This window comes from Arvicanthis niloticus, chromosome 11, assembly GCF_011762505.2.
Source record: "Arvicanthis niloticus isolate mArvNil1 chromosome 11, mArvNil1.pat.X, whole genome shotgun sequence".
In the NCBI taxonomy this organism is placed as follows: Eukaryota; Metazoa; Chordata; class Mammalia; order Rodentia; family Muridae; genus Arvicanthis; species Arvicanthis niloticus.
The window spans coordinates 30778273-30850361 of NC_047668.1; the positions used below are offsets into that span (position 1 = coordinate 30778273).

The 72089-nt window shown below is 39.2% G+C and overlaps 1 pseudogene; it reads left to right on the forward strand.

Annotated features, from left to right (window-relative positions):
- The first annotated feature begins 37689 nt into the window (after positions 1-37689).
- On the forward strand, positions 37690-38812 carry LOC117717255 (small ribosomal subunit protein uS8 pseudogene; annotated as a pseudogene).
- The last annotated feature ends 33277 nt before the right edge of the window (positions 38813-72089 follow it).

Here is a 72089-nt window from a genome sequence, read left to right on the forward strand (position 1 = left end):
GAATCTTAGCATGGTGCTTATGCCATGTTTCAGAGGGAGCCCTTGATGTCCACTAGAGTGAGAGACTCATGGCCTCAGGGTTTTTTGGCTACTCTGGGATGAGATAGTTGAGTTGTTTCTCTTTGAACACGATAAAACATTAAATGCTATATAACAATTTTAGAACATATTGAATAGCAATATAGTTAGTTTTTGATATTTCAAACCTAATTTATTTTACAGTGAAAACAATCTCCGTTTACTAAAAATCACTTCAGTTCTAATATGTGACAAAGCCAGTGGTTGCAGATGTGTCCAGATTCGCTTATTAACTGTCACTTTTACCTTCATTTTCTTTCCTTGGCCCTCCCCTTATCCTCTCTCCCTTTCCAGCTTGCCTTCTTTTCCAGGTCGTTTTCTTGTAATGCAGTGTTTCAAAGTGACCAGAAGAGGGCACTGTGCTGCAGCAAGTCTGAACATCAAGTACCTGAGGATACAAAGTGGTGTTTTGAATGCAAAAAGAAAATGAGCTCATAAATGTTGTTACATACACGAGTGCTTATTGGAATTTAATTACAGCGATTTACATGGATCTGACATGATCGTATGGCTCATAAAACAAATCACTTTAACAGTGTGGTCAGTGAGGTACACTTCCTCTATGAAAAGCAATTATTTTTCAGCTCTTTAGTCCTGAATAGGATACTTTATTAAAAGAAGAAGAGTTGTACTAACTCGTGTGACTTTCCAGCACGTGCCTGCTTCACTGGTTGGCTCTGCTGTACAATTCCTAATTTTTAACTTAGTAAGCATATATCAGCTTTCCCAAGATAATTAGGTGAATAAACAAAATGTCCAAAGAGCAATAGAGCCAGTTTAGACCTTTTTCCTTTTTTTTTTTTTTTTTTTTATCAGAGATGTATGCACAGCATAGCTTTTATAAGTACATAGACTTTTCCTTAGAGACTTGGTCCCAAATTGGAGTTCCTGGAATTTACGAGGGACAAAGCAGGCTACTTTCCTAAACAGAGCCAAATTCCATTTACTTGTTAAGAATAAAGAAGAGAGAGGAACCCTCACACCCTCTAGAATCACACTGGAGTTAAGAATTTAACAGCTCAAATGCTCGCTGGAATACTTAACCACTTTAAAACAAATTGAACATTGTTCCAGAATATTCCTATCAGCACATAATTTTCTTATACACTGATATCAAACTTTTCTTTTTAAAGAAATCAAAATATTATCCCATGCATATGTGAACAGTCACACCTCTAACAGGTCAACAATTCGGCAGCTGTTTGTTTTGAAATGAACAGTCTACTAATATTCATTGAGTATTCTTTTATAGCACTTAAAGAGATGTTTAGGGAATCAATTATTATTATATTTTCCAATTTAGATCTTTAGAAATCAGACAAATATGAGAGAGAGAGAGAGAGAGAGAGAGAGAGAGAGAGAGAGAGAGAGAGAGAGAATCTATCGTGGATTTTGTTGAGTCTTGTATTTTCTGTTTCTTCTGTGTAAAGTTTTGTCATTGGTTAACAGTTCATGCTGCCATGACTGAAGACATAGTTTCATCAGCACAGAATCAAGACAGGTGTTTCCTTCTCTTTCCAAATTTTTATAATATGGCCTAATAAATAAAATACACATGGGTATTTTTTCTTCCCCATTTCCCATTATAACTTGTAGATTTTTCTCATTATTATTCTCTTTGAATTCTGGAAAGTTGGTCAAATTTTAAAATATCTAGAATGAACAAAATGTAGATCTCAACTTAAGTTTCTCCTCATCCCCTCTTCACTAGAAGCATTAGTGAAATATATTCTAGAAGAATTAAAATCTCTCTCACGCAGCAAATGAGCGGTGGTGCAAGCAGCTTAGGTGTCGGCCTCCAGAGGGCGACCCTGTGCCCTTTGCTCTCTCCGGGTTTGAATCCCACTTTCCCTGTGTGACTCTGCCTGAGTCTCATGGGGAAAAAAAAAGTTTAAAATCTCTCTCATGCAATTATAACAGCCGCTGTTCTGCCCACTTCTCTTGAGGCTTCTTCTCTTGCTCCCTTGTGCATGTTTCTATCTTGATTTTATTTCCCCCTTTTTGAATCCTGAGTCTTTTCTTTTTATAAATGTATTTTTATTATTTTTAGTTATGAGTTTCTCTATCTGGGTATGTGCACATAAATACTAGTACTCTGGGAGTCCAGAAGCATCAGATTCCCTAGAACTGGAGTTCCAGGGGGTTGTGAGCCACTTGGTGGAGGACCTAATTCTGGTCCCCTGAAAGCACAATATGCTCTTAACTGCTGAGCTATCTCTTTAGCCCCTTAGCTCAATGTCTTTTATTGCTTGTCTCAAAGCCTCAGTATAATAATAAAGACATTTCCATTAGTCAAACTATCTATTTCTACTACAGCTTTATGAGTCTTTGCCTTCTGAATGCCATAGCAATAGGCTTTGTGCAGATAATCAGTCTCCTTTGAGATTAGTCACCACACCTGTAGGCTTTTGCTGTTGTTGTTGTTGATGATGTTTGGCCAGGTCAAAAGAAATTAGGAAGCAGTTGGTGAACCCAGGCCTCTATTTCTGTTTCTGGAGGCTGCCTTAAGCAAAGGCCAGGGACACGGCTGAGGTTGTGCCTCTAAATGTTGTTTGAGTGCATTGGAGATTGTGGGCTAAGGGCACGCACGATTTAGCCTGGCATATGCAGTTAATCTGAAGGCAAGGTGGCTGCTTCTCACAAACTTACATTTCACATTTCTTCCTCTAGCTAGAGATTTGGAGACACACTTTTCAAGGGGTCGCCAAAGACTTAGGGGTCCCAAAATGCCTTTGCAAGATTTTTTTAAAAATTACTTTCTTTTTTTTCCAAAGTGAAACAGCTATATTATGAGTAGAAGTTTGAAAATAATAAAATATTATGAAGAAATATTCTAGAAATATTATGAAGTATTATGGATTATGAACAATTATTCTGAATTACAAAACCAAAGGATTCTCCTCATCTTGTTCAAGAGATACTGAGAAAGTTTAGGATGTAGATAAGTGAAGATATTCACCTGAGTCTACCACTGTCAAATCACCACTATTAACATCAGGCAAGTGTTTCTTCTTCTCCTGTCCTGTCCTATTCTGTCATGTCCTGTCCTCTCTGCTCCTCCCCCCTCCTTTCCTCTGTTCTCTCTCTCTCTCTCTCTCTCTCTCTCTCTCTCTCTCTCTCTCCTCTTTTCTTGCCTCCTCCTTGCTTTCTCCCTTCCTGGGTTCTCCTTCTGTGAAATATATATACACATGTACATACACATAGCTGGCTTGGTAGGTGGATAGAAAACATCATCATAGGATAATGTAATTCTAGGACAATAGGTTTATATTACATCACATTTAACAAAAGAAAGAGTGTGAAGCAAGACTAAAGAAGTTACTGCTTTTCTTATGTAATCTCGTTAGCCACAAAAGGTACTGGGCTCTAATGGACCTTGGACATATTTTCTAAGACAATTAAAAAAAAAACCTGGGAGAAATTTATGTCAATTGGTAATTTATTCTAAATGTTGGGTATGAGAAATGGTCTCAGGGTCTTGTTTTACTTCATACTCTGGTAATGGAAATCTGTATGAGACATGGGGCCTTACTCTCACACAATTAGATTGGGATGACAGAGATCCTAGCACTACAAACCACTGACTAGGTATATATGAACACCAGTTCCAAACCCATCATAGGTAAGAGAGAACAAATTTGAATTCACTCCTTTCTGGGTTGTCTAGTTTTAGACAATCCATAAGGCCTGGAATGAAGGAAAACCAGGGAGGGCTGATAAACCTGACCACCTGTACATCTTATATTGTCTGTGGCAAAATTCAGGAAGGAACAAAGAAATGTAATTTTTCTCACTGGAAAGCAGTATTAAAGTCAGTGTGTTGACTTTTCATCAAATGATAACTGTTATATATTGACTAGGAGAAATGTGGGTTCCATCCTAAGACTGATCTCATCTGTGTAAACTTAGAGAGAGCAACAATCCTCTCCCATCAGGGACAGGGCAAAGATCAAAGTGTTGGGTCCACATACAATCCACACGTCCCTGGAAATCTTCAGGCACCTGCCTTCAGGCAATCATTTCAAGCTTCCTCACTCATATGTGGCAGATGTGCAACTTGACCTTCATGTGGGTCCTGAACAACTGGAACAGGGGCTACCCCAAAAGCTGTTGCCTGTCTGTGGGATATGCTCTACTAGCTGGGCTGCTTTGTCTGGTCTCAGTAGAAGAGGAAGAACATAGCCTAGCAGAGACGTGAAGTGCCAGGGTGGGAAGGATACCCAGGCGGCCCCCACTTACTCAGAAGAGAAGGAAAGGGTGGAGAAGGGAGGAGGGAAAGATTGTGGAAGGGGATGACTGGAAGGGGCCAGTGAAAAAATAAGTAAAAAACAAAAAGATAAGTAAATATAGTATCAACCATCAGAATAGTCTGTAGTCACTTTCTGATGCTAGCACCCGAGTTCAGAAACCAAAGGACACCACAAGGTGCAAATGGGATCTTGTACTCTTCCCTGCTTGGCTGGAGATGGCGAGTCAGCAATTTAGCTCAGAGTCATGTTCCCCTGGCCCCCCAAAACATGAGATTTTTATCTTGGCAGCTGGAAATCTGAATGACGTCACAACCAAGATTCTTCTGTTTAAAAGAAAAAATAGGATGGAATCTTCTAAGCCTAAAAGGCAGAGAAACAAATCAAAGAAGAAAAGAAAAACCATCTCTTTTTGGCAAAAGGCTTCTAAGACCAACTTTAGAAGACTACCTTGCAATTCTAATAGTGTGAATGAGTGCGTTAGACTCATGGTTCCATCAACAGCAAAACTGAGCCGTGAGCCTGTGTCACAGGGGAACAGCATGCTGGAAGATGCACAGCTTCTGTCACACTCTGTGGGTAACTGTATAACAAGGATTCTGCAGTCTTGCTGAACAATGGGCACAGTGTTCACAACAAGGAAGGAGACAGGCTCAGCTGTTGCCATCACAAGTTCCTCATAGCTTACTAGCTCACAGGGACATCAAGTTTCATAATATTATCCAGAGGATTGGATTCATCTGTTACTGAGTGGAATCAGCCAGGTGGAAGGGAGTAGCAGGGTGGGTTTTCCTCTTGAGTCTTCTGGTCTTTGTTTAACTGGGGAGTCAGATGCTAGTGAGGACAAAGTTACAATCTCTCGTCAAACTTTCGTAAATGTAAGAGATAATGAAGAATGAGTATTTGTGGAGAGATCAGATTAGCCTCTAACAACTGTCCCCAAGGCTGAGAAATCAGCAGTTACTCTGACGTATATCAGTGTTCCTAGTGGGACTGGAATACCCCTCAGTCTCAGACAGATCTTTCCCCACTCTGACACAGCACTCTTATCGTGCTGCTTGATGCTCCGTGAATTATCGAAACATTCCACTGTATCTACTGAGCACCACATCTATTTTATTCTCGTGTGATCCCAGGACTGATGTCTCAGGCGGCAGCTCTTTCCCCAGATGTGTTATTTCTCCCCACTCCATGCTGCCTTAACTTCAGCTAACGGCTACAGAGTCAACACTGTACACCTGTCTCCCAGCCCTCTTCCTTTGAGAATTGGCCTTTTAGCTCTAGCTTCCCTGGACACTCTGGCAGCTCAATTCAGAGTTCGTTTGAATTCTCACTAGGTTATAACTTGCCCAGTGTTTGCTTGAAAACTCCTGGGAGCTAAGCCAGGGTCATCAGTTGTTATTTCTCCTCTCAGTCACTGTCATGTGCTACCTGATACACAGTGTCTAAATCATGGTTTTCTATATATTGCTTATTTTTAAGTTATTACATGGAGGAGAGGAGATAAATATATCTTGACTATAAATGGGGAGTTTAAATTAGAAAAAAATCTTATTGCTGTGTTCACTAAAAATTATACATGACCCTGAATACATAGTATCTTGTATACTAGTGAACTAGTTTTCCATCTTCAGCATTAAGGAAGGCTATTATCAAGAGAAGCAGCAGAGGTCCTGGCTGGACTCCTTGATAGCACCACAGAGGTTTGCAGAATTCATTAGCTAGGGGTGACCTAGTATGATACAGATACCTCTGTATTGAATCTGACTCCTCATATAAATAAAATACAGTCTTATTTAGAGATGGAATGTACAGACTTAATTTCACAAGATCTGTGTATCTTCATCCTTTTAAATAATTACACCCTTCCCAGGCCACATTGTGAGATGACCTTCAGGACACATAGTCATCAGCAAATCTGTGACTATATGTGCAAGCACTTTATTCTAGGCTCGTGTTGTACCTCATCCAATGTTGGAAATATGGCCTGGTTCACATTCTGAAGTTAAGAATAAAATAGAATATTATCAGTAAAAGTAGTTCTTGAGAGAATAAAGTCGAATGTTCTTTATGCTCTTTTTAACATCTCTGTTTGATGGGACTGTGATCAATATCTTTATGACACAAAAAGTAGGTACCTGGACAGTTATCTGCTAGGCTCGTCTCTAAAATCTAGGGTCTGGTACATTGGAAGGCAAATAGGGTTTATTTGATAAATCCTATCATATAATTAGTTCCAGAAGCAGAGATGACTTTAAGGTGGCAGAGAGGATTTAAAGGCCAAGGTAGATAATAAGACCAAAAATGGTGCTTTTATTCAATCAGACTTTGGACAAGCTATGGAATGAAATAAAGGCCCCTTCATCTGCCAGATGGTACAAGCAAAAAGTTAATAGAAGAAAAACCTTGGGTTCTCTTTGCCTGGAAGCCACTGGTGTCTCCATCCAAGAGCTGAACAAACGCGCCTTTGTGTACACTTGTGACAGCCCTTTGAAGTTCTGGCATCCCGACTGGCAACTTTTTATATCTGGCCATCTTAAAGCAGGGGAGGTTGAGAAACAGAGAGGGGAAGGACCAAGAAATGTAGGTGTCGTCTGACTGGCTCCAAGCCCACTGGGTAAACATGCCAGCAACCTTCTCACAGAGATTACTTTTCAGAAATGGAAAGGGAGTGTCCAGCTGCGTTTAGAATCAAAATGAGGAAATGACTCTCAGCTGTCTACACACAACAAAACAACACACCCGGCAGAGTGGTGGAGCCTTGTGCCCATGGTATAGCAAACAGGATTTCTCTCCAGACTACAAAGTCCAGGTCATCTGCAGGAATGTTTATACTGCAGTGTTTCCAGTACCCGGCCCTGGGGTCTTTTTAATAAGATTCATCGTCTTTGTTTTCTTCAAAGAATTCTCATAGACGTTCCCTGAGACAAGGGCCTCTCTGCTTCTCTGGAGGATTTCTTAATCAAATTGCACCGGAGGTCGAATGAACGAACGAACAGCCTTTTGTTTTGAGTTTAGGACCGAGTTGGAAGCTCTGAGGTTTGGTTTTTCCTTCAGACCTAACTTCTTGTGTGGTCCTTCTCCACAAGCAATTATTTCCTGTCTTTTCTGAAAGATTAAATAGATCTTGCCAGTAGCACTCAGAAGAAGTAAGAAGGTTATATTCAGTTTCAAATACTTAGAATTAGTTTTAAAACACCAAAAGCTTTAGCAAGCATCGATTTCCAGCTTAACAATAGGCCAAGAAGAAAAGAAAACAACACAGGAGAGAACAATAGGACCTTGTATTTTGGAAAATGACAATAGTTGAGCACTTAAAAACTACAAACAATAAAGGAATATCCAGTCACAGGCATCACTGAGTAACATTAACTATGAAAACTATTTTAGATAGATCATCATTTTTGGCGGGGTTATTTGGCACATATTCTATAAAACAAAATTTAATTTGGGCTAGCTATTAAGAAAAAGATGTTTTAACTCATGAAGAAAAGTAGTTAAATAAAGTAATTATATATTGTAGATAGAGAATAAGTGCCAACTACCTTTATCACAGTTAACATTAAGGTTAGCCAAAATGTGAGCTAATTCCCTTTAGTAATTTGGATACTTATAGAATTGGAAACAAATGAAGTGGTAACTCACTGAATTGTTAAGGATATTATTGTAGGATCACTATAGTATAGGTGATTTTTGTTTGTTTGTTTGATTTTGGTGGTGGGGAAACTGTTAGTTTAACTATTACATCTGGTCCTTAAACTCCTAACATCACACAAAACCATTTTATTGAGTTTACTAGTTTTTCATTTGCATTTTCTCCTTTCTAAATGGCAGTCTGGTTTATAAGGCTTAACGTTGGACAAATTAAAATTATACAATAATATATTTAAATATTAAAATCATGGTAAATATTAGACCTCATGCTTCTCTAAATTTCTTGAACTTTTATTGATATTAACACAAGACTTCTATTGGGCAGTTTTAGACATTGTCAGTAAGCTGGAAGTCCTTTCTTTTCAAAACTCTCAGAAGAATTCCACACGCTCACTTGTCTCTTTATGCTGCCTGGGCATTCACACCTCCATGCTATTCATAATTATTGCACACACAAACATGTGCATTTATTCTCAATTTCATAAATAAGTTTAATGTATCTTGGAAGAGTTGTTAATGGACATGAGATAAAGAGATGAGAAAACTGAAAATTTCTTCAGTTTAAGGTCTCAAAATCTATTTTTATTGATACTTTTCCGTTGTATCATTTCCCTTAGAGTACTGGGCTGCATTGTAGATATCAACTTCCAGTTAAGTAAAAATGCTCTACTATAGGCAGACAAAAGCACCCACTCTTGTACTGCAAAGGTATCAGCTTCAGTTTATCAGACAGTGAGGCATGCTTTACTCTGTTTCAAGTGGGACCCATGGACATTTGCATCCTGAATTAATTTTTTATATGGTAGGAAAATAAACCTTTTGCTTGTTTAAGAGCATTTTGCCTCACCATACCACATGGGAACTTGCTCCACTATGCTCATAGTAGCTTTATCTGTGATAGCCAGAAGCTGGAAATTACCCAGATGTCTGACAATGGAAGAACGGATACAGAAAATGTGGTTTATTTATACAATGGAATACTACTCAGCTATTAAGAACGAGGACATCATGAGTTTTGCAGGCAAATGGATGGTACTAGAAAATATTACCTGGAGTGAGATAACTCAGACCCCAAAGGACATGCATGGTATATACTCACTAATAAGTGTATATAAGCCAAAATTACAGAATACCTAGGATACAATCCACAGAACTCAAGAAGGTTAACAAGCCAAAAGGCCCAAGTGAAGATGCTTCAACCCCACTTGGGAGGGAGAAGAAAGCAATTAAAAGGGCAGAGGGAGGGAAAAGAAAGCAATCACAAGGGGGAAATGGGTAGGATAGGGGAGGGTGAGGGGAAAATGGGAACATGATCAGGTATTTGAGGGAACCAGGAAAGAAGCCCTGAGGGCCAGCAGAGTGAATAGAAATATGCAACCTTGGGGAGTGGGAGGTGGGGAGACCCTATAAAAAGTACCAGAGACCTAGGAGGTGAGAGTCTCTCAGGACTCAAAGGGAGGGACCTTAGATGAAATGCCCAACAGTGGGGAGAGGGAACTTGTAGAGTCCACTTCCAATTGAAAGACAAGGCATCAAGTAGAGGGATGGGTTTGCTGTCCCACAGTCAAAAACTCTGACCCAGAATTGTGCCTGTCTAAAAGAACTAAAGGGACAAAAATGGAGAAGAAACTGAGGGAAAGGAGGTTCAGTGACTGGCCCAAATTGGAATCCATCTTAAGGGGGGGGGGGGCTCCAAGTCCTGACACTATTACTGATGCTATGGTGTGCTTATAGACAGGAGCTTAGCATGCTGTCCTTTGAGAGGCCCAACAAGCAGCTAACTAGACAGATACAGATACTTACACCTAACCAATGAACTGAAGTCAAGGACCCCTATGGTTGAATTAGGGAAAAGCTGGAAGAAGCTAAGGAAGAGGGTGACCTCACAGGAAATCCAGCAGTTTTAACTAACCTGGACCTCTGAGATCTCTCAGACACTGAGCTACCAACCAGGCAACATACACTAGCTAATACTCACTAATAAGTGTATATAAGCCAAAATTACAGAATACCTAGCTGGCTCAAGGACCCCAACACATATACAGCAGAGGACTGCCTGGTTTGGACTCAGTCAGAGAAGAAGCACCTAACCATCGAGAGACTTGAGGCCGCAGGAAGTGGGAAGAACTGTCAGGGAGGTGAATGGAGATGGGTAAAGACATCCTCTTAAAGACAGAGGGGAGAAAGAATGGGATGAGGAACTGTGGGAGGAGGTAAAGACTGGACTGTAAAAAAATAAAAGTAGTAATAATAAAAAAAAAAAAAGTGTTTTATTACAAGATTTCAGTGATGCACAACCAAATGGGATTCTAATAAATACAAGGTTCTGTACTGAAGATAAGAGGCAGAGACAAATCTAAAAATAGATGGTTGGCTCTTTAGTTCAGGCTGTTCCCACAACAGAACTAAAAAAATACATGGTCGGCCCGCTAGTCATAAGGTGTTTTTATAATGAGGACTTAACTATTGCTATCAGGACTATTAATGACTTTTTTTTTTAATAAAATAGGAAAAATAGGTAGAAACCTTGCTGTTTGCAGTTCTTTAGAAGAAAAAAAAATCACATAGTGGAAACACTGGTTACTTACCTCATTCAGTAATGTTACAGAGGTGAGAGTGGGGCTCAGGCTGCAGTGGGTCAGCCTTGAAGCAGAGGCAGGGACACCTACTTTCTTACAGAGCTGCTTTGTGTGAGCAGCCTGAGCTATAAATAGTCTGTGACTCTTGGTCTTTGAGGTATCTAAGGTCTGAGAAAGACCTCTTTTCTGAGAGCTCTAATGGCATAAGTGACAGTGAGGCAAAGATGTATTCTTTAGCTCATGGTGGTGCTGTGATGAACCTCAGAGCAAGCACTCTTCTGTAGACATTGGGGACATGATCACAGAATATGATGTCATTTTCACATTTAAGGCTATTTTATAAAGTGGTGTCCAAGTGTTCCCCATTCCTTTGACAGAAATCTCAATTTTAAAAGATAATAAACTAAAGGTATGAGATATGAGGCTAGAGATATGGCTCAATGGTCAAGAGTATATTGCTCTAGCTTAGTGCCCAAGTTCAATTCCCATCTCTGATGTTACGTGGTTTCCAATAAGTCCAGTTCTGAAGGACACAATTCTCTTTTCTAGATTCCACAGGCTCCTGTACTTACATGCACATGTCCACATACAGAATTCATATAAACATAATTTGAAAATAAATGTAAATCTCTCTCTTTTTTCTTTTTCTTTTTTTGTTAAATATCTACTTTCATTTTTACACTTAAAATGTTATTCTCTTTCCTGGCCCCCATTCTCTGGGTTTCCCCTATCTCATAACCCTCCCCCTGTTTCTATGAGGGTATCCCCCCTCCCTGCCCTGGCATTCCCCTACACTGGGTCATAATGCCTTCACAGTGCCAAGGGCCTCTCCTCCCACTGAGGCCTGACAAGGCCTTTCTCTGCTACATCTGTGGCTGGAGCCATGAGTTCCTCCATGTATATTCTTTGGTTTATTGTTTAGTCCCTAGGAGCTCGGGGGGGGGGTTGTCTAGTTGGTTGATATTGTTGTTCTTCCTGTGCGATTGCAAATCCCTTTAGCTCCTTCAGTCCTTTCTCTAACTCCTCCACTGGGGACCCCATGCTCAGTCCAATGGTTGGGTGCGAGCATCTGCCTCTGTATTTGTCAGGCTCTGTCTGGTACAGCTTCTCAGGAGACAACTATATCAGGCTCCTGTCAGCATGCAGTGTCTGGGTTTGGTGACTGTATATGGGATAGATCCCCAGGTGGGGCAGTCTCTGGATGGCCTTTCCTTCAGTCTCTGCTTCATACTTTTTCTCTGTATTTCCTCCGGTGAGTATTTTGTTCCCCCTTCTAAGAAGGACTGAAGCATTTACATTTTGGTCTTCTTTCTTCTTGAGCTTCATGTGTTCTGTGAAGTGTATCTTGGGTGTTTTGAGCTTTTGGGTTAATATCCACTTATCAGTGAGTGAATACCGTGTGTGTTATTTTGCAACTTGATTAACTCACTCAGGGTGATATTTTCTAGTTTCATCCATTTGCCTAAGAATTTCATGAAGTCATTTTTTTTTTTTTTTATAGCTGAGTAGTACTCCATTGTGTAAATGTACACGTTCTGTATCCATTCCTCTGCTGAAGGACATCTGGGTTCTTTCCAGCTTCTGCCTATTATAAATAAGGCTGTTATGAACATAGTAGAACATGTGTCCTTGTTATATGTTGGGGCATCTTTTGGGTATATGCCCAGGAGTGTTATAACTGGGTCCTCAGGTTATATTATGTCCAATTTTCTGAGAAATAGCCAGACTGATTTCCAGAGTGTTTGTACCAGTTTGCAATCCCATCAACAATGGAGGAGTATTTCTCTTTCTCCACATCCTCACCAGCATCTGCTGTCATAAATCTCATTTTTAAAAAGATGATTATTGCCAGGCTAAAAATGTAGTCAAGTTTTTACTGATTTAGTTATGGATTTATTTGAAGGCAAGTATGTTAGATGCCTACAAATGTTTGAGGAAAAGTATTGGTGACTTTTTTTGGTTCCAGTTGGATATAAGTTGAAGAGGCTTCCTACCCCATCCTCAGTTGTATTCTCTAGGACCTAATGATGCTATAGACCATGGAGACCTCTCAGGAGATAGGGCTTTCCCAGAAACAAGAACAGTGAATATGACAGAGAGACATTTAAGCATCCCTACACATCCACATTTATGTTTATTTTCTTTTTCTCTTACAATTAGAGAAACACAAACAAAAAAAATAAAACCAAGAAACAGCACAACATAAAGAAAAAAACCCAAATGACCAATAAGATTTTTTTAAAAAAAGCCAAAAACAAAGCAAAATGAACAAAAAGTCCACACAGTTACCACTGAGATTGTTTTGTGTTGGCAACTATTCCCTGTGGACAGGGAGTAGCTAGTGGGGCACTGGAGCTCCATGCCTGCCTCACAGATGAAACCTTCCTAAAGGTGGTTAGTCTCTGTGCATGTGCAGTCATGAGTCTTGGCTGTTCTCACAGAAGGACAAACAACTGCTCTATTCTTCAAAGCAGGCAGAGCCAGGAGCCAACAACCAGGGCAACATGCTAGCTGAGCATCACAGACACATGGAAACTGTGGGAAAAGGTGAAAAGTCAACAGAGTTGATAAGGTACTTGGTAAGTCCTTAAGGAGAGAGTTACAAATGAAAAAGGAAATATTTTCTGTGTTAAAAAATGGAGAGAAATACAATGGCACAATAACATGATGCTTCTGGATCTCATATGATTTTATTTCACTTATTAGCATAAAAATAATTTTCTGAAACAATTATAATTTATATATCCTTTAAAAGAAAGATCAGACTAAAACAAACTTATAGAAAGAAAAGACTGAAAAATTAAATGCTAGATTGGAAACCTTAGAGGAAAAATCAGAAAGGTTTATACATAAGAATGAGGAGGATACTAAAATGATAGAGATACTAAAAGGGGAAAAAGTGAAAAATGGAGACAAGCCTTAGAAGAAAAAATTATAATGAAATTGAGGAAAGATGCTGAGATAGAAAGGAAGGAAGGCCAGGATCTATAGCACCACCTTGTAACAAGACTGCAAAAAGACAGTCTATATCAGTTAAAAAGCCTAGAATGATTTTTTTCATCTTTGATAAGGGAATTAAAAGGAGATGAAAGAAATCTACAGAGTTATCAAGAATTCAAGTGATAACCAATAGAGGCATAAGATTAAAAAAACATTTAAGGAAGCTGTAACAACCTATTGCTTGCATTCACTATGTGTGAAATAGATACTTAATAACTGGGCACTCAAAATCGTATAATTCCAAAAGATTGAAGAGATTTGATGACAGCCATCTTAGGGCCTGGCCCTCAGTTACAATGTCTAACATGGCGGAAAGATGATCATGAGCAATCATGAAGCAATGAAATAGAACTAGAGGCATTGATGCTATCAAGGATCAGTTACTAGGTGAAGGTCCATATTCTGAACTGAGGTACAGATTGCCCTCGATGATGCTCTCCTAGAACAATGTTGAACAATAGCCTTAAATGCTTGGGACAAGGTTGAACAACACGGACAACCTGAATCATTTGCAAAGAGGATCCAAGGATCAGATGAATTTTTTCACTAACTTTTTACAAAGATCATCAACTACATCTCTCAATAGAACAATATCAGATCCAACTGGTAGAGAAATTTTAATTGAATATTTAGCTTTTGAAATGTTAAAGACTATGACTACTATTATTACTCCTAATAATAACTCAAGGAGAAAGTTTCCTGTGAAATGTAGATATGGTAGCAACAGACTCATGAGCAACAGGTCATGAATGTATATCATCCAAAGATATTCGTGGTACTTTCTTAATGTTGGAAAAGTGATTAAGGGGCCTTGCTTAAGGTCCGACAAAAAAGGACATGAGCCATTCATTTTCTGTCCATCAAGGAAAGACTATTCTGAAAAACAAATAAAAAAATGAGTGTCTGGTAGAACAAATAGAGTCAAAACTTAAGTAAACCGTTTAACAGAGATAGAGCTGCTCTTCTGGATAAAACATGAGATTCTAAGGATATAAAAAAAAAATAGGCATTTTGGTAAACTACTATAAACAATAAGAAACCAATATTAAAATTACAGTTAGATGGGATTGAGATTGAAGGCTTAGTTGACACAGGAGCTGATGTAACTGTAATATCACAAGGTTCTTGTAATCCAGCTTGGCCACTTCAAAGGGTATCTATACAGCTCCCAGGAAATGGCACATTGTTTCAGGTAAAACAAAGTCTAAAAAGGATTAACTGCAGAGGACCAGAAGGTCAAATAGGAAAGTTAAGGACATATATGACAAATATAGCCATACATTTATGGGAAAGACATCTATTGCAACAGTGGGAAGCACAAATTAGCATCCTCCAACAAACTGCCACATAGGAGATGTGCCTAATAAAGAAATGAAAAATTGTTATCAAAGACAGTTACAGATTGTCCAAGCTGTCCTTAAGCAGGATGCAATAGAGGCTGACTCTTCAATTTTATATGGAGGAGTCACTGGTGGTAGATCACCTCTTGCCCTATCACTAAAATGACTAAGTGACAAACCTGTTTGGAGAGAACAATGATCTATGACAAAAGAAAAGTTAAAGGCACTACTAGAACCACTAGTTCAAGAACATCTGGAGGCTAAACATATAGAAGAGTGCACTGGCTCTTGGAATTCTCATGTATTTGTCCTTGAAAAGAAATCTGGCAAATGGAGGATATTGACAGATATGTATCCATTAATGAAATCATTCAGCTAATGGACCCTTTACAACCTGGAATCCCATTGACTTTCTTGTTACCTAAATCATGGCCTATTATAGTGATTGATTTAAAAGATTGCTTTTTTCATAATTCATATGAGTGTGACAGGGAAAGGTTTGCTTTCCTGGTACCAACTTTTAATAGAAATTATGCAATAAAGAGATATCACTGGAACATCTTACCACAAGGATTTTGAATAGTCCTACCTTATGCAAATATTTTTTTGTACAATAGCTGTTGTGGCCCAAGTTGCCTCACACGTGGGGACCAAAATGTCACGGACCGCTCTGTCAGTATTGGAACCTGCACTGCCAAAAGCCTTGGGGACTAACTTGTTAGCTCGCACCACACTGTCCCAAGCAGCTCCGGTCTGCAGGTCGGGGTTCAGCAAGAGAGAGAATGAGGATGGACGCTAGGAATGGAGACCAGACAGAGTGTGATTCAATCCCGTTTATTCTTCAGTCTCTCTTCCTAGTCCAAGTCCTAAGTCTTAAGTTCCTAGCCTCTAGTTCCTAGTCCCTAGTGCCTCCAAGTTCCAAGTTTCTAGTTCCAAGTTCTCTTCCAAGTGCCTGCTACCTAATGCCTAATAACTAACTCCAAGTTGTACTGTCTAACCTAATTCCTAGTTCCAAGTTGTACTCTCTGAAGTGTTTGATTCTCTGATACTCCAAATTGTTCTGAACTCTCCTGTCTGCCTCTCACCTTTTATATGTCTCACTTCTAAGCCATGCCTCTAAGTCATGCCTTTAATCATGCCCTTAGGTCTTGTCTCTAAATTTGATCTCTAAGTCACACCCTTAAGTCACACACCTTTAAGTCTCACACACCCAAGGGAAAATCCTGGGTATCTAAAGCAAGATGTTATCAGAGTGTGCTCAGCTGTTGTAGGCTAATGTAATCAAGTCTCTTTTCATGGGTATATGGCTCAAGATGGTTACAAGGATGATAGCTGCTTTCTGTTGGCTCCCCACAAAAAGCTATTCGAAACAATTTGTAAGCAGCTTCCCCAATCCATAATTTATCATTATATGGATGATATCTTAGTGGCTGATTCAGATACAAATACCTTAGAAAGGATTTTACCTTACTAGGGATTACAAATTGTTCCTGAGAAAATAAAAAAGATGAGATTCTATTAATTATCTAGGACATAAGATATATCTACAAAAGATTTGAGGCCTCAGACTGCCTCAATGTTGTTTCCTCAGAAATCTTCATCCAAGAGAATTTCAAAATCCAATACCATATACAGTTCCAGTCAGGACTTCAGTTAAGCCCTGAACTTTCTCAGCATACAAAGACTGGACAACAAAGGCTATAGCTAGCTTTCTGAAAACTCACCAATATCCCATTTTTTTTAGGTCCCTACAAAAGAAAAATGATGCACCCAGACAGTAGGAAGCAATTTTAAGAGAGTGACATCCAAATTCCCAAGAGTTGAGGTAGATGGTTTTTGGTCATTCAATGGATGATGGACATTTGTTGTCATTTAAGGGGGGTTAATTATAAGTTGTTATTGTCTTGGCCAGGGAAGAAAAAAATGAGAGGTTAGATTCAAGGATTTCTTTTTGCTTTTCCTTGTCTTTCCTCTGTCCTCCTTTCTCTTCTATCTGTTGTTCAGGGAGAAAGGGGGAAAGAAGGAATGAAAACAATAAAAGGGGGATATAGGAATACTAGGCATAGAAGGTAAATTATTGAATATACCCTATACCTATAGAATTACTACTAGCCCAAAATCTTACAAAATCTTACAAAACTGGAATAGATTTTTGTATATTGATACAAAATTAAGGTTTTACTTGGTTACAACATACTGTGTATCAACTCTTTTATAGGTATTATACCTATGTAACTCTTTAAAAAGTACATTGTTAAGTTCTAGTCCATTTGAAAGGTATTATTACAAACTATTTAGGATAATTTAGAATAGTTAGACAATCAACCTCATGGTTATATTAGATACTAGTCTGGTTTATTACAGATATATTATTGTAATTAAATTAGATGGAAGCTTGACCGACCTTGCATTAACCTATAAGAAGACAATGAGAATTTTGACAGACCTTGCATTAACCTACAAGAAAATGAGAATTTTAATGAGGGAAATAATAATCTATTTCAGGATTGTTCATATATACTTTATATGTATCACTGCCATCAATATATCTAGAGTAGCCTCATCTAATGAATGCTGAATAGACAAGAACATTGAGGCTTAGAGGCTTTCTACTGAATGGCAGAGCTAAATATTTGGTCTGTGTCATCTGACCTTGCGGTGTCTACATTCTTATGAATGTGGTTGCAGCAATTCTCTACCCTTTAGCTTGTTATTTACTTTCCATGAGTGAAAGCGGCTCTGGGACAGTGCAAAGGCAAATGTGTTGCATTTGCATGACTACTGTTAATGAAGGAAAGCCTAAAAGCCTTATCATACAAGAGCCTAGGAAATATCTTGGATCTGTACCTGAAGTAGGGGACCCTAGAAACAGTCTTTAGAGACACCAGTGAAAGTCTTCAGAATAGTAGTGGGAAGATGATTAGCTCACATTCTGTTAGTTCCTAGGGATGGAAGGCAGACTTGGAAGCACAGCTTTCTAGTTGTAGGCTGGGATTATGAGCCACCGTTTTAGGGTTTTTAATACTGTGATGAAACACCACAACCAAAAAGCAAGTTAGGGATTAAAGGTTTTATAGGAGGAAGTCAGGACAGGAACTCAAGCAGGGCTGAAACTTGGAGGCAGGAACTAATGCAAAGGCCATGAAGGGGTGCTGCTCATTGGCTTTTCCCCCCTAGCTTGCTCAGCCTGTCTTAGAACCCAGGACTACTAGCTGAGGGGTGGTACCACTCACAATGGGCTGGGCAATCCCCATTGATTACTAGTTGAGAAAATTACCTACAGCTAGATCTCATGGTCGTATTTCCACAACTGAGGGTCCTTTCTCTGTGATGACTCTAGCTTGTGTCATGTTGACACACCAAACCAGTCAGTACAGCCACCTATACTACTTACCATGAGTATGGCTGGAGACAAGTTAGTTAAGGTGTCTGCTTGTTACTTCATCTCTGGAAAGAGGTTTCTTCCAAAAACAAACTTTCCTTTCATTTCATGACTGTCAGAAGCAATGCATGAAAAACCTTGAAAAAGCACCTTGCCAGAAAAGGAATTCAGTAAGTGGTGGTGCCTGTCATTTTCTTATATTGCACTTCCTTTCTCTGTCTCTGACTGTCAGGTCTAATATAGAAAGCTAGTTTCACTGGAAGCTGGGTCAGGCCCTGCTTGGGGAGTGGAGCAATGAGTTTCCTCTCTCCTCTCCTCCAGGACTGATACTGTTAGTACAGCTAGATCCATCTCATTTGGGTCAAGTGCTTTCCCTTAGTCTTCAGTAACAACAGCAGCTAACATTTGTTCAGCAAATAGTGAGAATTTTAAACACTTTCCATAAATCATGACCTCTGAATCAGTCTTACTAGATAGCACTATGGGTAAAATACACACACACACACACACACACACACACACACACACACACACACACACACTAAGAAAACAAACAATAACAAACAACAGAAAACCCCCCACAAAACTGTTTTAAAGTCAGCCTTGGGAGAAAAAAAAATCATTTTCTCAGCTTACTGTGTCTGAATTCTGTGAATGCAGAGGAGTTTCTGCTATTTGGGGACGTTTCTTTTGTCTTCTTTGTGTATGTTTGTATTTTCTGAACTAGCTGCTAAGAGAACCAGTAGCATAGATGGTATCACAACATTTCTCAGAATGAAGACCGAATGAGAAGTCCAACTAAGTGCAGGCCCTGGTGCCCAAGACCCAGTTAGTGTGGAAACATGAGTGTTTGCTGACTGTGTGATGTCTGCCACCATTTCCTTCCTCCTCAAAGTGTTTGCATTCATTGAACTACTTAACCACAAATGTCAACTCAGCTTGTGAGGCAGGGGGATTCCTAGAAATGAGTGTGACCCAACTAGACAATGCAAATGTATCAATTATTTCCTCTTTATTCACTCTGTCCTGGAGAGGAAGCAGCTGTGGCAACTAGGCTTTCCTCGCATCTCCTTTTCACTTGAAGAGCTCCGTTGCTTCATCCTGTATGTCTGTGAGATATGTCTGTGACATTCATCCACACATGGATCTGAATGTCAGTGCATTATTTCTGCTTGTGGTGAATCCACATAAACTGGAGTTGATGGTCTCATTCATCTTACGTTTCTAGGACTCATATGGTCCAGCTATATAAAGAATTTGGGAAATGTGTTAGGTTCTAAGTCTTTAGTGAGAGAAATCCTTGGATACAGGAAGAAGCACTGAACTAACTCTATCTTTATAATCTCTATAAGTGTCTCTAGGGAAATTATATCCTCAAAAACATTTTTCTTCCTCATTGGTGTAGATCAAACCCAAGGCTAGGTGAGAATCCTACCACTGAGCTACATCTACAGCTCCAAAGCATCACTTAAAATTATTTTAATCAAATTCCTCAGGTACACAAAAGCCAACAATGGTTGAGTCAGACCTACTCAGTGCCATGACAATTCCTGCTCTTTCATGCTGCTTTGATAACTGCATGATGAGTCCATGTTCTTACCCCATCGCTTCTCGGGTTTTCAGGTTCATCCATTTCCTACTGATTTTTCCCTTGCTTTTCAATCATTGTCACTGATTCAGATGTCTACTAACGCTACTAATATCTTCTCAGTATGAAATACTCCCACTACTACATCCCCTGAGGTGCATATCTGTTCTATTGTTGTGATGGTATGCTGTGTCATTCCGAGGTGTAAATTTACCCTCACTCTAGAGATCTGTGTTTCCTGGATCCATGTCTTCCAATGCTGGGTGTTCCTCACAAAGGAGTCGATGTGCCATGTAATAAGAACACCTTTGTAAAAATACACAGGACTTCACAGAGGCATCCAAGAGCAACAAAATGAGAAATGTATCATATTAAATCTCTACTATATGGAGGCATTACTGGGTGCTTTCAAAATGGTGGTGTTTTTCCTAAGCATTTACCAAAAATAAAAAAATCATTCAAGTGTAAAAATTTACAAAGATAGTTAAATAAGGAATTTCTAGTTGCCTGTATTCACCACATACAGATAAGCACATATTTGTACATATTTTTGGCTGTGCTAAATAAAAGCAACTAGTTACCCTTGCAAAATTTATATCTAAGCATCTCAGCATAGATCTCGAAATTCTAAGAATAATTTACAACAAAACCATAGTACTGGTTATATACAAAAGAACAGTTACTATGAAGTTAGTATTAAAAGTTATATCAATAAAACAATAGCAACAGCCCAGTAACAGTGTATCTATCTCTTCCAGAGTCAGGCATTGCCAAGAACTGCTTTTCACTTTTAGGTTTTATAATCACTGATTTTGATTGTCAAGTTGATTGGATGAAAAAAACGGCTGGGAGTTAGCAAAGCATTCCTCGATTCCTGTCTGTGGTGGCATTTCTAGTGACAGTTTGGCCACTTCGTACCTCTTACGTCAGCTACCTAATGAATGGACTGCTCCCTGATGGATTTATGTTGGCTTTACTGGGACATGGTGTAAGATGGAGGGGAAGATATAAGTGGGGAACATAGGCTATAAATGAACATCCTTGGGAGTTGCATCTGGCCTGATACAACTTCTCTCCTTGTGTGCTTCTTTTCTCTGCAGCCATGATGTCTCTGTTCTGCCCTCCCACTACGAAGGACTGACAGTTGTGGAATCATGAATTTTCTTCTTAGGCCATTTCTGTTGGGTATTCTGTCACAGTGATTACAGACATAATGAATATAGGTTCTTTCATCTAGAAGAATTTCCCATTGGAAAGTATCTTAAAGTTTACATTAACTATAACCAATTCTAAAGACTGGTAATTAGCTCTATGAGTCTAATCACACATGTTGACGCATGTAACTGCCACTGCCACTAGGATATAGGACAAATTCATTCCTCCACTACTTTTCCTTGAAATGGTTTTCTGTGTACTCACTCTATCATGCTGGCATGGTAAACGTTGACTCTGTTGACTGAGCTGAGCATAACTGGACTCTAAGGTGTGGTTGCTCTGCAGAATGTCACAGGAATGGAATCAATAGCGTGTTCAAAATGGGCTTTCTGTACATTGTATAACTCTATTATCCGTCACAATGTCTAGAATATCAAAACTTCATTTACCTTCAAATATTCAGTTATAAAGATATACCACCTTTTTACACCTATGTATTTACTAAAGAAGATTAGAATTTTTTCCAGGTTTTAGTTATTATAAATAATGACGCTGTAAATATTTATACACAAGTTTTATGTGAACTTAAGTTATAATTTCTCTAATTATCTAGACATGGCTGCTAAGTCCACATGGTAAGTATATATAAAAAAGAAAAACAAAAACAACCCCTCCAAAACATTTGCCAACAGGGTGCTCATTTTGAATCCTCGCCTGTAGTGGAGGAGAGGTCCAGCTGCTTGTGCCTGCCTTCTGTTGACATTCCTTCCATTACTAATGATATTCTCACATGTGTGTTACCTAATTCTATAGAGTCTTGGTGGAGAATCTGTTTCTCTCTTTCTTCTGTTTTAATAGAAGTCTTTATTTTCATATTGCTGAATATTTAAAATTTTTCATATGTTCCAAATAAAACTCCTCCATATATATTGTTTATAAGTCTCCCCTCATTTTCTCTTTAGAATGTGCCAGGGATCCAAAGTCTTTATCTGGATAAAAAAAAAACAACCTAATTTACTCATCATTTTTTTTTTTTTTGTGGGTTGTGCCATTGATGGTTAAAATGCATTTTGTCTAAAAGACATGAAAATTTTTTCGTGTATTTTTATTCTTAAGGTGTAAATGGCATAATTGAGCTTTTTTTTTTCCTACAGAGTAAGGATTGTAGTAATTCTGCTCTCTCCTTACACTTTTCCCACATGTAAGGATGCATTCTTCTTGTTTTCTCAGAGCACATAATACTCATGTGCTGCTTTTCCCGGTAACTCCTATCTCATTGTAATTCATTTCAGTTTATTACAGAGGAATTATTTATATTTTCCCCTGATGTTTCTTCTGTTATTTCTGACTGATCTGGAAACCTGTATAGACATGTCTCCAGTTCTTTATTTCAAGGTAAATACTGAGAGGTATGTGTGTGTGTTTCTCTCTTTCTGTGTTTCTCTCTCTCTGTGTATACATCTGTGTGTGTGTTTCTCTCTCTGTGTGTATACATGCACGTACGTGTGTGTATGTGTGTGTGTGTGTATTGCTTGATAGTGTTCATTGTGTGAACAAATGCAGTGGTTTAGATGGGAAATTAACACAAACTACGTATTAAGTTGTATCAATGAGAGCCTTTATTAATGGTATCTAACTCCATAGGAAAGCATGACAAATAACACAGACGGGATTAAAAAATATTAACTTTTGTCTTTCCTACAAAGTAGGAAAGATATGCTCTTCTGTTATCATGTTAGCAGGAAGCTGCACAAATTCAACCAACCTCCTCAGCTGGTCTTTCATAAGAACACTTATAAGACTTTGTCCTCTGCCAGACACTGAGCTTGAAAGTGAGTTCCTCTTCCTGTATGTTTTTCTTTTCCTGCAACTTTCCCTAAAGTTGGAGCTAGGGGAATTGGTTTATACCAGATGCAGAAAGTTTGCTATTAGCTGAGCAGAGAACCATTCTTTACTGTCATATAAAAAAGTAACACAGAGCCATCAATGCATGTTTGTTAAACTAGTACTTAAACAGCTGGGATGTTATTTTCTCTGCTTTGAGCCATTTAGTATATCAGAAGCTCCGGCAGGGTAGGATCAGAGAGTATGGATGGACTTTTAAGTGCCTGACAGATTAGCAGGTACATTTGGGAGCACAGTTCCAAGTTACTCAAGATCAGTATCCTGAAACTTAAAAAAAAAAAAAAAAAAAAAAAAAGGAAAAAAATTCTTCTCCAAAATTGTACCAAATAAAAATATTTCATAATTTATAGTTTTGTAGATGTCTGAGTGAATGTAATCAGCACAAAGGGATAGAGGCAGTTTGTGCTTTGTTCTAGCACTGTCAACATCAGATCAAGCTTGGGATTACAGTTACCAGTAGCAGACACTCATTTATGAGAACCTACCAAAGTGCATAACACTGTCTTCTGCACAAGCTACACCCCTGCGCTCTCTCCCACCTCCCTCTTAACTGCTTGAAAGTAGTAAAGTGAGTAAATACCATGTGTGTTCTTTTGTGATTGGGTTACCTCACGCAGGATGATATTTTCTAGTTCCATCCATTTACCTAAGAATTTCTCTAATTCATTATTTTTAATAGCTGAGTAATATTCCATTGTGTAAAAAAAAAAAAAAAAGAAAAAAAAGAAAGTAGTAAAGTGAAAAAAATGACAATGGAATTTCAGAACAGAAGGAGAGGAGATGGAAGTAGGAAAATACAGTTATAATACTGGCCTGAGGAAACTCGCAGACAACTGCCTCTACCTCTCCCAGCACATAACACTTGCCATTGTTCCATGGCTAGGGGTGGGATTGTGTGCCCAGCTCCCCTATCCATGTTGGAACTCGGTCTGCCTGGGGATTCACAGATTCTGCGCACTCTGTCCCAGCTGCTGTTAGTTCGTGTGTGCTGCTCTTCTGCTGTGTTTGGATGTCTCCCGGTAGTCCTCTACCACCTCTGATGTTTACACTCTGTTCTCCTCCTTCTCAATGATCCTGGAACCTTGGGGAAAGGTGACTATCTTCCTTTTAAGAGTGAGTACTCTGTACTCTCTGATTTTCTGCAACTTTGGTCAGTTGCAGATCTCTGAGTTAATCTCCATTCACTGCAAATAAAAACTCATGTAAGAGTTGAGATTCATTGACTAATAGCTCACTGGGAGTCAGTTTACTACTGTCTTCATATAGCACAGCCGCAGTACATTCTCTTCCAAGGGCATATTACCAAACTAGCCTTAAGCTTTTGGACAGATAGTAGTGCCAGATATGTGTTTCATCTTTTGGAACAGGACTTAAATCCAATCAGAAAGTAGTTTACTGCTCCCATGATGTTTGTGTGGCCAGTCATTGTAACTCACAGAGCTCACATCTGAGTATGATTGATGACTGCTATTCTCCTTTGTCGCTTACATATCACATTCTAACAGCATCAAAGTTAGCCAGTGGGGATGAATCTTCCAAGTCTTTACTGCTTTGATTTAATAATGATTTTTGACTAAATTGTGAAGTATTTTTTTAGCAATAGATCTTTCTTACCATCAAGTTACGAATAGTAACCAAGATTAATGGCAATAGATTGTAGCGTGTGTGTGTGTGTGTGTGTGTGTGTGTGTGTGTGTGTGTGTGTGTAGTCTATAGGACTTTACTAGGCAATAACCTCAAAAGCAGTAACCCATTCCTATCTGGATTTGTGAGCCCATATGGGCTCAGCTTAATTGATTCTGTAGGTTTTCTTGTGGTGTTCTTGACCTCCCTGGTTCCTTCAACTTCAACTTCCTCTATCATAAGATTCCCTGAGCTCCACCTAATGTTTGCCTATGGGTTCCTGCATCTGTTTCTATTGGTTGTTGGGTGGAGACTCTTAGATAACAGTTATACTGGCCTCTGATCTGCAAGTTAGCACAGTATCATTAATAGTGTCGGGGTGGGCACTCTCTCATAGCATGGGTCATAGTTGGGCTAGTCATTGGTTGGCCATTCCTCCAACTTTTGTTCCATCTTTATCCTTGACTACATTGGAGGCAGGACAAACTGTTGGTTGAAGTTTTTGTGGCTAGATTAATGTTCCTATTCCTTCATTAGAAGTCTTGCCTTGTTACAGAAGGTAGCTCTTTCAGATTTCATATCCCCTATTCCAGACTTAGAAAGACAAACATGGTATATACTTATTTATAAGTGAATAATAGCCATAAAGTACAGGATAATCATGCCACAACCCACAGACCTAAAGAAGCTAAGTGACAAGGAAGGCCCAAGGGAGTATGCTTGAATATCACTGAGAAGGGGAAATAGAATAAACATGAGGGGTGGAGAGAGAGATAGGAGGAATAGGATGGGAAAGAGGGTATAGAGGGGAACAGGAGAGATTGAGTGTGGGGATGATGGAGGGAGAGAGAACTGGGAGAAGTTTTTCTTTTAGTAGCAGGTTGTTCCTGTTTGATTTTTGGTTGCTGCAATAAACACTATGGCCAAAAGTAACTTGATGAGGAAAGGGAGTTTTTTGCCTTCCAGGTCACAATCCATGGAGAACAAAGGCTGCTTTCTGGTTTGCTTCCTAGCTTTAGCCCAGCTAGCTTCCAGCCAAGGACCACCTGTATAGGGATGGTACCATCTCAGCAGACTGGACCCTTCTGAATAATAAAAAATTAAAAAGTACCCTACAGACATGTTCATAGACAAATCTGATGGAGACAACCTTCTAATTCATGCCTCCTCAGAAAATTCTTGGTTGTGTTGATAGCTAAAGCTAACTAGGAGACAGGTTATGTTATTTACTACTATTACTTCTATCTTAGGGTTTTACTGCTACATACAGACACCATGATCAAGGCAAGTCTTATAAAGGAGAACATTTAGTTGGGGCTAGTTTACAGGTTCAGAGGTTTGGTACATTACCATCAAGGAGGGAGCATGGCAGCATCTAGGCAGGTATGGTTCAGGCAGAGCTGAAGGCTGCTAGCAGAAGACTTACTTCCAGGCAGCTAGGATGAGAATCTTATAGCCCACACCCATAGTGACAGATCTACTCCAACAGGGCTACGCCTTCTAATCCCACCACTCCTTGGGCTGAGCATATATAAACCATTGCAACTAATTGTTTTTGTTATCTCTAGTTTTTCAGTAATATGGGTAAAATTAAGGAGATTCATTTTAAATTTGGGTTTTTCATCCTTCTCCTCCTCCTCCTCCTCCTCCTCCTCCTCCTCCTCCTCCTCCTCCTCCTTCTCCTCCTCCTTCTTCTCCTCCTCCTTCTCCTCCTTCTCCTCCTCCTCCTCCTTCTCCTCCTCCTTCTCCTCCTCCTCCTCCTCCTTCTCTTCCTCCTTCTTCTTCTTCTCCTCCTCCTTCTTCTTCTCCTCCTCCTCCTCCTCCTTTTCCTCCTCCTCCTCCTCCTCCTCCTCCTCCTCCTCCTTCTTCTTCTTCTCCTCCTCCTCCTCCTCCTTCTCCTCCTCCTTCTTCTCCTTCTCCTCCTCCTTCTTCTCCTCCTCCTTCTCCTCCTCCTCCTTCTCCTCCTTCTCCTCCTCCTCCTTCTCCTCCTTCTCCTCCTCCTCCTCCTCCTCCTTCTCCTCCTTCTCCTTCTCCTCCTCCTCCTCCTTCTTCTTCTAATTTTATTTAATTTTTTTTTACAGTCTAGATTTTACACCCCCAGCAACCCTCTGACTGTTCCACATCCCATACCCCTTCCCTGCACTCCTGTCTCCATGAGGATGTCCTCCCACTCCCACCCCACCAGACTGCCCCACTCCCTGGGGCCTCCAGTCTCTTGAGGGTTAGGTGTATCTTCTCTGACTGAGTCCAGTCCCTGAAGTCTCTGTGTTGGGGACCTCATATCAGCTGGTGTATACTGCGTGGTTGGTGGCCTAGTATCTGAGAGATCTCAGGGGACCAGGTTAGTTGAGACTATTGGTCCTCCTACAGGGTCACCCTCCTCCTCAGCTTCTTTCAGCTTTCCCATAATTTAATCATAGGGTCAGAAGCTTTTGTCCATTGGTTGAGTGTCCTTCTTCTTATCTCGTTCTACCTATGTCTTGTATGTCAACAGACTAAGTCACCTATAGGGGATGCTCTGGGGAAGTCAGTTCTTATTCTGACTGACACTTCAGGAGAGTTCTGGTTCCCAGGGAGCTTATATTCAAATTAATGTGCCCTTGGACTGAAGAATATTGAAGGAGAGGTTCTATCCAAGGTAGTACAGAAGGCCAGTCTGACATACTTCTCTGGACTCTCTAGAACTGTGAGTTAAATAAACTTTTCTTTACTTGTGAACCCACCCAGGCATTTTGTTACAGCAATAACAAGTAAACTAACAGAACTAATCAAGCAAACTTTATATAATATACCAAATAAGATATAATGGCCATTGCTAATTTTTCAGATGTCAAATTAGATAACACTATGACATTGTTTTCAAAGCAAGGACTTAGATATTTGGCTAAGTTATTATTCAAGATAGTAACTATTGATAAGCCAATAGTAAATATTGGCTTAGTTATTATTCAAGATAGATTTAAGAAACTGAGTTAATTGGCAAATTGAGTCAATTTTCTTCTGCCAAACTTTTGTAAATCTCATTTTTTGGCAACTCTGTTATATATAAGCACTAAATTTTCATGCTATGACTCTTTCTCATTTCATTGAGCCACTTTTGTGTGTGAAAAATTGATTTGTCACATGAATAAGACATTTTCTGGGTGAGATTTCAGCATAAGAAAAATTTCTTCAATGTATGATTTCCTCTTTTATAGCATGGAAAGAGTTTAGTATCTTAAGGTCTAAACAATATTGATACTGATATTAAATAAAAATATAAGGAAAAATAAATGTAATGGATGATAACATGAAGGCAGATTTTCTCCCAACATGAGGAGAGTCATTTGTAGTGTTGGGTTCTTTGTTGTTGGTACATTGACATATCATGCAAGGGTAAAGATCATGGCATGGCAGAGGAAGAGACAGAAGTGTTACAGACTAATTGCCCTCCTTGAAACAGGCACTGTATTTCCACTGACTATTTATAAAAACAGAGTATGGCTTTGACCTTGATTTTTAAGATACCCCATAGTGTAGCCTGTTCCTATTTTAGTTTTGATCAGTTAATTCAAAGCAATTTAGAGCTTCCAAGATGCACTGCCTTGTGTCTTCTGAGAGTCATTTCTTTTTTTTTTTTTTTCAGTCTTCTCCATGTTTACGAATGTATTCCTTTTTTAAAACAGCGATATGCTTAAAATCTACATTTAGTGGCTAGTGCCAGTAGAGTTACCATGTCTGGCAAAAATAAAAACGAGTGATGTTTCAGAAACTGATGTTTTGTGGCTGTGTTTAATATCCTACCGGAAGGAAATTAAAATGTGATTTTTTTTTTATAAAGTATATTTTATCTGTTTTCAGTTTAGTCCCTTAGTGACAGATGCCAGAAAATTCCTCAGTCCATGGTCCTAATTGAAAACCTGGATGGACACTGAGACATTCCAAACTTTAAAGTGAGATGAAAAGGTTTAGAGACCTAAATATCTTGATTTGGAAGAAATCTGAGGAATTTCAAGGTTTTCAACCTTAAAGCTATAAACAAGTGAGCTGGCAATGCCTGACTTATTTCCCTGCATTCTTGTGGAGCTCAGAGGGTGTGGCCTAGGCTAGGGTGCCAGCCAGCAGTATCTTGGGGTTATAGATACATGATCCCAGGATGTCCTCATTCTAAAAGCATGCGTATTGATAAATACCCTGATTCCTTCAGGGAACTGCAACTTGCTTTGATCCTAAGACCCAGGTCTGTACTGTTCTTCCTGGTTAGCCAAGTGCTAAGGCTTCTGCCCTGCAGACATAAGGCAAGGCGATGTTATCAGTGAGTGGGTGTGGATCCCCAGCCTTTCTCGTTGTGCACCTTGGGTGTCTGTTTTGATGTGGCCGCAAACCATATCGCCAGTTGCCATTTGAACAACAAGGTTAGTCTGGGCTTTGTCAAAACAGAGGGGCCTTGGTATTGTAGCAATCTCTATACAGATGAGACTCTAAAGTACAGCCAAGCTCCTGCAAACAGCTTTCTTTCTCCTTGCTTTCTCTCATGTAGTAATTGGTGAACCACGAGTGAGAAGTATGTAACATAGAATAATAAAACTGGAAACACTCTGGGGCTTTGAGTGGGAGGTAATTAGAAATCACCAGTTTGTCTCCCACCCACACAGTGAGTGGTTTGCCAGATAATGAAGGAAAAAACAGATATCTTTAATAATTATTTTATTTGTTTACATTTCAAATGTCCCCCTTCATGGTCTCCCCTCCATGAATCTTCCACCCCATGCCTTTCCCTTTTGCCTTTAAGAGGGTGCTCCCCCAACCACCCATCTACTCATGCCTCACCCCTCTAGCATCCCCCTTCTCTGGGGCATCAAGCCTCCACAAGACTAAGCTCCTCCTCTCCCACTGATGCCAGAAAAGGCAGTCCTCTGCTACATATGTTAGCAGGAGCCATGGACTGGCCCATGTATACTCTTTGGTTTGGGGTTTAGTCCCTAGGAGCTCTGAGGGAACAGTGGATTTTGATCCTGTTGTTCTTCCCATGTGGTTGAAATTCCCTTCAGCTCCTTCAGTCCTTCCCCTAACTCTTTCATTGGGGTTCCCAGGCTCAATCCAATGGTTGGCTGTGAGCATCTGCATCTGTCTTCGTCAGATGCTAGCAGAGCCTCTCAGAGGACAGCCATGCTAGGCTCCTGTCTGCAAGTATATCTTGGCATCAGCAATGGTATTGGGGTTTGGTGTCTGGGGATGAGGTGGATTCCATGGTGGGGCAGTCTCTGGATGCCCTTTCCTTCAGTCTCTGCTCCATTTTTTTCTCTGCATTTTTTTTTTTTTTTTAAGACAGGAACAATACTGGGTTAAAAATTTTGAGATGGGTGGGTGGTCCCATACCTCAACTGGGGGCTATGTCTATATACTGGAAGTGGTCTCTTTGGGTTCTATCTCTCCACTGTTGGATATTTTGGCTAATGATAACCAGGCTTAGAGCCAAAAGCTGGAAACAACCCTGATGTCTCTCAACAGAAGAATGGATACAGAAAAGGTGGTACATTTACACAATGGAATACTACTTAGCTATTAAAAACGGGGAATTCATGAGTTTTGCAGGCAAATGCATGAAACTAGAAAGTATCATTCTACATGAGGTAACCCAGACCCAGTTATGTACTCAGTGATAAGTGGATATTAGCCCCGAAGCTCAAAATACCCATGATACAACTCACAGACCATATAAAGCTGAACAAGAAGAAAGACTAAAGTGTGAATGCTTCAATCCCACTTAGAAGAGGGACAAAAATAATCATGGGAGGCAGAGGGAGGGAGGGACCTGGATGGGAGATGAGAGGGGGAAGGAAAAAGGGGGGCAGGGTCAAGTATGGGAAGAGACAGAAGAGAAATCCAGAAGTCTGGGAGAGTGAATAGAAATAAGTAGTAGTTGAATAGGGGTGGGGGTGGGGTGGGAAGCACTAGAAAGTCCTAGATACCAGGGAGAGAAGCTTCCAGGACTCAGTGGGGATGACATTAGGCAAATCAGATTTTTTTTTCTTTAGTTGAGAATCCTGGCAATTAGATGAGGTGGGGTACAGAGATGGGAGGTTGGAGCCTGGTCCATGTCCAAAGTTGAAGGAGAACTAACAGAAATCATGGAAGCAAGGAGGGCAGCTTTGAAGGAGGCAAAGTCTAAAAAAACGATCCCAGGGAAATGGTTTCAATCAAGGAGTGGTCAAGCCAAGCATATTGCTTAAGAAAAATCATAAAAATGGTTGTAGTATGGTAACTGATTCCAGAATAAAAGTCATTTTGTGAACACTTGATTGGGATTTCTAAATTTAATCATTTTCATCTGCAACAACAAATGTCCAAACCACATGAGAAGCTCTGGGTTTGCATATTTTAACAGTTTTTTTCTCTTTACTTTCTGTCTACCAATATGTTTCCTCTCTCATTTTATGATGCATTATAACCACGTTTCCTACTCACATTCCACTGACTTTTGGCATAATGGTGATCACAGTGTCCAAAGGCAGGAGTTCTAGGTCCACTTTAGTGTCCGCGTTTCCAGAACTGCTCTTACAATTGTTCTTGGCCTTGGACAGGCTGCTTTAGCTTTCTAGGTCTCAGTTTTTTTTTTTTCTTTAACATGTGATAATGGCTGGAAAGATACCTCAGCACTTAAGAACTCTTAAAACTCTTCTAGAGGACTTGAGCTTGTTTCCAAACACCCATGTTGAATGACTTATAACTCTAGTTTTAGGGGACCTGATGCTTCTTTGTGGCCTCTGTGGGCAGCTACACACACACACACACACACACACACACACACACAAACCAAAGCAGAAGCAGAAGCATAATATCTATAAAGCAGCTACTACATGTTTTCTGCCACACAGGACACAGGCAGAATGGTGGCTGTTTTTATTACTTATATGCATAACAATTCTGAGGATTAGACTAAGTGGGTATAGAAAAGTGTTTAGTGGAATTATATAATTGATTTATGAGAATGATATAAAATCTAAGGGGTCAAAACAGAGCAAAGGTACACAGTTTAAAATATCAGTTCAGCATACAAATTTTGCAGATATAGTCCATGTTATGCTATATGGTTTCACTCTCAACGTTTAGAAAGTTAAGTACCAAATTTTTGAAGTTTTTCCCAAAATTATTAATATCGACATGGTCAATATGGAATAAATTATGTGTTCTGTTCATTTATTTTTAGTTTGGGAATTATCTGAGCTATATATCACCTGGTTTTTTTTCTTCTAGATTCTGCATGTGTCTCTGTGTATGTGCACACATGTGTATCTGCATCTCTCATACTGAGGGTACTGAGGAAGACAGTTGGTTTTGGGACAAGAGCTAAGAAGCATGTATAGCTTTAAAACATGAATACAAATATTCTTACAGAACTGCACCATCCATAGAAGAAAAGTATTTTTTTTTATTACTTCAGGGTTTATATCCAAAAGAATATTAATCAGAAGCACTGAGGTACAGCAGCCTAAGCATACCTGTTACAGAATTATCCACAACAGCCAAGATATAGAAACCTGAATGTATTGGCCAGCAAGTGGATAAATTGTCACATACATCATAGCAATAGCAATAGTGTTTAGATTTAAGAAAATAAGCAACATTTTACTGGTGACAACACGGGTGAAGCCGGCGAGCACTAAGCTAAGTGGAAAATCTATTCCTATGAGAGATCATTAGTAGGCAAACTCATGGAGCAAATGCTGCTGATTCTTGCCAGGAGTGTAGAGGGGTGTGTATTGCTGTTGAACGACCATAAAATTTCAGCTCTGATAGGCGAAAAAATTCTAGAGGTCTGCTGTGCATCACAGTGCCCAGAGCCAACCACAGCATTGTAGGATTAAAGATCTCCCTCTTATGTTTCTACTACAAAACAAATAAAAACCATAAAACAATGAAAAGAAACAAAGGAGGCTTCGGGAGGTATTAGATAGATGTACCTACTATGGTTATTGTGGTGATGCTAGCAAGAACGTTTGTATGAAATTGTGCATATTAAATATGTATGTCCTTTATATACCAACTATGCTCCAATAAAACTGTTATAAAAAAAACAAAGCCTTTCTTTTTTTAAAAATCTGTGTCTGACATTCAGTCTGTGAGGGTCATTTTCATTTGAGATGTACAGTAGCAGTGTCACTATCCCCTAACATGTCATTCTTTAGTGCTGCTTGGAGATAAGCATTCTCGTGCTGACACATGTCTCTGCCACTTTCTTTGCTTGCTCAATAGGCAAGTTTAGACTGAGAAGGTGAAAGTCTAGCAATAAGTACCAAAAACTGAGAGAAGGATGTTTGCCTAACCACCCACACTACCTGAATGCTCTCTTGGAATCTGCTGTGTGGGGAAGATGCTATCTTCCCCACACATGTAACTTTGGCCTTTCTCAAAACCAAATATTATTTTACAAGGAAATGATAAAAATGAAAATATTGTTCTCAAGTATTATCAGATTTGTGTGTTTCTAAAAAGTATGAAGCTAGTTTTAAACCCTGTACACTGTCTCACATCAGGCATCTGGTGGCCCATGGATTTGGCTTTGAAGATTCAGGGAAGATGGAAGACTTTATTTGTAAGAAGTTTAAGGGTGAGTTAGAGCAATAGGAACAAGTAAATTTTTTTCTCTCTTAATGTGTATTGAATTTACCTTATTTTTGTTGTTTAATACCTTCTCCAGTTTCTTCTCAATGGAAGTAAGCATCTGTTAGTATTGCCTGTGACTTGGGATGTGAGTGCAGAAGTGCATTGAACTTAGCTAGCTGGTGGTACTTGGCCCATAGGGCCATCTTCAGATGGAAATTGCTGTCTTTTGTTTTTATGACAGCACTATTGTGCTCCACCCTAAGGTTCCCAACCATTTTCAGTCTCAGGACTCCTTCTTTTCACTTGGTGTTTCTTCACCATTCCCTTTTCTCTTGGGTCCCAGTTTTTATCTTGATTGTTTTTCAATTTCCAGGGCAGTTTCACTACTTTATAAATATCACATGTGTACTGATGGATGCATTTTATCTTCCAGCTCTGTCTACCTGCTTGCCTTGATGTCTAGGGCAGACTTTTATAGACATTCCAAATTTGAAGGGTCTGACACATAACATGTATCTTCTACTAGTGAGCTTAGACTTGCTTCTCTTCCTGTGCTTCTCTCCCACAGTACCATGCTGTGATGGAATCTACAGTAACCTTTAAAAGTCTAGGCTGTGACAGAATCTCTTCCATGCCTGCAGACTTTCACCACCAGGAATATCCTCACATGTCCTTTCCATTGTTAGCTCTTAGGCATTCTCCTTAGCATGGGAAGTGTGATACTATTGTACATGTTCTGTTGGTATTGACTTGGTACTAGCTCTTTATATTTGAATAATTATTAACTGAAAAATTATTTCCTCTACCACATTGTCTTCCAGGAACACATTGAAGCCATACCTGTTTTAATTTGCCAATTTCTTCTTGGCCACAAGAATGTACTATGTCTCCAGCACATAAAATTGATCCTGTCGGATCTTGAATTTTGACTGGGTGAGTGACTTCTTTGTATCTTGCAATGACCTGCAACTTCAGCCGCAACACATTTTTTGCTTCTTCTAAGTAAAGTGTTTTTCAAATCTGGTCTTTTATCATGATTCTCATTGTTTTTTTCTCAGAAGAGCACTTCAAAGCTTTGCCTACCATCAGTCCAGCTTTACTCAACCAATCAGTAGTTCTAGACAAATAAGGTAGATGTCCTCTCTTGCTCCAGAATCACTACAGTCTTTACACTCAGTGCTAATTTTTACATGATTCCCACCTTTCAGAGTAGAAGGCCACCAACTGGCAGGTTCTTACTTGTGCTGTGGCTGCTATGACACATGGTGAGTTGTCATGTGAAGATGGCATGATCACTTCCTCTGACTTTGGGCTCTGCCTTCTTAGCTAAGGAAATTCTGGTTTGGTTTTCTAGCACATTCTCATGTTTACTTCTAAGCATTTTTCATCATCACTAGTCCCAGTGTGTGACATGTAGGTCAACTTTCCATTACTGCTACAACTGTGGGCATGAAAAGATTTGTGACAAATATCCTCATACCACGTGTTGATTTTATCTTTTGGTCAACAAATACTATGACCCATTTTACTGCCTTTCCACCATTCTGTTAGTGATAGAGTGCACTTCTGAGTTAATTTTAAAGATATTATATTTATTTTTGAGTAAGTGTGTCTATATGTGTATGCATGTGCATGTGTATGTGTGCACCCACATGTGTGTGAGAACAGACTGCCACAGGCCAGAAGAAGGCATTGGATTCCCTGGAGCTGTCATTACAGGCAATTATAAGCCACCTGACATGGGTACTGGGAACCAAATTAGGGTCCTTTACAAGAGCAGTGCACACATTTAATCAATGACTAATCCTTTCAACTTCTGGTTTCATTTTGAGTATACTTTTCCACTCATGGAGAATTTATCTTTGAGTGGCTGTGTTGGAAGACATCTTGAGTATCCATTCTCCAAAATCCAAATCAAGTCTTCTTATTACTCCTTGTCTTCTTTCCTGGTTTGGGTTTGACATGAAGGTCTCCTTTGAAAATCGAGACCTTGGAGGTCAACCTACCATCCTACTTCTGCTGAGCATCATGTTCTTGTGGGACTTACTAGATCCCCAAAGCTATAATTCAAGTATTTTTCTTAGCCAACAAAATCGAGCAATGGACAGTCTAAATAGAATATCTTAAAATTAATTTGCTGATGACAAGTGATTAGCTACTACACTTCCTAAATGTATTTATTAGTTATAGGTTATTTATTAGTACTAGAAATCTGGGGCCTGGAGAAATGGCTCAGTGAATGAGACGTTTGCTGTGGAATTATGGGGATCAGAATTTAGAACCTTAGCACCCACATCAAAGCCAGGTGTGGGTGTGTATATATAATCCTAATGATGAAGAGACAGAGGTGGACGGATTCATAGTTCCCAGGCCAAGGTGGAAGGGTGAATACCAGGTTCACTGTGAGCCCATAGACTGTGAATAGTTCACACTAAAAGTTGGGCCCAGTAAGAAGTCCTTCTCCACATCATGCTTATTCATTGTCTATGCTAGACTGGTTATCTGTATTTTCTGGTAACCAGAGGCCATAATTGTCTTTGAAACATCTTTTGACATCCTAAATGCCCTTAAAGATCCAGCCTAAGTTCTGCCACCCTTAAGACTCATTTTCTCCTTTGTTTACATATACTTTCTGCATTACATAGTCTAAACAGTCCTGTTCTTGAATTGTTGGTATCATTTGAGCAATTCTACTTCAGTAGAAAGTGACTCTAGTATAATCCATTAAGTAAAACACAACTGTCATTTACTTTATAATTATAATCATCATACATCAACTGTACATGCTAGTAGGATTTCCTGTGATATGTCTATGTATGCACTGAGCGTCAGTCATATCCACCTGACCACTTGTTCTTTTACTTTTTTCTATATCAAAGATTTCATTTATGTCCTTATGAATGCTAGGCAAGTATCTACCCATGAGCTGTGGTTCTTACTTTTCTATTTTTGGCTCCTACCTCTTCATCTAAAGCTTCTCTAAGGTCCTACAAGCCCCTCTTAATTTCTTCCTGTCCCTCTTCCCTTCCTTCTCTTTAGTGACTACTCTCCTGTCCCATATAGCTGTAAGGATTGATTTATGAGTTTTCATAAGAGTGAGGACATATAACATTTATTCTTCTGACTGGCTTACTTCAATAAATGTAATGCTCTCTAATTCTCTCCGTGTTGCAAATGGCAAAACTTCATACTTTTTTTTTTTTTTTATGGCTGAGTACCTTACAAGCACCAAACATTGACCACATTAAAAATACCATGAATCCCCTAAGGGATATTGTGGATATTCCCACATTTTGGCCGTTTCAGGAAGTATTGCAATAACCACTGGAGTAAAATTATCTTTTTGGTATGAAGATAAGATTTAATTTCTTTTGGATATTCAATAGTAAAATTATTAAATAATATGGTTGTTTCTTTTTCTGTTTTTTTTTTTTGGAAACAATCTTTCTACTATTTTCTACAATGACTTTCCTGATTTATATCCCCTCTCATGTGTTTCTACTTTGGATCTTTTTAATATCTCTTATCTCTTACCTTCCTGCCGGTAACCATTCTATCTGGGATGAGATGATTCCTTGTTTAGTTTTTACTTCAAGTACAAGTGAGATAGTGTGGTTTTCCATGTTTGATTGTCTGTATGTCTCCTTTTGAGCAGTGTGTGTCTGTTCTTTAGCCCACTGTTAATTGTCAGTTTTTTTTGACTTTGTCTTCCAAGTACTTTTACGATCTGTGTGTCAGCCCAGTGTCTGTTCAGGCTCTTGAAATGTTTTCTCTATGTTGCTTATGGTAGATTCCTAGATTCATATTTAACATTTATGTCTTTGAGTTGGCTTTTGTGCATTATTAGGGAAAGGGATCTAGCTTGATTTTTTTTGTATGTTAACATTCAAATTTCCAAGCACTATTTATCAGATTGTCTTTTCACCACTGTATGTTTTTGACACTTTAAAACAAGGCATTCCAGCATATTACCAACAAAGTCAAAAATAGACGTTGAAGCCAAGATTCATGTACTTTCTAATAATTTCCTCTATATTGTATCTTATGCATTTTAGGCAAAACAGTCATAATAAAATGAAACAGTCTCAAATGTTTAGTTCAAGATCTTTATTGAGAAGTTAAAGATTTTAGTCTTATCCAGCTGAAGATGAGCTCTGCATGTTTCTATCCCTGAGGAAAATCACAGCCACTGATATTCCAAAGTGTTTCTGGGTGTAAGTTTCACCTAATATCATCACACAGTGCTCCATACTACAATGAATATAAAGAATATAATTCTATTTTCATCCAAATTTTACACAACTTATTGGTTATTTGAAATATTTTGCTATATTTAGTTGCAAATTCTCATACTTACAAATTTCATGTCTCAGATTTGGTACACAGATATTTCATTGGGCATAGCTACTTTCACTAATACTCTCCCTCCCTGTCCTGTATTTCAGCCCATCACTGAGAATTATAACCATAAGAAGTGAACAAGCGATGACTTTGTGTGTTCGGCCCTCCCACCCTCTTTCTGTTATCTCCCTGCACCGTCACTACAGTGTGCATGAATGTCCTGGCAGATGGTATCTAGAGTATCAACAATGCCGAGAAGAGAGGCAAGTGCCAGGTCCTCATCAGGCCATTGTTTGGTTCCTAACTGTGATGATGAAGCATGGTCACGTTAGTAAATTTGAGATCATTGATGATCACAGAGTTGGGGAAATCTTTGTGAACCTCACAGGCAGGTTGAACAAGTGTGGAGTGATCAGCCCTAGATTTGAGGTGTATCTCAAAGAGCTAGAAAAATGGCAGAACAATCTTCTCCCATCACGGCAGTTTGGTTTCATTATACTGACAACCTCAGTTGGCATCATGGATCATGAAGAAGCAAGACAAGAACATACAGGAGGGAAAATCCTGGGATTCTTTTTCTAGAGATGTAAAGCATAAATAAAAAGCCTCTGTGGACTGTTAAAAAAATAAAAAGAAGTGAGCAAGCTAATTGTTCTAGCATGGAAACCTGAAACCTTATTTGTGATAATGGGATTTGACTTGTCTTCTTTCTTTCACTTTTAATAATATCAGAATGCTGATGCATCTGAATGTAACTAGCATGGACAGTCTTAAGAAATGCTTTACTGTACCAGAAAATGTGGATTAGAATTTAAGTTATTGTTTTTTCCAGATGCTGGCTTTGGGGCCAGGCCAAATGGATTTCTGGTTCTTAGACCGTGATGATCAGTGTGATTGTGGGAGTCTGTTGCCAGATTAATCTATAAGTAGAGCTTTCTCTTCTTAGTGACAATAACTGTTTTTTTTTTCGCTATAGTGTCAACTAGAATGAAAGAATTATTTTTTGAGGATGGGTGGAAGGCAACAACTACAAGTCAGCAAGTGAAAAAAAAATCCCCTTTTCCTTTTTCCTTACCCTTTTCTCTCCTCAGCTTCATTCCTTCTGTGGAAGTGGGGGGTGGAGGGAATTCATTTCTCTTACATGTAGATAATGGAAAGCTGAGACTTAAGATCGATGGTTCATTTCCTACTCATGAATTATTCATGTAAAGTGGAAAGTCAAGAGATAGATAATATGAAGATTAATCTCCAAAGAAATACTCAATAAAAGATTTGCTGGACTCTTCTTAACAAATGTACAGTAATCAAATTGCATTTGACCCAGACTGAATCCTAGTTGTCCAGACATACAAAAAAAAAAAAAAAAAAAAAAAAAAAAAAAAAAAGAAAGAAAGAAAACAAAACCCATGAACAGTATCTTTTACATCAGAGTAGTTGATTAGGGCAGGGTCTCGTATGGCAGACCCAGGTATGGGATCTTCAGTGACTCAGGAAACCTCTTAGATGAGCAGGTGACAGCCTGTGGCTTCCTCTGGTTTACAACCTCCTCTGTGAGGAGTGGGCCTTTTCTCTCTCTAGTTTGATGGCTTAGGTAAGAGATGTAGCTGACATTTTTAGATTGGAAATTAAATCTTGAATTATAGAATCTATTTCTTGGAGAACTTAAAATATTCAAGCAACTGGGCATTTTGAGTAAATTGCAATTTCTGGAGATTCTAGAGAGTGCTCAGCTGAACTCCCATTGACTCCTAGAGTCTATGCTCAGCTGAACTCCCATTGACTCCTAGAGTCTATTTAGCTCTAACATGGTCCTGCAGTTATTATTGCCAGCTGTGTTTTTGGATGCATTTAATTTTATTTATAAAGTAATACCCCATTGTATGTCATTGTTGTATAGGCTCTTTTGCTTTTTTCGATTTTGGGAACTTTAAAAAACTGTTTACACATATGCATGCTGTGTCATGTGGTTTTGTCTTGAAAAATGAAAATGAAAGATGAGGGAAAAGAGACAAAAAGGGAGAAAAATAGGAGTGCAAAAAAATAAGAGATAAATAAAAGAAACCAAAGAAAAGGTAGGTAGATATAAGCAGTGGTACATACCTCAAAATTAAGTCAAATAAATATTAATACATATTTAGAGTTCATAATTATATTTTGAGTTCTAACTTATTGAATAATCTGTTCTGTTTATGAAATAGGCATACTAATAGCATTATAAGTATTCATGATCAACTAAAAACTTGATATATGTATATATATGTATATATGTATGTATATATATGTCATACACACATACACACACACTATAGTGCTAATGTGTGGTTAGAGAATCAGGAATAATGCTAGCTCATCTAGGGCTAAGTGCAACTTTGGAACTTTGGAAACTGGGAACACACCCTCTATAGATGTACCAGGTCCAGCTGCAGAGCTTCAGAAATCTGTGGGAGATGCACAGGGATCTGAAAGTCTTTCTGTGTCTGAGATGGGATTGGCAACATGAGGAGTGTTACCTGTAAGGTGCTCAGTTTCACACAGTTCTTAGGTGGCTATGGCAGGAGTCATCATAGTGGGGCCTTGTATTTTATTGACCATCCAGTGACTATGCCACTGAGGAAAATTATAGCTACTCTCCTGGAAACCATTAACTGTCAATAGTTCTTCAGGGAGTAGTGATCTCTCATGAGTTTCCACTGGATCCATGAGGAAAGGCTGATAGGTCCAGTTCTGTGTAGGGATTCAGAGATGCTATGTCTTCATGGGCAAAATGACCATCCAGAACATAACACTTCCTAGAACTTCTCCCTGGTTTCTAGCATTTACATTCTTCCTGGTCATCTTCTGCACTGTTCCTTGGGCACTGGAAGAGATGGTGAAAGTGTCCTGTCATAGATTCCTGTTTGGGGTTAGCCCTCACCAAGCCCACAGCTTCCCACATCCCCTTTCTAATCCCCACTTAAAATTTTCTATCATAGTATTCTTTATTTTTATATCTCCCCCTTTAAGGTCTTCTTAGGCACTCCAACTGAAATATAGAAATCTAAGAACTTATATATGGGAGAAAAAAATTACAGCATTTGTCTTTCTGGGTCTGGGTTATATGCCTCAGTATAATATTTTTTCAGTTCTGTAATTTTTCCTGAAATATTAATTTCATTTTTTCTTCAGTGATTTATAAATTCCATTATATATTAATTGTTTTAAATCCATATTAAGTAACTACTTCAATACTTAATTATTATAATGAATTCCATCAATTATAAAGCTAATATACATTATATTTTTATCAGTTGCTTATTATTTGATGGATATCTATTCTGATTCCACTTCCCTGCGATTGTGGTTACAGTCATCATAGACATGGATGTGCAAGTACTTCTCTTGGAGGGTATAAAGTTCTGTGGAGTATACACATAGGGGTATTATAACATGGTTATTGGTAGTTGTATTTTTAGCTTTGTGAGAAACCTCCACACTGATTTCTGTGGTGGCTGGACAAGTTTATTATATTCTTACCAAACAATGCATAAGGGTTCCTTTATCCTCACTAGACTGCCTTCCTTCCTTCCTTCCTGTCCCATGTAAACAGCATATTTACTGACTTCAGGGTACAGGATATAAGTATCTGAGAGCCTAATCCAAGCCTCCCATATGGAAAGCAGTATAATATCCCATATATTATAATATGCCATAGGTCTCTCATGACTGTCTCAGTTCATATCAACCATGCCCTGGGTTTCTTCTTTCTTCCCACTCTATATCTGTATGGTTTTTCTGATTCTCACATGGTTGCACGATGACTCTCATGGCAAGCATCACATCATTTGCCTTCAACACACTAAAGATAAAGATGATGTCACATTCTTTTTGTTTTCATCCAGGAAGTGAAGCCTTGACCATGTACTCTACCTTCTAGGCAGCATTAGTTACAGGTGCACCTTGTGCTACAGAAGAGAACTTGAGTTCACACATTTCATAACTTACTATTTCTTTTTGAGGTCTATCATGAAAAAGGGCAGCGGGGGGGTTAGAATAGGTCTTAGGTAGACCAAACTTCTAGTGGTCAGGATTCCTTGTTGCAAACAATAGATCCTCAATGTTTAATTTCAAGAAAAATATTGGGAGGATATTGTTATGTCTTCAGACTGAGTAAACCACTAAACTTCGTTATGAAATCTAACAATACAGCTGGGAGGCATACCGAGTGCACTGCAGACATCTTTCAGTAGAAATATCACAGCAGCTGCTGTTGGTGGTTGGCAATAGTCACTCACAGTTGTTGTATATGGAGCCAGCACCTTTACTATATTACTGCTATGATACTGCCTGTCAAGAGACATTCCTGCTAACAGCCATTCATCTCATTTGTATCAGCAGCCAGATAAGTGTTGTATCTAATTAGTGAAACCTAGGTGTGCCTCCACTTATAATTACAAAGGGCCCTGGGAAATAGTCCAGGTTATTTAGAGAACAGAGTCTAAGGTAAGAATTCAGATCCTGTTGCCTTGAGAAATACAAATGGAAGGATGAAGATGAAGTTGAGTAGAGGTGATGTAGAGATAGTATCATGCTAATATCTCATTTCTGCTTAGGTTCCTGCTGTAGTATTAGCTTAAGACATATGTCCATGGGCACATTATACTTCAGAGGGACCAAAATGAGAAATGGATTCAAGGTAATCCTGAGAAAGAGAAGAAAAGAAGAAATTTTTCTGAAGTTTATTCCCATACCCATCACCTCTTTGTAAGAGTCAGCATCACCAAGGCCAGTCCCATCAGGCTTTCAAAATGTATAAGCAAGACCACAAGCAAGCATCCCAGAAGTCAGATCCCATGCTTTACACAGGGACAGTTCAGCTAGGTCTGGAAGGAAAAGAGCAACTTAGTGTGATAGTGTCAACATCCTCGGGATGTGGACCACATGGTCTTGCACTCCTTTTTATCTCCAGATTGTCTCTGTACTCAAGATGGAGTACACAGAGGAGGGGAGAAAGAAGAAGGAGGGAGGATCCAAGCAGGCTCAGGAGGGTTTCATATACAGTAAGGTTTGGGGGTTTCTAGCTAAAGAGAAGAGAAAGCTGTTTTGACAGTGTACAAAGCTATCATGTAGGGAGTGTATCCAAAAGATGTGAGCAAGAGCCCTTCCCCATCCATCACATTTGATCCCACAATTAAAGTGTGTCTCCCTTTAGGTTCCATCCAGTTTCTTTGATCTTATTCTCTCAGAAGTAATCACAAATGAAAAGTCACTAGGGCAATTCTGCCTCAGTTTTTATCACCACTGTATACTCAGGAATGGATATGATGCCCAGCAGGGTATAGAACTGGATGGATGTTGAATGGATGGATGAGTTAATACAGATAGCAAATTATAAGATAGATAGTGATATAGAGGTTATTAGTGAGATAGAGGTTATTCTATGGAATAAAATAAATAAGAAATCTTTATCCACTGAGATTAATTTCATAAAAAAAAAATGTCTCCAGATTGTGCCTTGGCATGCCTTTAGCCCTCCAAAAACCAAAGACTAGAAACACCGGTGGCAGAGGGAAAAAAACCACAAAAGCAAACAATTATGTACAGAAATGCTTTAGTTTGTTCATGAGACAGTGAAGGCAGTGCTCAGTCAGGCGTCCTATAAACAGTTTCACATTTAAACACAAACACATTTACACACACATACTTACATGCATATACACACGTACTCATGGATACACACACATACTATTATTGGATATTTTATTTATTTACATTTCAAATGTTATCCCCCTTCCTGGTTTCCCCTCCACAACCTCCTATCCTATACTCCCTCCCTCTGCTTCTATGAGGGTGTTCCCCCACCAACCCACCCACTCCCACCTTACCACCCTAACATTCCTCTGTGCGGGGGGGGGGGCTTCAAGCCCCAACAGGACCAAGGGCCTCCCCTCCTATTGATGCCTGACAAGGTCATCCTTTGCTACATATGCGGCTGGAGCCATGGGTCACTCCATGTGTATTCTTTGGTTGGTGGTTTAGTCCCTGAGAACTCTGAGGGGTCTGGTTGGTTGATATTGTTTTTCCTATGGGGTTGCAAACCCCTTCAGTTCCTTCAGTCCTTCCTCTAACTCCTCCATTGGGGTCCCCTGTTCAGTCTGATGATTGACTTTGAGCATCTGCATCTGTGTTGGTCAGGCTCTGGCAGAGCCTCTCAGGGGACAGCTATACCAGGCTCCTGTGAGCAAGCACTTCTTGGCATCAGCAATAGGGTCTGGGTTTGGTGTCAGCAGATGGGATGGATTCCTAGGTGGGGCAGTCTCTGGATTGCCTTTCCTTCAGTCTCTCCTCCACTCTTTGTCCTTGAATTTCCTCTAGACAGGAGCAAATCTGGGTTAATATTTTTGAGATGGGTGTGTGGCCCTAACCCTCAACCGAGGGCCATGCCTAACCACTGAATATGGTCTCTACTGGGTTTCTCTCCCCTTTGTTGGGTATTTTGGCTAAGGTCACCCCAACTGGGTCCAGGGAACCTCTAGCTTCCCTGGCATCTATGACTTTCTCGAGGCTAGCCCCAGTTCCCTATCCCCCACTGCTACATATTTCTGTTCAATTTCCTGACCCTCTACTTCTCCCCCATCTCTTCCCACACTTGATACTGCCCCTCTTTTTCCCTTCCCCTACTCTATCCCTCCTAGGTCCCTCCCTTCCTCTATCTCCTGACATACACACACCTACACAGACATACATTGACATACATATAAATATGCATAAGGTACAGACATACATACAGACACACACATGAATAATACACTTAAACACAACAGATATACATACACACAGACACACACAGCCATACACACACTTACACACACACACACACACACACACACACAGGACGTGGGGGAAAAGTTGTAGATTTCTGTTGAACTCATTTTCCTGAGTGAGAGGTCAATGAAATGTTATATTGGAGAGAACCAAGCTTTAATTCTTTTAGATCAGAACCTTTCCTGATAGACATTTTTCTTCAGTGCCCTGGGAAACTGAACTTTCTCAATGGGATTAGTGGCATTTGCTGTTTCAAATCGAAACAGGATCTACTGGCCCACACTAACTTTACAATCGGCACCATCTACTCTGTGGTCACTGCTGAAATATTAGAGCTAACCTAAGGAGGCAGGAAGTGACATTAGACTTTGTTCTGTTCTATTCTGGCCTAGAGATGGAGTCCGAGATAAAGAAAACACTGCAACTTTCCTGTAACACAATTCTTCCCTCTAGAGTCAAAGCTTTCACAGAAAAGCCAAAAGGGACTTTATGGGCAACTAGGTTGCATATTGTCCTGCATGTTTCAAATGGCTATAGATGCAACCCGTTTTTCCTTAGCTGTATCCTTGCAAATGAGGGAGAGCAGGACAGAGGGAAAGAGGGTATCTTAGAAACCTTAATTCCATTTACTGAAATACCACAGCAGTCTGCACGTATATCACATAATTATGTCTGAGGTAAGCTTAGGGAATGTAGTCATTTGTTCAGGGTTGTTTTTCCATTGCAAAATCTCCAAATAGAATTATCGAGTCTATCAAATGTTAATTTGTCAAGAAAAACAGAATAGCTAATAAGGATAACTAGATTTATATTGTAAATAGAGAATTACCTCAAAGACTTCCAAGTCTCCAAAGGCAGCACAACTGAAGGATGAGTGAGGGGGGTCTTAAGAAACACTACACTCATCTTTTCTACCAGCTACATGCTCAGGGAAAGATCTAGAAGGCTAACAAGCCCATATCTTGTGTTTTCAGTGAGATACAGTAGCCCTTTGTTTCTGGTTCTCAGCTGTGGCTTGTCTCCTGTTGAAAAGTCCCTACCCCAATACACATCATAGATAGGCTCTCCTAGCCACTGGAAAAGGACCAGAATCCAACCTGCACCTCTCACAAAGAGCAGACACTAACGTGCTGGCAGGATCTTAGGGGTCACTCAAATTTCCAATCCATGAATACTGCAGTGATTACCCTCAGCAGGTGGGCACTGATCAAAATGTGAGAAGGCTCACTCTTTTTCCAGCTACTAGGCCTCTTACAGCACTTATACCACATGCTGGATTCTGGCAATGCTGGTGTTTCTTGATTTCCATCCCTCCTGGTTTTTTTTTTTTTTTTTTTTTTTTTTTTTTTTTTTTTTTTTTTTTTTTTTTTTTTTTTTTTTTTTTAACACTAGCTGTAATTTGGAGAAGTTGGTCTAAGATAAATATCTTATTTATATTGTATGTAAGTTAGAGAGCAGGGTCTCCTGAAATGGAAATTTTCTGGTTATGTTATATCATGCAGACTCATGTGATGTTGACTGATGTGATGTTTTGCTGAGGCAAGATCCATGAGAGGACACATGATGTTTGGATAAAGTATAAGGACTCAATGGACAGTAATGTGGCACTTGCACAGCCAGCTGTGCAACTCTTTGTTGGTCCCTCATTTTTGCTGATATTCCCTTTGTTGAGAGAGGTGTGGCAGAAAACTGCTGGGATTCTTGTTGGTCCTGGTCACTCCCACTGACTTCTGCCGATTTGGTGGAGGTATGAAGGTTTCTGCTGGACTGTGTTGCTGTAGCTGATTTGTGTTTGGTGACACTTTTCCACTGGACTGATGGTATCCTGACAAATGGAGAACTACTTCTAAACAGGTCCACATCTCCTTGTCCTATTTAATCATCTTTTCTCTCTTTACCTTTGGACTGTGGGCTAGAAGGGGGGTTGAAGTATATTAAAGTAGGTTTTGAAAAATCTAAGCCTATAGATTGCAAAGATGTCCTTCAGTGTGCAGCATTCCAGTGGGTAGGGAGACAAATAGGAATTTTGGAGGTACTGAAATTTTAGTGAAAGCTATAGACTTGCTTGCTTCCCTTCCCTGGCTACAGCTAGTAAGACTGTTCCTGTCAGCTCAGTCAGTCATTTCCTTTTTCTTTGTTACTGTTTTGTTTTTGTTACACCAATAGAAATGTCTAGAATTAAAAGAAACTGCCTTAGAGTAATTGGCCACATCATGCATATAACTTTGAATCCATAAATATTTGATTAGACCTTTGATTTAGAGAAAACCAATTAAAAATACTTGTCTATCCTTTGTCTTACTTTTCTGTGACAAGACATCATCATGACCAAGGCATCATATAAAAGAGCTTATTTGGAGCTTATAGTTTCAAGGAGTATGTCCATGTCCATCATGGCTACCGACATGGCAAGAGACAGGCAGTCAGTCAGGTGTGGTACTGGAGCACTAGCTGAGAGCTACATTTTGATCCACAAGCACTAGGCAGAGAGAGATAACTGGGAATGACAGGGACTTTTGAAATATCAAAGCCCACTCCTAGTGACGTGACTTCTCCAACAAGGCCACTTCTTAATCCTTCCCAAACAGTTCTACTAACTGGAAACTAAGTATGTAAATACATAAGCCTGTGAGGGCTGTCCCATTCATACCACCTCATCATCCCTCCTGCTTTTACAGATCCTTACCTTGCTTTCTATCATCTCTTTCCATTCTGCTAGATGGTCCCTGGTCGGGGCCTCCTTTCTCTGCTTGCTGTTTTCTTTGAGAAGCAATTGACTAATGGGCTACAGATTTGGAAAGTTTGTAAGGCAGTAGCCAGATAATTCTTCTTAGTCTTGGTAGAGCTGATTTTTGAGCTATAGAGAAAACTATGGAGTCAAATAATAGCAAATACAAATTTCATTTTATCAGTGCCAATAACTTCCGTTGGTGTTGGTTTTCTACAGCTTTCTGATCTCTGGTACTATCCCTACCTCTTATAACTTTGTGTGTGCTGTTTGCTTTATAGAAAATACAAGTACGGACATCTAATTTTACACACAGTGCTCGTTATCGTCACAGCTTTATAAAAAGTACAAACGTAAATTGAGTCTTAGAGAAGCTAGAAACCTTACCTAAAGGCTAAAATGCGAGATTCCTAATCCATTTCCCATTCTTCATGTCAAAAATCAGGAATAGATTTCTAAAATGATCTCATACGAATGAACAATGCAGTAACTGTCTATTGGTTAGCAGGCTGACTACAGTTCCATTAGTTCCCTCAGAACCTCCAAAGCAGAAGCCCTTGTTAAAGTCGGCTACTCATTTCAAATTTGCCAAGTTCTGGCTGGAATGCAGCGGATCCTCTATGTGGCTGATATACATTTTTTCCAGAGGGAAGCAAGAGGCATCAAATCATTTTTTCTAAGTATTTGTACCAGATTTCTTATATTAATGTTAGACCATCCTGGGTTGCAAACTGTAAACAGTGGTGTCTCTGTGGTTTTCCTGTTGTCTGAGCATATCAGCCTTAAATAGAGGCTATAAAGAGCCCATTTGCTTGCTGCGAACTCTAGAGTTCCTCTCACCAGCCATAGTCAGACAAAAATAAGTGGTAACTTGGAGTCACATCATACATAAAATTGCAGTCACTGTGAATCATAGGGCAAGACATAAACATGCTGTGGGTCTCAGGTTCTTTCTCTTTAAGACAGATAATGATTCTTATGAAAAACATAACATAGAAAATGCTTTTGCAACTCTGTAACACTGATTAAAAATGAGGAATGAATTCCGTTTTACCATGAAGGCAGCTGTTTTCCTTGGGGGTTTAGTAGGTCTAGTCTGGTTTACTGCTAGTAAAGAAACATTGATTCAGACTTCTGAATGCGGCTCATTGCTTTCCCTTTTACTGTTTGAAAATCCCCACAAAACCCCAAAGATGATGTTGTAGTACTTGACAACAGTTTGCTTTCTAGTGGTAAAGTTTTGGCTTCTGAGAAATAATATGAACACTTACATTTAAATCCAAGCCCAATCTCTGAAAAGAAGGTTTTGTTTGGTTTGGTTGTTTTTTTCTTTGTTTGTCAGCTTGATGCAAGATACAGTCATATGAGAAAACAGAATCTTAGCTGAGAAAAATGCCTTCATTAGATTTGCCTGTAGGCAAGTCGGTGAGGGGTATGTCTTGATTAGACGGATGTGGGATGGCCCAGCCCACTGCAGGTAATTCCATGCAAATGGTCCTGTGATGTATAAGAAAACAATCTGGACAAGTCAGGGGGAACAAAAAAGTAAGAATCTCTCCACTATAGCTTCTGCTGCAGTTCCTGCTTCCAGGAGTTCCTGCTTCCTGGAGCTCCTGCCCTGGTTTCCCTCAGTGATGGAGTAAATAGTACGAGTGTTATAAGATGAAATAAATCTTTTCTTCCCCAAGTTGCTTTTGGTCATGATCTCTGTCATAGCAATAGAGATCCTAAGGGAGAAGAATTTCATAATGTGAACTACAAACACTGTTCAAGTTGACCAAATTGCTCTGTTAGTGAAACTTAACCCATGTCATAACAGTAAATAATTATTCTCATTCTAAAACATATGACAGATCCCATTCAATGATATATTTAAATAATATTAGGAAATAAATTATTTACTAATGACTAAAACTTTGGAGAACTAGAATTAAGATATGCAATGGAAGACGAGTTACTTAGTAACTTCAAAATATGATACAAAATTATGAATATATTTATATAATTTAACTTTGTGGATATATATGATTATAAAAGTGATAGATGGGATACTGTTACTATGTAACATCCTATTATGTGGTAGTACATAAATAACCCACAGGTGTTTTGTCTTATACATTCATCTTCCTGGATAATCTATCCAGCTTCAATTACCCTGCCATCCTCTGAGTTTAGCAGTTATTACCATCTTAGTCAGAACAGCTGTTGTTCTCAGCAAGTGACCCTCAGAATGGAGCTGCTGATATTCCAGTTGTGGTAGATTAAATGAGAATGGTTCTCATGGGCTCATATATTTGAAGTTTTTGTCACCAGCTAATGGAATAGTTTGGGAAGGAATCAGAGATGCTACCTTATTGAAGATAAGATGTGTCACTGAGGTGGGCTTCCAGGTTTCAAAAGTCAGTACCTAGCCCAGTCTCTCTCTCTCTCTCTCTCTCTCTCTCTCTCTCTCTCTCTCTCTCTCTCTCTCTCTCTCTCTGCCTCTCTGTCTTATGCTTGTGGATCAGGGTGTGAATTCTCAGCTACTTCTCCAGTACCATGCCTTCCTGTCTGCTGCCATGTTCCCTGGCATGATGTTGATGGACTCACACTCTGAAAGATAGAAACCACTGCACAATCATCTCAACTAATGATGCTCTCAAAGTGGACTCTCACAACTACCATGTTTCACAATTGTGGACCCAACCAACATGGATGAGAAGTAGTTTTAAAATTGCACCTATAATATACATGTACAGGCTTTTGCATTATTGCCACCCCCTAAAAACAGCATAACACAATCATCTACATGGTATTTACTTCATATTTGTATTATCATTGACTTAGAGATAATTTCAAGTATATAGGAGGATATGCATAGGCTATTAGTTACTTTTATATTGCTGTGACAAAACACCATGTGCAAAGAAACATAAAAATGAAGTATTAATTTGGGTGCTTCAAGTTCCAGAGGGTTAAAGTCTGTGATGATCCTGGTGGGAACACAAACAGGCCAGCAAACAGGCAGACATGTTCCTGCAGCACTAACTGAGATTTTACATATTGAGACAACAACCACAAGACAGAAGGCAGAGAGAGAGAGAGAGAGAGAGAGAGAGAGAGAGAGACAGAGAGAGAGAGATACAGACAGGATAGATAGATAGATAGATAGATAGATAGATAGATAGATGTATAGCTGAGAATGGGGTAGACTTATTGAAACCTCCAAGCCCACTCCCATGACACACTTCCTCCAACAAGCTCATACTTTTTAATCATTTCCAAACAGTTGCACCAACAACTGCGGACTAAACATTCAACTATGAGCCCATAGGGGCCATTCTCCAATAAACCACAATTAAACTGCAAACACTATTTGATTTAAGGGACTTGAGGATTCACAGAGATTAGGACACATGAAAATTTCTGGAACTAAACCCCGCTAGATATGGGGAGGCCACATCTAAACTATTTATAGTTAACTTGTTAATATTTGTAGGCCAGGATATATATAATACTTAGCATAATTAATGAAAACAAAAGGTTTTAGAGATAGTAGAAATACATTTGCAGTGTAATTAGGCTGAGAGACAATAGCTAGGCCACAGAGTTTTTCATTAATTTATTTAGGTACTTTATCACAGCCCCTTCCTCTTCTCCTCCCAGTCCCACCCTCCCAACCCCTCCCCCTAGACCCTTCTCCCCTTCTCCTCAGAGAAAGGGAACAATCTCCTGACCCATACTAACCAGCTGCACATCAGGTCACATCAGAACTAACTGCATCCTCGCTCACTCCACCTATTGTTTGGCTCTGGGTCTCTTCATCTGTTTCCGTCAGCTGCTGGATAACTCTGCTCAAGTGACAGCCTAACATAGGCTCCCTGAATCATACAGTGGAAACAAGGAAGCTTCTGCAACAATTGGTGCGAGTGTAACTAAATGTCTGCATGTAGAAGAATGCAAATTGATCTGTATTTATTTATTGCCTTGCACAAATCTCAAGTCCAAGTGGATCAAAGACCTCATCATAAAACTGGATATGCTAAATCTAACAGATGAGAAAGTGGGGGAATAGCCTTAAACTCGCTGGTACAGGAGACAACATTCTGAACAGAACACCAACAGCTCAGGCACTAAGATCAACAATTAATACACGGGACCTCATGAAACTGAAAATCTTCTGTAAGGCAAAGGACACTATCAATAGGACAAAGCAGCAGCCTACAGAATGGGAAAATATTTTCATCAACCCTACATCTGACAGGACTTTTAATTATAAAGGGAGTGCTAATGTCTACCATGTAGCATTGCTATTGGGGCCTGGAAAAACCATGTACATTTCTGCTCATAGTGTCTGAATATGGTAGGCTGTTGACAATTAAATGGTTCTTTAACAATGAACAGTAATGCCCTCAGTAATGTTTAAACAACACGTGAACATATCCCAAGCCATAGCTCCTCTCCATTCAGCTTGTGACTTCTGTCAGAATATCTGATATCTCTTACACTAGTGAACTCACCAGACACAGTTGTCCATACCTGAATCTCCTCCCAACTCCTACACCAACACCTTCTCACCTGGTAATTCTCTGTTATTTTTTTGTTGTTGTTGTCCTAACAACTAAAGATATTAGACTGCTTACTTTCGGTAATTCTGCCCACATTGCATCTTTGTCAAGACCCAGATGGTCTGAGTGGTGCCAGGATGAAATCATAGAGTTATCCATAGCAGACCCTCAACCAAACCCCAGAACTGCATCCCCACAGGGCAGAGAGCAGCATGCTTTCCATGTAACAATATAAACTTTTCCAATAGTTCATTATTTCATGTATCCCATTTGATATGCAAATAAAAAGGAACTATAGGGACAAAGAATAACATTGCTGATAAGAAGCACAGTAGAATATCTCCTTCTCCATATCTCCTGGTTGCAGTGAAGAGTCAATCACTTAATTTCAGAACAATTTATTTACAAGGCTCTCCAGTTTCCTAGTAAAACAGCAATCAAGATTGATTAACATATCCTTAAGCTCATATCCAGATTTCCTGCTGTGTTAGTCACAGGCTTTTTATATGTTTGCACTGAGACTTAAGAGTCATTTATTTGGAAACAGGAAAGGCTACTCTGATGGATGGCATTTAGGAAGGGAAATATACACTATCCTCTAGGCAAAATGTGGCTCAAGGATCAATTTTTAGTGGCTTAACCAAAACATGGAAAAAGATCCAGTTCCATTCCTGTTGAACTGAACATTCATCTCCTCTCAAAGCACATGCTGCTGTGTATTTTGTAGGAAAGGAAGAGGATCTATACTTTTCTGTGAGCCTGTGATGCATGGCAACGAAACATCCTGTGGCTAGCACCAGTACCTTCTGTTGACATAAGTGACAATATTCTACTTCTTACATGGGTAAGAAAAAATGACTGCCTTCCCTTGGATCAGTTGCTATTACACCATAGAAATGGGTTTCAAGTATTAACTTCGACAGGAAGACTTTCTGAATGCTATTCATAGGGATTTATTATCTATTTTTACTTTTTGGTTTTTCACTTACTGTATATTATGTGCATGTGTGCATGTATATGTGTGTGTGTGTGAGTATGTGAACACATGAATGTGTGTGAATATGGAAGCCAGTAGCTGACATTGGTGGTCTTCCTCAGTCAGTTCCCACCTTATTTTTGAATAAGCTTTCCTCATTGAAGCTGGAACTCTGATTTGGCTAAACCAGTTGGCCAGTGAGCTGGAATGATCCTTGTTTTCTCTGCCTTTCTTGCTCTGGTGTTCAAGGTATGTGCTGCAGCACCTGGCATTTTCTGTGGGTACTCAGGATCTGAATATAAGTCTTTTTACTTGAATAGTAAACATTTTTTTTCCTGAACCACATTCCCACTTTAAATATTTATATCATTCTCACTGTAATTTTGGCTTGTTTCAGGACAGCAGAGTTGGAAATTACAATAATACATAGACAAATGATTGGCATTCTTAAGATTAAACTGTCAAAAGGCATCTTGGGAAAGCAACATCATTATATGGATTAAGCATACCTAATTTGAAAAATCTAAGAGGCAGAATTCTCCAACATCTGAAACTTTCTGGCCACCATCAGGACATCAACATTCAGCATGAGGGTTCATGTGGCATATCCTAGTTAGACGTAGACACTCAAAAACTACCATGTATATAGACATTCTCTCCTCACAATGCCTTACTACACATGTGCAAATGTTCCCAAATTGAAAAAAAAAATCCAAATCTCAAATGTGGCTAAGTGTATTGGAGAAGAGGTTTTCAGCCCATAGCATTCAGCAAGACCTTTTGTGTCTTTTTGTTGCTGTTCAGCAGGGACAGATGGAGTCAGATTTCTCTGACATTGTGATTGAGGACACTGCTTCGAGGAGGTGATGATGTTGATGTGATCCCAGGGGGAACATGAACATCACAGATGGAAGCAGCTCAGGTGCAGAAGGAATGTGAGACCAGAGAGACCACGTGGGGCTTCTCTCATTTAAAGCAGCTGCACTATGTCCTTAAGAGAAGGTAGACATTAAAAGATGCTCTGCTTCACCACTCTTAGTGTCATGTGCTTACTGATGGTTAAAGTAGCCATGTAGGAAAGACAGAATAGCTTCCATTCAATATTGTTTCACCTGCCATTTTCTTTTTCTCGCTTTCATATATAACTCTATATGATTCCCTTCAGATACACTCCGATATTTGAATTGGGGGCTCTCTACTCATTATCATAGAAAACACTTGGTTGTCTCCAGCAGCTGTGAGCAAGTACAATTTGTGGAATGCTCCCGGATAAGACTCAGTCTGCTTTGCTAAAGTTCCCTAGATATTGCAGATGATACCGGAGTATACTGGATCACTGTCATGTATGAGCAATGAGTCACTCATTTATTTAGAGAAAGTGAAGCTTCCCGAGTCTCCTGAAAGGAATTCACAGACCACAGAAATGTATTTGGTCCAAGAAATGAAGGACAGAAATATGAGGGAGTTAATACCCCAGAGGTGACCCTTAGTCAGTGAGGAATGGGAAATGGTGGGTAAATCCCCCAGCTTCCTTTCCTGTACAGTGTTAAAGAGTGTTCTGCAAAATTTCCCAGAGGATCTCAGATCCCAAGTTGCTTTTAGTCATGGTGTTTCATCACCACCATAATAACCCTAAACAAGACACTGAAGCAGGTCACTGTGCAGAGAATAAGAGATTGTGGAGTTCTCAGCTCTGAATGGGATACCTTTATCATATTCTCTTGCCGCCCTCATGTCCCCCTCAGGGATCATTGAGAAAGAGGGTGTAGAAAGATTACGAGAGCAAGCAGTGGTGAACATCTGTAGTGGCACATTGTTTACTGGATATGACCATCCTGTTGCACACATGAGCTCACCAACAGTGACTGTGATTGCATTTGGAAGAAGACTGCACACAATCAATCCAGCCAAAAATCCCAGTGTGGATGGGAAGGGCCTCATGAAGTCTCTCATCTTGGTGAGACGTTACTGGACCCAGTAGGTTAGAGAAAAGAGTGTATGATGTTGGGAGAGGACTGTGAGAGAGGAATCAGAGAGGAAGGACTAGGGAGTGAATCGGTCAAGGTCCTGTGGATATGGAATTCTGAGACAGACAAACACAACACAGATGTTAGCTCTGCACTTCCTTTAGTCTTGGCTTTGCTTCTTTTTCTATAGCCCTTCCCTTTCTTAGCTCTTCCCTGTTCTGCCTGGAGTCATTTCCTAGGAAACCCCATAAGTATTTGAATGTTTGTCTCAGCATCTACTGAATCAATCGAAGTAAACACTGGCTTTTGTTTCTACCTAGTACCTAAAAAAATCATTTTTTAAAATTAAAGTGTACTTTAAAGAGATGTTGGTTAAAGTGTTTATGGTGGTCAGTTTTAATTGTCAGGGGGACACAATCTAGATTTACCTGGGAAGGGAAGCTCATCGAGGGACTGACTAGATCATGTGGACATATAAATAGGTCAGTGGGAGATTTTCTTGATTACATTAATTAAGGTGGGAGGACCTACACATTGTATGTGACTCCCTTCTCTAGGCAAGGGATTCCAAATTGCATGAATGGAGAAAGAGAGCTGCATCCTACCATGCATGTGTTAACTAATTGCTCTCTGCCCATGACTGTGAATGTGATGTGACTAGCTACTGCAAGTTCCTGCGACTTTGGGTTTGCTGCAACAAGGACTATTAACTGGACTTGTGAGCCCAAGAAACCCCTTCTCCCTTAAGTTGCTTTAACACATGATATTTACTCTCAGCAATAGGAAACACAATGATAACAGATTTTATGCTATCTATTTCATTCTCTGATCAGACTTTGATTCAGGGAGGGTAGCAGAATTGTTTATGACCTTATGACCTCATGGTGAGTGGCCATGATTTGTGGACCTCTGTTTCCAAGCATAACATGGCTGTTGCAATCTTGAAACCAGAACAACTGTGATTATCTGCATGGGACCCTCATATTCTTGTGCCTATTAATATCTCCTTTTGGAAGGAAAGGAAGAGTTATCAGACACTTACCTGTACACCTTCCCCTTAGTTACATGTACCTTGTTTCAGTTGCATACGGTGTTAGGTGTTAGAAACTGCTGAAGTCATAAGGGTTGGAGACTCAGTGGTGTATTCCTTCCAAGACTAGGCTTTTTTGTGATGCTGATGCCCAAGTCACCCATGCTCCTGTAGGGAAGAAACCCCTGTAAACTCATTGGTTTACCAAGCTGGACTTAGATGAATATTTTCTTTTTCTTTACTTTGTTGTTTACCTCTTTATTTGGAGTGAAAAGTACTAAAAAAAAAAAAAAAAAAAAAAAAAAAAAAAAGCCATTCAACAACTAGGAGTGTCTCCAGTCCAGGACCACACTCAGGTGAGCATAACTGTAGTGTAAGCTGAGTGCTGCCACAGTACCTTGTGTTCTCTGTGTGCATGGCAGATGATGTGTGTGTTTGTGTGACATGAAGTGTCTTGTCCAGAGTGTTGAGGAAACGCAGCACCATGACTTTAAGAAAGTTACATCTGGCAGCTGTCATAAAAACCATATTCCCTAGTGTGTATATTACAATCAACAAATATGGAGACTGTATATAAATATCTACATTGAAATTAACATCAAGTCTCTGAGGTAGAGAGAGACAAATGTCCTTGTTCATGTGTTCACCACCAAAAGAAATCATTTAACATTAAAAAGTTGAAATAACTAGTGACTCATAACTAGTTTAGGAACGCTTTTCAAATTTTGTGTTTTGAATACATTTGTTTTTAAAATGTTTTCTCTTACAGCCCTTGGCAGTGAAAAAGGACATATATGTTCTGTGCTATGAATATTCACTGGAAATTGTTACCAGTGCAGCTAAAGGCCGTGCCTCCAGGCACAGTATTACAAAGGCTCTTGTGGTGAGGAATCCTGTTCATTCTCTGTTATTCCTGATTTGGATTAAGATGCATTTTGGGGGGCTCTTCGGCTCTACCTGATAAGAACATAGCTTATAAACTTTACACAGTTTTATGTAAAGTAAACTTTACAGCAGCAGCATGAAGGATTTTTTTTTTCTATCCACATAAACATGTGGATTCATAGTCTTACATGACGTTGATCACAAGAGATAAGGATACCAAAAGCAACGTAAAAACAACTGGAACAAAGGATCTGATTAGAAATGACAGTTGTTTGGGAGTTAATTTTGTAGGACAAAGGCTAGCTTTTGAGTGTTTATTTTAGGGCTGGGGAGTTTATGTTATGGAGGTATTCACATCTCCATTTCTTTCATTTGGCCATGACACACTTCCTGAATATTTCAAGCCTCTCTGTTTTGCAAGATGACTTTGCATTCTGAAGAGGTTTCCTGCTTGATTTAATTCCATCAACTGATTACCATGGAAACTCTTGGTGTCGTTTCCTCTTCCTGGAATGAGACATTGACTCTGTTTCAAATAGAATTTTTGGCACAGAAAATAGAATAAGTTTCATAAAGTAAACAGCGTATCCACAGGAATGCCTTTTAGAGAGACTTCCTGGGTGGAGAAGAGTCACACACATGTCACCACAGAGCTACGAAGACAGAGCTATGGTCAGGTAGCAGCATAGTCCACATCAGAACAAAGCCACACCCATCAGGCTTAATTTCATTAAGGAGAAGAACTTGACAACAAATCCTTTGTTGTATATTAGCCAAATTAACTATAAACGAAACAACCAATTATATAACATGGCTAACATTTTACAAGAGTCAATCACTTTAAATTTCTCTATGAACCACAATACAAAAATCCAATCTACATTTTGTCGTAGATTTTATTTTTAAAGGGCATTTCAAGCACTCATGCATATGCTGGACATACTGAGCCATTCTATTAGAACCTTTCTCTGAGACAAGGATCATAGACTTTCTTTGCTCATCTTCAGCTATTTTGACATTGAATACAGGCAGGAATCATCAGTTATTGTCTTGAGAAAGAGAGGCTTTTGTGTTTACTATGCTTACTGCAGTCTTGTGTGTGTGTGCATTATCATTAAGTGTCTACACAAAGATGACAAGCAGATCTTTATATGTCTGCATATTGTATATAGACATGCAACAATCAGAAGTATTGATAGAAAAAAATATCAACAAGCATTGAGAGAAAACCCTACACATTTAGACAACAACTTCAATAATATTAGTTTATATTTTTACAGGACCTTTTTTTCTGAAAGACTTAGATTTTTGGTTAATGTTTGAAAAACAGATATGAATTATAGTTAAAGATTTATACCTAAACATATAGGCGAGGTCTATTTTCCTAAGACATAAAAGGGGAGTGGACCCAAAATTGCGGCTCCTTGCAAGCTTACTGGCACAAAACGAATGGGTTCCTTTCAATAATTTGAAATTTCCCTATGGAGAATTGTTAGTTTTGATTCTTTCATTAAGCAGAGACAATTGAAAAACATTATTGTCTTTTCCCATAGTCAGATATTCATAAAATGTATAATCTTAAAAAGCTTTATTAAAAATGAAATTTCATTAAAAATGAAATTTTATACACATAGCACTTCCTAAAAGGAATGCACATTTAGCAGATCTAGACAGAGCAGTAAGATAATTTTATACATTCTGAATATTGAAGTTAAGATATTTCAAATTGCTGACCATCACTGTAGTGGATCTATTTTGATTATTGAAATGAGAGAGGTATATGACAACTGCAAACGCACTGTAGCTGTAGCTGCTTTCTCAAAACTTGTACAAGCTGTTGGAATATCTCACGATGACAAAGCAATAAAGAGCACTGGTCTCCACTGTGTGCTGTTTACTGTCAGTGAGACTGACTCAGAGTGCTGGGTGTAAATAAAGCAAGGCTTCACAGCAGATGTCTTTCAAGTTCAAACACATGCACTGTGAAAATTGCATTCATCCCTCTTTCTGGAGTCATTTTTTTCTTTCCCCGCCTCTCGACATCCTGTAAGTGAGAGTTTGAATGCATCATATTGAAGGAAGCATATAAAAATTCTCTGCCTGTATTTTTTGTTCATAAGACATTTGGAAAAAAGAATTAAGATCTAAGTGTAGACCTGTATGCTTAGATGAAGAATCTTGACTTTATGACTCCCTTGACCTAAATTATGATTTTTATATTATTTTGGATCCTTGCATATACTATAAATTTCTCTCGTTCTCTCTACATTCTTAGCCCCCATTCCTGTCTCTTTGCTTCACCCCTCTCCCCCCCTTTCCTTCCCTTCTCTTCTCTCGGCTCTTCAGTTACCCTGTGAGTTTTGAGGAGGTGGAGAGATTTTCCATGACACATTTTTGTCATTTAAACATAAGCCACTGAAGAACAGATTATTGTCTCTCTCTCTCTAAAATATACAAACATAACCATGGCTTAATAACCAGACTCATACCAATGCAGTGAGACTTGTATTAGTCATAGAGGATTTGGCCAAAATGAATACACTCTGACGTAGCAGTTCTGATTCTGGTTTAGGAGAGGGTAGAATAGAACATAATCACCTCAGTAAATCAAAATCCTTCCCTCCATGCTGCATTAATAAAGTAATATAAAATAAAATTCCATCAGCTGGGGTTAAAAATCTGTGTCCATATAATTTCTACTTTAATATATCAGAGATTAATGTGTTGTAAAAGGCCATATTTTCTATCCTTTCCCTGATCTTCTCTGTCCTCTGTCATGTCCTATCCTTTATTCTTTTACTTTCTTTATTTTTCAATCTCTTCCAATCATGCATCAAATACTTTAATTCTTAACTGATATATTTGTAATGCCGCTGTTTTTCACACTTACACTGAGTATTATCAATGGTGCTTCAAGTTTTGTTTTTTAAAAGAAACCTAAAAATCATTTTATATTTGCTATACAACATGATTTATTTCTGGATATAACCAGGAGACCATGGAGTCAATAGATGCTAGACCATGTAAACTGGCAAACATTGTGGCACCTGAGTATCCATTCCCAGCCACCTTCGCCATACACATCTGTATAAGAACTAATGCCAGTAGAGCGTAAGGGCAGACTAGAACACTGTTCCTTTGCAGCTGGTGGGATAATGGATAGGACAAGAATGGAAACAAGATCCTTTGGCCTCCTGTGGTAGAAAGATCCATGAGGCACAGGCTCTGAGTTTTTTCTTTTACTAATCCCCTTCCCTTTCTCAGCACCATGAAACTTTTACTCTATCATGTGATAACCTACAGCCCAGTCTGTCACAGTGAAATTTTGTTTTGCAATTTTGAACAATATAATGATGCATGCTGTCTATTCCATGGCCATTGGGCGGGATTTAAACATACTCAGCTTAAAACAATCCTAATCTTTTTCTATTTTCTACCTGACACACTGTTTAAAAAATTTTCCCCACATAAATCATATCTGATAGAGAACAGAGTGTTGAACTCCCTCAAACTGTAGGTAGATATGTTGTCAATTACTATGTGGGTGTTGGGAATCCAGCCTGGGTCCTCTAGAAGAACAAGTGCATTTGACAGCTAAGCCAAATCTCCAGCCACTAAAACCCTCTTCTTAGCTGTGAACTCTCCTCAGAGCACCTGTCTACATTAGCACAAGTCATATATGAACAAAATTTTCTCTGTACTTTATAATATTAGAGTTAGATGATTTCAAAGTCCTATAGGTTTTCTAAATAGTTTTATCTGCCTGACAGGCTAAGAGGCTTTGGAATTAGTTGGTGGGTGATCTAAAAAAATAACTTGTATGGATGTTACCTTTGCCAAATCATTTTCTCTCTTAAAACATAGCACAAATATTTCTCAATTTAACTGAATTTGCATGTATATTACTCAGGGTTCTCTAGAGGAATAGAACTTACAGGGTGAGCCTCGCTCTCTCCATGTGTGTGTGTGTGTGTGTAGTGGGAGGTATTAGAAAAAGTGTCAGGTCCAGCTAGCTCCTGGCCTGCTGCCATGTTCCCACTGTAAGTTCCCACACTAAAGTGGCACTGGTTGGCCAGGAACATCGGCCTGGGACCCACAAGATGTTGGCGTGGCTGTTGCCTCTGCCAATTCAGCTCCCAAAGCCCAGGGAATATCTGCCAGCCCCATGCAGTAGATATAACTATTCCAGTACCCGGTAGAAATAAGACTCTTAATGCTTAAAGATTAACCAAACAGATTTATATATCAGCAAATACTCAATACACAAGATGCCCACACAATTAGAATTGTTAATCCAAATTATCTAACCTTAATATGAATAACTGCTAGAGACATGAGGGTAACATCTCCTGCCATCTTGCCTCTCCTCCTCTCTCCTCTTCTCTCATCCTCCTTGTTCCTCCTTTCTCTGAACTCCTAGCTCTGCCTACCTCTTCTCTATGCAATGGCAGAACTCCACTGCAAATACAATGGGCAGGAAAAGTCCTGCAACATATGTGTGTGTGTGTGTGTGTGTGTGTGTGTGTGTGTATTTTATGCATATGGGTGCTTGCATGTTTGTATGTATGCAGGTGTACTATGCACATTAATGTACAGTTCTCTAGAAATTTAGAGGTTCTCTAGAGGAAGAGAACTTACAGAATGAACCTCTCTCTCTCTCTCTCTCTCTCTCTCTCTCTCTCTCTCTCTCTCTCTCTCTCTCCACACACACACACACACACACACACACACACACATACACACACACACACACACACACACACACACACACACACACACACACACACAGAGGAATTTATTACAATGGTTTACAGGCTATGGTCCAGGTACTCAAACAATGGCTGTTTACCAATAGAAGATCCAGTAATCCAGTAGTTGTTCAGTTCACAAGGCTGGATGTACAACTGGTCTTCAATATGAGCCAGAGTTCTGAAAAAGTTGGCTCTAATGCCAGTAAAGTGGACTTGCCAATGATAGCATGAACACACAGACAAAGAGAGCAAGTTTACTTCTTCCATGTCTTATATATAGGTTGCTACTTATATATAGGTTGCTATAGAACCTATTTGGGTATGGCTCAAAATAATGATAGATTTTCTCACCTCAAAAGATCCAGATTAAGGATGGGTCTTTCAGCTTCAATACATTAAAAAAAAAATTCCTCAGGAGTTTACTTGGCCATTTGGGTTTTAGTTAATTTCAGACGTGCTCAAGTTGACAACTAACAATAGTCATTACAGCATGACTTTTATTTAACTTTTCTAAAAGAGATGTCACACTGGAACTTTGTTATGAAATCTAAGTATAATTATGGATTATAAGCATGGGAAAATACGATGAGCTGTCTATTGTCTATGTTTTAGGAGAATGAGGCAGGGTACTTTTGGATGTTTAAAGGGAGTACTTCAATAGATATTGATGACAATAAAGATGAGTTCACTATTCACTGGAGTAGTTGATTAACATCAATGTAATAAAATTAAGCTTCAAAGCTGTCAAAGGCATCCAGCCAGCCTTTTAAAATGGCTGTGTCAAAGAGGTTAGTGGACATACAGGTGCAAGTGTTCCTATGATCTCTGCATTCTGTGGCTTTACTGGGACCAGGAAGAACAGTGGGTTCTGTCACTATTCTGAAAAACCAAGAGCTTGACTTTTTCTTTAACATTGATTACACTCTGGTAACAGCACCCACCAATGACACCTTTTGGATAGTATGGTCTCAGTTGGATTTAGTCAAATAAAGCACCTTTCAACCTGAGCTCCTGACTATGTGTTTCAGGTCCTCGTGATGTTGTTTTATGCACAACCCAGACTTACTTCCTACCACAACTGGTTGTATCCATAACTGGCAAACATGCCATAGGACTTGCCCTAGAAATTTTGCTTGGCTGTGAATGATAAGTCTTCCACTACCCTCTTGAGTATCTATCCATAGACCTTTTGATTTGATTCAGATTGATTGATGCCACATGAGTAGTACTAGGGAAGAAGGGAACAGATATGTAGTGATCAGTGGCAAAATTTTGAAGTCAAACAACTTTCTCCCTAGCATCGGGGATGGAATCAAGGTTTGCACTTACTAGGCAGATATCGTAGCACTGAGCTAGACATTAGCTCCCAAGTTTGTATCTGATTTCAATCACTTTACAGTTACCTTAGATAGGTTAACATGGGTTTAGTTTTTCCCAACAAAATAAATATTAACAAATGCAAAGTTTATATAGTAAATTTGTAATAAATATATGTTTGTAGCTAATTTTAGGTTTGACTGGATTTTATCCTTTGTCCTAATAAGGTTACTATTGCTGTGATGAAACAACGTGACCAAAGCAAACTGGTAGAAGAAAGGATTTATTTGGGTTACACTTCCACATCATCACTGAAGGAAGTTAGGATAGGAACTCAAACAGGGATGGAACCTGGGGGCAGGAGCTGGTGCAGAAAGTATGTTCCTTACTGACTTGCTTCATAAGCAAGAGATAGCTTTCTCACCCTGATTTTTTTTTTTTATAGAACCCAGGCCTACCAGCCCAGGGGTGAGTTCACCCACAATGGGCTAAGACCTCCCTCATCAATTACTAATTTTAAAAATGCCCCAGGAAATACTCCTCTATTCTGGTAGCAGTGCAACCTTGTACAGTCACTTTAGAAATCAATTTGGTGGTTTCTCAGAAAAGTGGAAATAGTTCTACCTCAAGACCCAACTATACTTCTCCTGGGTATATACCCAAAAGATGCCCCACTATACCATAGGGACATTTACTCAACCATGTTCATAGTAGCTTTATTCATAATTCCTGGAAACTGGAAACAACGTAGATGTCCCTCAATTGAACAATGTGGTACATCTACACAATGAAATACTATTCAGTTATTAAAAACAAAGACATCATGAAGTTTGCAGGCAAATGGATGTGAGAATATCATCCTGAATGAGATAACCTAGAGCCAGAAAGACATGTATGGTATGTGCTCACTTATAAGTGGACATAGCCATAAAATGCAAAACAACCATGTTATAATCCACAGACCCAAAGAAACTGGGTAACAAGGAAGTCCCAAGGGAGGATACTTGAATCTTACCCAGGAGGGGAAACTAAATAGTCAATCAGAGGTGGATATGGAGAGGAAGCTAGGTAGGAGATGGTATGAGGAGGGGGATAGGGATGGTGATTAGGTGTGGGGAGTGGGGTAGGAGAGAGGGAGGAGTGAGAATGGAAACTGACCAGGAGCATCTCTGGTGACTAACTGGAGGCCTAGGACCTAGGACAGGGGAGGATACAAAGAGTTTATGGAGGTGATGCTAACTGAGATCCCTACTAGAAGGGCAGATAGAGACTGAAGTGGCCATCTCTTATAGATAGGCAGGACTTCTAGAGGAAGGAGGGGGACATCAATCTACTCACAAAACCTTCAACACAAAATTTGTCTTGCCTAGAAGATGCACAGGGATAAGATAGAGCAGAGACTGAGGGAACAGCCAACCAATGACTGCCATCCTGTATAAGAGAGCCAACCCTGGATGATACTCTGTTATGTTTGCAAAGGAACCTAACATAACTGTCTCATGAGAGGCTTCATCCAGCAACAGATGGAGGTAGATGCAGAGACCTACAACCAAACATCAGGTGGAGATCCAGGTGCCTTGTGTAATAGTAAGGGATAAAGTGAGCAAGGCAGAGTAGTCAAGGATACCACAAGAAGATTATAGAGTCAACTAACCTGGGATCCTGGGGGCTCATAGAGCCTGGATCACCAACCAGGCAGCATGCAAGGGATGGATCTAGAACTCCTACACATCTGTAGCAAATGTGCAACTTAGTATTCAGGTGGGTCCCCCAACAAGTAGAGTGGAGGCTGTCTTGGTCTGTGTTCCCTGCCATTGTATACCTTCCCCCTACATGAACTGACTGGTTGGATCTCAGTAGAAAATGTGTGTAGTCCTGTTGGCATTACATGTCCTAGGGTGGGGTGGTACCCAAGGGGGCCTCCTGTTCTCTGAGGAGAAGAAAAGGGGCAATGGGGGGAGGGATTTGTAAGTGTGAGCCTGGGAAGAGAGTAGGGAGGAGGCTACTCTCCTGGGACGTAAAGTGAATAGAAAATAAATTATTGAGAAGAAGAAAAGAAGGAAGGAAGGAAGGAAGGAAGGAAGGAAGGAAGGAAGGAAGGAAGGAAGGAAGGAAAGAAGGAAGGAAAGAAAGAAGAAAGAAAGAAAGAAAGAAAGAAAGAAAGAAAGAAAGAAAGAAAGAAAGAAAGAAAGAGAAAGAAAGAAACCTACATGCTTTCCTACAGCTTGATGTTTTGGAGATATTTTCTCAGTTGAGGTTTCCACCTCTCAGATTACTCTAGTTCGTGTCAAGTTGACATAGCACTAGCCAGTACATAATTTATTATATTCAATTTTCTACATAGAGTTTTAAAACACAATAAATTGTAAAAATTTCATTGTAGTGTAACTCAACATTTGCCAAATTATGATCATATTATGGCAAGAGAGCACTAGAATATCTTTTCAAGTTAAATAGAAGACCATATTTAAGTTAATACTCTTCAGAGCAGAGAATGAAAAAATGAGAAGTTTATGGGGTAAATTGAATTTTGTATTGTATAAGGAGTCTTGATGGAAAATTATAATGGAAACTAAGAGTAGTGGAGAGATAGTATTGATTTTATGTAGCAAACATTCTTATTATGGAACAATATAAATAGTTATAGTAGTTTTTCAACAATATTTTTTCAATAATATTTTATTGTTTTTTGGGGGGCAGTTTCATACAGTGTACCCCAACCACATTCGCTTCCCATTCCTTCCAGGTCCATCTTCTTACTCCTGTGTCCTTCCCCCCACCCCCTCAAAAATACATCAAGTCCAATTTGTAGTATCCATGTACTCATCGGAGGTGGTCAAACTGCCAGTGGTCAGCCCCTTAAAGATAACTGAGTTCTTTTCCAAACCCTTCCAGAAGCCATCAACTGTGAAGAGCCTACACTTTAGCATCTATATCATAAATTTTAAGGACTCTCTTCAACGGCTTCCTGTCAGGACTATTCCTATTCTCCTCCTCCTTTTTTTCCTTCTCCTCCCCTTTTTCTTCTTTTGCAGCGGTGGGGGTGGGAGGTTGTTACAGAAGCCTTCAATGCCTCTTATTCTGTTATGAGTCTGCAGTCATCAATATCCACTGCAAAAGAAGCTTCCTTGTCCATAACAGCCAGTAGTAGCACAGACCATGGATTTCTACATGGTTTTTAGTAGCAGCAAGAAACACAGACATCAATATGGTCTCCTGTGGGAGCCCTGATTATGAATATCATCATGACCTCCAGCAGTAACATAGACCATAAACACCAACCTGGCCCTTGGTGGTAGCACGGACCAAGGACATCAACATGGTCTCAGGTGACAGTTCAGGCTACGGATATCTAAAACATCCTCTGTGGTAACATGGACCATGTTATCATACATTTTTAAGATTAAAAATTAAGCACAAAAATATTTTCAAATGCTAGTTATCAAAATCATTTGGAAATTTGCGTGTGTGTGTATATTTTCATATACATGCACGCGTGATGTTTGTATTATGTAGTTTTTATTTATACAAATATAATTTTCATATATGTACTTAATATTACAAAATTGTGTTACAGCATATTTTAATTTAATTTTTATTTTCTTTTAACATTTTTTAAAGGACTCTCTTCAATGGCTTCCTGTTAGGACTATTCTTTTCCTTTAAAAAATTATTCATTTATTTCCTTATGTGTGTGTGGGGTGTGTGTGTGTGTGTGTGTGTGTGTGTGTGTGTGAATTTACGACCATGGTAGAAGGCAAAGATAAAGACATCTTGGAGTCTGTTCTCCCTTTCTATCTTGTGGATCCCTGGAATAAAACTTGTGCCATCATTCTTTGCAAAACACACCTTTATCTGCTAAGACATTTTGCCAACCCTGTTCCCCCTTTTTGAGATAGGGTATTGTTGTGTAGTTCAGATTGGCCTTGAACTTACGATTCTCTTGCCTCCATATTCCAAGTGCTAGCATTACAATGTGTACTATCGTATGCACCTGGAAAGAGAGATATTTTAAAATGAGAAAATGAGTAGAAAATGCTCTACATAAAAAACCAGAGAATACAATAAGAAGAATATAATACATACAAAATTCTAGCTAATAATTGTTTACTTATTGCTGCATGATGTGTGTCCATACCCTTTCCTGTCATCTTCCCAGCTGGGCAGTTTGTATATTTCTGTACCAATATCATCCAGTCTGAATGGAACTCTACTTTGTGGGTGAATACAGTTCAATTTCAAAGACACCATAATGTTAAGGTTTTTTTTTTCTTTAACTATCAACATTTCAGTGGACAACTTAATAGTTTAACACTTAAATATTCTTAGTCATTTTCTTAGGACAAATTCTGGGAAAGACAGTTATTGAGGCTATAGGTCAACATGTTTTTATGCCCTTGGAGAGATTCAGGATGTTGCAAGAATTTCAAGTTATAGATAGGATACATACTTTCTTCTAAAACTAAGTATTGTTCTATTATAGCAGTTCTAAACTATGTAGAAGAATTATTTTGAAATATAACAAAAGTATTGTGTGATTAATTTTAATTGATTTTAATATGTAATTAATTTTGTAAGTTTTATAATTTTAGTAACATAAAGGGTTCTAGTGAATTCCATTTTTTTCACAAACATTACTTTTAAATATGTGTATTTGCATGTGCGTCTTTGTTGGCTCATTAGGCCTGTGAGTGTAGATGCCAGCAGAAGCTGGAAAAGGGTACTGAATTCCCTGGAGCTGGCGTTTCAGGCAGTTTGGGCTTTCCAATGTGCTTGCTGGAAAGTGAACTTGTGTCTTTTGTGAGAGTAGCAAGCATTCTTAACTACTGAGAATTCTCTCTGGCCTCAGTTTATTGTATCCTATGAAGCACATAGCAACAAATTAGCATTTTTCAGAATCCTTACACTGTTTACATTACCTTGGGAAATTGTCCAGCATTCGAGGGGCATTATGAACATTGCTGTTCCACAGCGCTCTCACTTAGGTGAACTCAGAGAACAGAGGACCAATGCAATGTAAAGAATCTAAACAAGTGTGTAATTGTATTCTTATGTAGATTAAAAAGTTAAATTGACCTGTTTCTTAGTTTTAATATTCTCAAATTATAGACAGATTTCTAATATATATATATTAGTACTTGGACACTCTGCAGTATTTAGAATGGTTTCAAAATTAAAAATCAAAAGTAAAAAAAAAAAATAATGGTTTCTAATTAACTCTCTGATTCCAACCATGGACTCTTCTAGGCCTCTATCCGGCACTGGCTCACGGCCCAGTCTCCGAAGCCTTATTCACACCTTTGTAATGCACCAAACTTGCTCTTTGCTGATGAAGTTATGGCTGAATCCTCTTCGTTCAGGTCTTCCTTTTGGTGTCACTTATTCACAGAACAGGCTCACTGCAGCACAGGTAATAATCACTGTCTCACTTGCCTCCCATCAACCTTTAGAAGATGGCTCCTCTTCTTCTGTGAAACTGGTTACAATCAAGTGACATGTTTTGGTCCATAACCTGTGCTACCATCTACTTGACACGGTACACTGGAAGTCTTTAAAAGCAGCTACATAATTAGTTATGTGGTCTTACCTAACACACTGTGTTTGGTGATACTAAACTGTGACGCTTTCCCCATCATGAATCACTGAAAGGGTACACAAAACAGCCCTGCACTGAACCAGGATGCCAACATTCCACGAGGGGAAAACTATAGCATTCAGACTTTGAGCTTACTTGTTAGCATATACAGTCTAATCTGTTGAATAGCACACAGCTTTCTTGTCCTTTCAGGAAAACCCAATAATTTTCCTATTTTATTTTCTTCTTACACAAAACCAGCTTCTTATTTAAGAGCTGTCCTCCTCAATAAAGTGGTATGAGACCTTTGTCTATCTTCTTTATTGTGGTGTCTCCAGAGCCTACAATTTTTGCTGGTCCATTAAAAGACCCTCTGAGATGCATGCTGAGCAAGTGAAATGAACAGACACAATATTTAAGTGTGTGGAATCTTCATGAGGACAACTCAATTGTGCCAAGATTCCAAGATAGCCTTTGGCATGTCTGAAAAAGAAACGTTTAGTTAGATTCCAATGTTTGAAAATGGCGAGCCTTGCCCATTTGCAAGAAATCTCATTCTTGCATTTTTTTTCTTTCCCCCTTGCTTCATAAACGATGTTCTTCTGTGTGAAAGGAAAATAATTATAACTTTATCTTTTATATTTTATGACCACATAGACTATAAAAATGTTCTCTTTATGAAAGGCATTGTAGAGGATTCAAAATGCCAATGTGATCCATGAAGCACACACTTCCGTTGTGACCTGTGACCACCCTTTCATTATAATGCTGCCTTATAGTATGCCAATATTTATCAGTTATGAAGATGCTTTAATTTGAGGATTTCGCAAAAGACTTCAATAAAGTGAAAAGATACATTTGTTATTCAGGAGTTGGTCAGCAGCGCTTCCCAGTAGAGGGAAACTGAGTCACTCCCTAGACCCACATTTGTGAAGCTCAGTCCTTGAGCCAGATAATTACTTTCATTATTTAATCTCGAATACTAATTTAGGGCAACTACTAACAGCTGTGTCCCTGGATGCCTTCTCTTGACCAGAAATAGAATAAAATAGCACAGATGGTGACATAACACATTCACAAGGCTCATTTGGCTCTGAAGTCATTTAAAGTCTTTTCGATTTCCACGCAAAATGGAATGGGGGAGCTATTCTGACATCATTCTGCAGTGGCCATTTGCTTTTTTTTTTTTTTTTTTTTTTTTTTGACAACATGAGACACTTCAGCATGAATCTGAGGGACTTGATGACTGTTTTCTCTGCCTTTAGCATCACAGGGTATTGTAGTTCATTATAGCTCATGTTACAGAAAGACAGATACCTTGTCTGTTTTGTGTTTTAGCTTTATAGGAAATTCTGAAAATCCTTATCTTAAACAACCTCTTCCAGCTTTTCTCAATCAAATCTCATGGCTTCCCCACCCCCTTTTCCTCTGTTGTCCTTTTACATGACTTTTCTATAATACATTGGATATCCAGAGTTTCCATGGCTGTTGGGCTGCTAAACAGAAATGTGGAAGAAATGAAGCTTAGATCATGGCTTATTTTTCCCTCTTTAACTGACTTTGGCATCTGAAATACTTCAACTACTTTACAGATCACCATGTGCTCAACAGATCTATACAAATTTTCAGCAATATCTTGACTTCTGTTTTTAGTCTTCCAGAAAAAAAAAAACAATGAAAGCCTGGTACTATGTTTGCTTAGCAAAGATGGATCCTTGAAGTACTTTTTTTTAAAATAGAAAATTAAAAAAAAACCTTTAAATAATGTTTTCCCTGGACTATAAAATCAGGCATGCTCAGTATAGAAAAGTTGAGAACGTACAGAGAGCATAAGGGAGAAAATACAAAATTGTGTGTAATCATAACCACCAGAGATCTGATTAATGCATTAGTGTATTTATCTTTATTTCATATGCATTAACTGGTTTTCAAAAATAGGATTTTAGCATTGCTGTGATAAATGCTATTAAATACTTCTGAAGCTTGAATATTTAGGTATCAGATGACTATTATTACTTCATTTTACAATGAGAAGAAGTGCAGACACTTTGACATCAATATTTCACCCCTCATCAGTCTCTTTCAGAAAGGTAGATTCTCTTTTTTTTTTTTTTCACTTTAAAAAATATGTTTATGAATTCTTAGAGAATTGCAGGCATGCATACAGTATACTTTGATCGTATTAATCCTCTCTCCTCTCCCTAAATCCTCCCGGATCCATCTCCTCTCCCCTACCCATCCAAACTTCATGTTCTCCTTTGTTTATATTTTTATAACCCACAGAGCCCACGTTGTGTTGCCCACATGCATCGACACTAAGGCATTCAATAGAGCATGGTCAATCTACCAGGACCACATCCTTAAAGGAAACTGACTCTTCTTCCCCAAGAGGCCCTCAACAGTCCAAAGCTCACCAGACAGGAGTAGTGGCCTCATGAACATCCTCCCCATGTTTCGATGGTGACTAACTTGGTCTTGTGCATATTTTGTGCAGGCAGCTGCAGTTGCCGTGAGATTATGAGTAGTCAGAAGTCCTGTCAGGTCCAAAAGATGCTGCTTCACAGAAGTCCTCTGCCTTCTACAATGTTTCCTCCCCCTTTCTGTGATGCTGTCTGAGCCTTGGGGGAAGGGTATGTGTCATAGAAGGGTATGTGATATAGATGTCCCATTTGTGGCTGAGTGATCTGCTGCCAGCCATGTCACCTAGTGCTCTACATATCGTAGCTCTGCAATGGTAGGACTCCAACTGGTCACCATGGTGGACTGTAAACCCCTGCTAGAAAACGTGCAGCAGATGGTGAGCTCCCAGCTCTCAGCTTTGGATCTTTCAACAAGCCTCAGACACAGCGCTGCTCACTGCAGGCACTTGCTGTAAGTCTGAACTCAGCGGCAGGCAGCCCACATCCTGCCTGTCTTCACCACCACACCTGGGCATGCTTTGTTTGCTTTTCTGTATTGATGCCAAATTGTGTGACTGATAAGAAGAATTCCAGCATATTTTCCCACACTCTATTAATAGCCAATTAAATCACAGGATTACTCTGTGTATTGCTCTACTTAAACAGGGAAATCAATGGGCATAAAAAAACAATGTTTGATTGAACTTGGGGTTCAGCTTTTAAGACAAGAGTCTGCTGACTCTATGGTGCACAATAAATCTGCTTCCTGGCTGATTTAGTTTGGTGCTAGTAAGTGCTAGTACTGGAATGCAGATGGACAAACAGAGTCGTAGGAAAGCTACTAATTTGTGCACAGTTGCAGTTGTCATAAATGGGAGAGCAGAGAATCAAACCCAATTCAACATGGCTCCCTGATAAAGATGGTGGAGCTAGAAGCTCTCAGTAAGCAAAGTGCTTGCTTCTTTGGCACGAGGACCCAAGTTCTATCCATAGAACACATAAAGGAAGACATGTTGGTAGAGGCAGATGGATCCTTGTAGCTCAGTGAACAACCAGACTAGCTACTTGGTAAGCTCTTAGGGCAGTCAGAGACTGTCTCAAAAAAGAAAGAAAATAGAACGCTTCTGAGGCATGACACTTGAGGTTGTACTCTGGTTTCTAAACACATATGCATGTTACCAGTATACACACGAATACCCACACATGCATGCATGCGCACGCACGCGTGCGCACACACACACACAGACCACATATAGCACACACACTTAGTAATAGTGGCATGAGGTAACTTCTCTGAAGTTCGATGATTATGTAACCTCCTCAACCTAAATCCAGAATTCAAAAACTTATTTTAGAAATGAGTGTAAACCAGATGATTTTATCCTTGCCCCAGGACACTACATCTCCTACTTTGAAAGTAAGTAAGTTATCCACACCATCCACTTCCTGGTTTGGGCTGAAATTCTAGCCAAAGGGCATATAGCAGAGAGCCAATGTTGTCAATGGCAACATGTCCATGAGAAGCCTTTCTTTTGAGCCCTCTGCTTCTGCTCTTGTTCTGAACAGAAATAAAGCTTGAAGAGCTCATGACAAAATGCTGATGTCAGACCATCAGCAATTCAGTTACCAAATCAT